We start from the raw sequence: 72,089 nt of genomic DNA, 5'->3' as shown, positions 1-72,089 counted from the left end.
ACACATTACGAAGTAGAATTTTGTAAGCAAATACATTTATTAATATATTATTATAGTACTTCTTATGCTCTTATTGTGTAAACTTTGAATAAATTACAAGTGATATTAATGCAATGCAATTTTAATAAGATTGTGCTTAATTGATTTAATTTCTTAGAGGAATCATAGACATAGCTTTGTTATACATACCGAAGATCTTGATGAGCTTCAACAATATATAATAACTAACGTGTGTAAGATACATCAATGTAACGCGATTTTAATAAGATTGTGTTTAATTGATTTAATTTCTTAGAGGAATAATAGACGTAGGTTTGTTATACAAACTCTTTTGCTTTAGCAACCAGACGAAACATAGTTCCCTCCTTTTTACTTTGGTAATATATACACCATAATACCGTGTGTATTTGTGTAAGACACTACATTGTTGAAGAGTGCAGTGTGTCTTTGCCTCCAGAATGACCAACTCCACGATTTGTGTTTTATCTATCAATGTTACATCCTCGAACGAGGTGCCTACCATCATTGTTGTTTGAACAAAGCTCACATCAACTCGGATACCGATTTGTTATGACAAGCACAACAAATATTTACAATTGAATTGACAAATAAGAATACAATATGTATGTGGTTTACTAATGATGAGCTATGTCCAAAGATAAGCTAAATAAAATATGTATGTTGTATTATTATTATTATTATTATTATTATTATTATTATTATTATTATTATTATATTTCAAAAACAGAAAAAGTCATACACCCTACAAAAAAAATTAGTGGGAAACCGAGATACAATCTGAGCCCCCACTCCTCTAGCTATAGCAAATTCTACCCTAGTGAAGATATAAGCAGCAGCATGTGCCCCAATGTCTTGAGTCTCTGAAAACTTCCGGATCCGCTTTAACAACGCAACCGCTTCCTTCTCTAATTCCCCAAGTGAAGTGAAAGAGAAATGAAGGAAACCATATTCAATTGCCCGACAATTGGATTATTATTATTAATAATTTTGAGGATAATACAAATTACAAAATAGTAATTAGGTTAAACCGTGGAGAGTTCATATAATATTTCATAACATAAATTAAAATGGAATATTGTAACGTAATGTAAATAAACTGATTCAAGGTATATTCTGCCATGGCATAATTGAAAGAAACTTTTTGCCTAAAAATAAAAATTAAACTTTTGGCTGTTATTAGGACCACATTTATAACTTTTAAAAAAAGGACTTCTAAGAGTTCTAACAAATATAGAAAGAATTTTAGAGCAAGCAAGTCATCTTTAAAGCTTTTAAAACGTCCAAGCAATTGGTACCTCGATCATATTCATATATACCTAGTAACCAATTGTCTAAACGCACAAGTAATTAAAATTCAATATTGTTGGTGAATGGTAATAAGTTTCACTAAACCTTAATAATCCAATCTTAAATTGAAAATTAATAAAACTCACTAACTAATGAAGTGATTGGATTGGAGTAGGTTCTCTCAAAAAGCAAGAATTGATAGGAGTGGCCCTAGTGGGTGATTAGAAACGAATCCGAGATTTGGCGCACTTAATACACATCTTACGTACGTGACATAATCTAATAGGCCATGATTTTACAACTCTCTATCATATCCTTCTTATCTGTCTCAACTCTTTTGGAATTTTCACTTTGAGCTAGGAGAGATCAACTTTTATTATGAAGATCTACTCTATGATACATATGAGATAAGATATATTCGGAATCTTGTTGAATTTGTCTTGATGAACATTTTTGAAATATTATTTTTTTAATAATTTATTATAAGGCATAGTTGAACATATAACAATGCTCATATAGATTCATTAAAAAAAAAAGTATGTAAAAAAAAATACAAATGAGATTAAATTACTACAATCAGTGGTTCATGGAGGCGGATGTACCATACGCAAGGTACATCCGATCAAAAAAGAAAAAAAACGGAAAGTACATTGTATAGAAATGTAAAGAACATTTACTTAAAGTTAAAAGAACATATATCTAAAGTGAAAAGAACATAATGTTTAAATGTAATGAATGTAATAAAAGAACATAAGATACAAAAAAAAAAAAAAAAAAAGCGATTATAACAATGAACATGACACTATTTTATAAAGAACACACTGTTAAATAATATTCTTTATCTCCGTATTGTTTGATTATTGTCAGTATAATGTATTTTTTATTTGTAACATAATACTCATTTTTTTTGACATAATACTCATTGTTTACTGTAAAATGTTCTTAAAAATTTGTCTTTAGATTATGGTGGGTGAATATAAATAATATTCATCACATAATATTATCATGTTCTTTATTAATATTATGGATGTTCTTTAGATATACAAAAAGAACATAAAGTTGAATGTTTTTTGTAAAACAACTATATGTTCTTTACAAAACAACTATAAGTTCTTTACAAACAATTATATGTTAATTTCGCGTCTTTATCAAAAATCTGGATGTACCATGCTTGGTACATATGCCTCAACAAAGAAAATATCAATATTACTAAGTGAGTTTTCATCCTAGCATTTTCGACTTTTGCACCAAAGTTTACGTTATACCTCAGATTTTGGACAATAAGTAACAATTCAAGTTATCTTTTAAAGGTGGATATCAATTAGTTTAGATGCATGAATTGAATCGAGATCAAGTCTTGAGATTAAATTTGAGTTGCTTCTTTTGCCATTTGAAACTCTCTTCACTTTTGGGTAATTCTTTTTAAAAGATAATAAATTAAAATAAACTAGAAGAGGTAGCTATATTTCCTTGGCCATCTGTCTCAGATAATAAAGCGCCCCTAAATTCCAATTTCCATTTAACATGGAATAAGTCAATTATAGGCCTGCCCCCTTATTAGAATTGTAGTGGAGTTATAGTTGGAGTGAAAGTGAAAGAGACTTGTCTTAATTTTTATTTTATTTTAGTTTTTATTAGGTCACAAAATTAAAGTGATTGATCTTAATTAGGGAGATGCCAATAGTTTCATAGTATGGTTGGTAAAAACCTTCTAATCAATTAATCATAAATCATTCATTAATAACATGTTTAAATGCTCAAGTATTGGTTGGTCAAATTTTTGGGCAAGAAATAGAATTGTTAGCAAGAACCACATTTTATTCTTGGAATTTGATTTACAGGATTAAGGGTGTATAAGAGTTGCATGTCAATAATATTTGGACTCATTACTCATTCCAGTCTTTAGTCATTAGAAGGCAAACTTAATTGAGTTTTTGGTTTCTCATCAATTAATAATAAATAAATTAATCCTTTTTAAAAAGGTACTCCGTATTATGTAACGCGTGTTATAAACACTTAAAAGATTTTATTCCCTCCGTCCCTATTTGATAGTCATTTTTGGGCAATTTTCACGGGAATTAATAAACATAAATAAGAAGTAGCAAAAGTACATTGAAAAAGTAAATTTACATTGGGTATGCAAAAAAGTAGAGAGAGAAAGTAATTAAAGTACATGAAAAAGCAAAATTTGCATGGAAAAGTTAAATTTGCACAAATATTTTTGCAAATTGGAGAAAATTTTGGTAAAAAATTAATATTAATGGTACTTGAAAAAAGCAAATGTGACTAACATTTTGGGACACCAAAAATAGAATAAGTGACTATTAAATAGGGACGGAGGGAATATATAATACTACCTCCGGATCGTATTATATGCAATTTTGAAATTTTTTATATTTCACAAATAATATCCCAAACTTGCATATAATACGATCCAGAAGTAGTATAACATATCATCAAATAAGAATCTTATCATATACAGCTCCTTAATTTAAAAGTGTAATTATGGAGTATGGGACTATTTCGAGATTGAGTTGTATTACCATGAGCGTTATAATTGTTTAAATGGTTTGTTTTAATCTAGGTGTTTTGCTTCTTGGCCTGATGTGCATTAATTTGGGCATTAATGTTTGTGATTTATATAAGAAAAAATAGTCTAGATTGTGAGTACTTGTTGGCATCGTCTCAATGAATAGATTATCAAATTTCAATTGTTTGAATTTGTACTTATTAATAATTAAAGATATAATTGATTAAAGATTTGTATCCGCATATGTGTTCAAAAGAAATGAAGCAAGTATTTAAAAACAGAGGAACTAGAGCTGACAAAAATTGACACGACACGATAATACGACATGAACCGAACACGAAAAAAACTGGTTAGTGTCAAGGGTTTTCACGCGTTTAATTAAACGGGTCAACACGACACGACACGTTTAATTAAACAGGTTGGGTTAGTGTTGAGATTCAACCCACCCAATATAAAAACCCAGTAATTTATGGAATTATTGATAAATTTATTGAACGAGACCAATAATTTTCAATTCAACACGACAACACGACACGATATGAACCGAACACGAAACAAGCGGGTTAGTGTTGAGGATTTTCGACACGATTAATTAATTGGGTCAACACGACACGACACGTTTATTAAATGGGTTGGGTTAGTGTTGACCTTCCCCAACCCGTTTAATTTCCGACATGAACACGAACACGACACGACACGATACGATTGTCAGGTCTAAGAGGGACTATGTATGAAAAACCATTAATTGACCAATACTCTTTTGTTTTGTACTATGTTGGTGTTGAGTTTGATTTTATACTACCTCCGTTAAATGTTATGTGCAACTTTGAAATATTTTATATCTCACAAATAATACTTTAAAGCTGCACATAACATTTAACGGAGGTAGTACATTATTTACAACTTCCCATCTTTCTCATTTACTACCTCCGTTTTATAGGAGTATTTTTTTTAACAACTTTAGGGTATTATTATTTATGAGATATAAATTATTTCAAAGTTGCAAAATATATGAAACGGAGGTAGTACACTCTATTACATAAGTATATTTTTTGCAGACTGAATAATAAAACAATATTTTTTTTTGAACTTGTTGAAAAAGAAAAAAAAAAAGCAATGTAGCTTGTGCATTGAGATTGCTCTTGCATCAATGAAGAATCGTTAAGTTTTTTTTATGTGTTAATAAGTGATACCTTATTTTTCCTAATAGAGAAACTGTATTTTAGAGTTTACTTTGTAAAATATTACTCGTATTTTGAAGAATAGTATCAAAAAGTCATTGATTAATAGGAGGATCAATATAACGTACATAGTCCGTTGAAATTAGCATGTGCAAAGATCTTCTCTTTCGTAAATGATAACTATGCTGGAGTAGAAGCCACTAAACTAGCTTCTTCTTCTTAAAATTTTCGAGTGCACAATCTTCGTCGTAATCACAACAATTTAAATTATCCTCCGTTTCATAATATATTGTCATTTATTTTATTTTGCATGGCTTTTTAGAATTACTTTTAACCAATATTTTACATATTAACAAAAATTATAATAAATAACTTCATCTCGAGACGAATTTAATAAAATCTCACATAACTATATCTTTTTTATAAATTAATGAAATTTTTAGGTTAAATATTTTGAAAAATTGACAATAAACATGATAATGAGCACTATATTATGGAATAGAGGGAGTAAAGTGTTTGTGTATCTCTATATTATATGTACAAACAAAAAGAACATAATTCAATTTGAAAAAACCATAAAAATGTCTTAGCTACCTCCATTAATATACGGAGTATAAAACAAGAGTAATAAATCAATGTTAACGTGAATAATTATGAAAAGAGTGAGAATAGATAATAGAGTGAGATCGGATCTTTTAATAATAATTGTAGTGATTAATTGTAAGTAATTAATTAAGATACTCTCTCCGTCCCTAAATTATATTCCTACTTTTCTTTATTATGTGAGGAATAAATGATAGAAGTACGAATATAATTTAGGGACGGAAGGAGTACTAAACAATTAGTAGGTGAATTGTTGGAAGTGTAAGTTGACAAAGACTTGAAGGGCATGTTGCCTCATAACATACACTATAAATATGATGCTTTTTCGATGCATGGTGAAGGCCAGGCAAGAACAATAGCCATAAAAACTAGGGAAAAGAAAATTTTAGAATATGGTAGTCTTAGATTTTTTACTAGTGTTAGGTTTAACCATCATCTTTCTCATTCTTCTTCTTCTTCCAAAAATTCGAAAAACTAAAATTTATAATCCTGCTCCTGGTCCAAAAGGGTTTCCAATCATCGGAAACTTCCACCAATTTGGCCCCTCAAAAACAAATTTCGCCGAATTTTATACATTAGGCAAGACCTACGGACCAATTTTGAAGCTTCGATTGATGAAGCAATCGATGATTGTGATTCAATCAGCAAAGTTGGCCAAAGAGGCAATGCAAAAAAATGACAAAAACACATGTGATAGATTAATAACAACCGGTAGAAAAAAGGTTTCGTACAACTTATTAGATGTAGCGTTTGGACCGTATAATGAGTATGTTAGAGAAATGAAAAAGATACTTTCGGCTCATTTTTCAAGCTCCAAAAATATGCAACTTTTTGCTAACATACGAAGGGAAGAAGTCACAAGGTTGATGCAAAAGGTTTCTTCTCTGTCTTCTGCTTCTAAACTCATCAACTTGAACGAATTGATTATCAGTTATGCAAGTGCCGATGCAAGTAGATTTAGTTTCGGCAAGAGGTACATACTACTCCCTCCGTTTTTTTAAATCTTTTTCCGAGTATAATTTATACACTTCTCTTTTATAGAAATCAAAATTTATACTTAGACCTTGTATTTTACCACATATTTTTTTTGAAACATTGTATTTAACCACTTAAAAGGGATGGTTAGTTTTAAAAGTGGGTTATTTTTGAGTGATAAAATACAAAAAATTCAAAAATATACAAGCAATGTATTTGGAGTTGAGGTGATAGCATCGGTCTGGCCCGTTAAAATAGAATGGGTTTGGACAAGCCTATTAACGCATTTTTAGTTAAAACTCAAACTCGACCAAAAACCCCCACTACTAAAATTCGCGGATATTACGATTGTTTACTTGCGACTGGCCAAAAAACGGTTGCAATAAATATTATTTGCGACCGTTTATTAGCCCGTCGTAAATTTAATTAATTGCGACCGTTTTTTAATAAATTGCGGCCGTTGTAACGGTCGTTAAAATTATTAGAATTTATTTTTTTTTCAAAATAATTACGACCGTTCTAAACAGTCGTAAAGACGGTCGTAACATTTTAATTTTTTTTTTGTTTCGCTGAATCCTAAACTAAAAGAAAGTCGGGCTTTCTTATTTTCAAAGGGGAAGTTTGAAGCAGAGAAGAAGGGGGAAGAGGGAGAACACGGTCGCTGCTCCGCCGTTGTTCTCACTGACCACCTTACTCCGGCCACCGATGCTACACACAGGTATGCCGTTCTATTTTTTTTTTTGTTTTTGATTTTATTAGTTTAGTTAATTAGTTCGAAAACCCTAACTTTGGGTCTCAATTAGTTCGAAAACCGAACTGAAGCGGTCGCTGCTCCGAAGGTGTTCCCACCGGTGACTTGACTCCGGCCGTCGACGCTACACAGGTATGTCATTTTAATTTTGTTTTTTTTCTTTTAATTTTATTAGGGTCGTTATTTTGTGCGAAAACCCTAACTTAGGGTCGCAAATCAACACCACGCAGGCCCACCGTCGCCGGATTCCCCTCCTGCTCTTCCCTCCTTTGTTTTCCGACGGCGGTACTCAGGTAAGTCGATGTTTATTTTTTTTTTTGAATTTCAGTTTAATTGAGGGAAAACCCTAAAATTTGGGTAAAAAATTTCTCCCTCGCAGGCCTACCGTCGCCGGTGTCCTCTTCTGTCTTAGCCTCCTCCGTTAGCTGTCCACCGTACTCCAGGTAATTCATGCAATTTGGTTTTTTTTTAATTTAGTTAATTTGGGCAAAAACCCTAAATTTGGATCACAAATCAACTCCTTCGCAGGCCCATCGTCGCCGGTTTCCTCTTCTATCCTACCCTCCTCCGTTTTCCGTCCATTATACTCAGGTAAGTGGCTGATTTTTTTCTTTTTTTTTTTTTTTTTTTTTTGAAATTTAGTTAATTTATGCCAAACTCTGAATTTAGTGGATGGTTTTGTGCATTTTCACATGTAAAATTACATTGGCCATTTCAATTAGTTTTCAGCATTTAAATTAGTTTTCTCCATTTAAAATTGGTGGATGGTTTTGTACATTTTCACTTGTAAAACTCTAAAGTACCTTGGCCATTTAAATTAGTTTCCTGCATTTTCACATATAAATGTATGTAGTGGGTAAAAAATTTAAGTATATTTGGATGTATTTTGATTGGAATATATAGACATTTTGTTGGTATGAACTCATGTGTTAGTTAATTTCTGTTTCCGTTTAAAAAAAGGATTCTTATAGAATTGTTTTAGCTTATCGAAATTATTTACATGATGATAATCCTTGATTAAAATGGAGAAATGTGAAGTGGGGACAAATGTATTATGCGTTTCTATGGCTTTTTTTATTTTTTTTATTTATTATTAATTATTTTAAAAATATATGTGTTTATATGAGGGGTTTGTGATAATTTTGATGAGTAAAAAGTTGAAAGCTTGTGAAATCGACATATATATGGTTAAATCTCTTAATAAAGAATAATATTTATAACATCAACTTTCCCGTTCAAGTCATGATAAGGACCTTTGGATATCATTTCGATTCTAATTGTATCTTATGCCATTATTGTAATGAATACAAGTTCAGTGTGTATGATTAATGTGAGATGTTTTTCATAGTGTTGTAGATTTTGTAACCATGAAAAGGAAAGAGCGTTGGTGGATGTATGATAGATACGATGGCCGTAATACCCGTAAACTTAGGCAAGAGTTTGTGGATGGTGTTGAACAATTCATACGGTTCTGTGAAGCTCATCCTGAGAGCCCGGGCGTAGATGAAGTAAGATGCCCTTGTCTATTATGTAAGAATAGACGTCTTCATGATGCAAACACAGTAAAACTCCATTTGTTCAAAAAGGGGTTTATACCTGATTACTATGACTGGGTTTCTCATGGTGAAGGGTTTCCTACATCAAGTGTAGAGCAACCAAATACGTACCGTGAGATGGTTCTCGATGCTCTTGGGAGTAATCATGAACCATCGGGTGACGATAGTACTAGTGGTTCAGATGAAGAGCCAAATGCTCAAGCAAAAGCATTTCAAGAGTTTTTAATGGCTGCCGAGCAACCACTGTACGAAGGTAGCTCCATGTCTGTGCTAGAAATGGCATCTCGAATTGTATCTTTGAAATCGGAATACAATTTGCCCCATAGGTGTGTTGATGGGTTTGCATCATTACTAAATGAAGCGATTCCCGACAATAATAAGATGGGAAAAACATTCTACGATACAAAGAAGATTCTTAACGGACTTGAGCTTCCGCATGAGAAGATTCACGCATGCCCAAAGGGTTGTATGTTATTTTGGAAATCTTAGTTTATATCAAAAACAAAGAAAATGGGTAAGTTAGAAGGTCATTTAAGCCATTTTAGCTTAGTTACGACCCTATAGCCTTGTGTATGCATGGAAATGTCTATGATTAAGCAATTTGAACCTATAAACATGTTTAATATGCTGAATTTGAGATGTTTGATTGATAAAATCTTAGTTTATATCAAAAACAAAGAAAATGGGTAAGTTAGAAGGTCATTTAAGCCATTTTAGCCTAGTTATGACCCTATACCCTTGTATATGCATGGAAATGTCTATGATTAATCAATTTGAACCTATAAACATGTTTAATATGCTGAATTTGAGATGTTTGATTGATAAAATCTTAGTTTATATCAAAAAAAAAAAGAAAATGGGTAAGTTAGAAGGTCATTTAAGCCATTTTTGCCTAGTTATGACCCTATACCCATGTATATGCATGGAAATGTCTATGATTAAGCAATTTGAACCTATAAACATGTTTAATATGCTGAATTTGAGATGTTTGATTGATAAAATCTTAGTTTATATCAAAAACAAAGAAAATGGGTAAGTTAGAAGGTCATTTAAGCCATTTTAGCCTAGTTATGACCCTATAACCTTGTATATGCATGGAAATGTCTATGATTAAGCAATTTGAACCTATAAACATGTTTAATATGCTGAATATGATTTGTCTTGATTACAGGATGCCTACCAAAAGAAGCTTGACGAGTCTTCCACTCAAGGGTCACAACCGGACCCTAACCAGCTATACTGGGAGGTTGTTGGTGGTAGGAAAAAGGGTGTAGTGAAGGGCCTAGGTGCAAGCGCTAGTTTGTTTTACAGCCCCTCTTCTGAGAAAAGCTCGCAATCGTACAATCCTTCTATAGCTTCACAGTTGGAGGAACGTGTGCAAGCCGAGGTTGCCGAGCGAATAGAGGAGGCGAAAGTGCAGATGCAAACACAGATGGAGGCACAGTTTGCTACGCAGTTGCAGGAAGCATTGAAGAAGGAGCGGGAGGAGGCGACAATTGAGAGTAAGCGAATGATGGAGACGATGTTGCAGAACTTGTTCTCTAACTGTTCAGGTTGTCCTTCATTTCAGCTTCGTAGGGAAGATGACCCGGACATGAGTGGTGGTGGGGTTGGTCAACACACTCCAGTTTCGTAGTTTATTTGTTCATATAGCTCTTAGTTTAGTATTGTTCATATAGGCCTTAGCTTTTTTTTGGGGATATAGGCCTTAGCTTTTTTTTGGGATATAGGCCTTAGCTTTTTTTTGGGGATATAAGCCTTAGCTTTTTTTTGGGATATAGGCCTTAGCTTTTTTTTGGGGGGAACATAGTCCTTAACTTAGTATTATATTGTGCATATTGGCCTTATCTATTTTTGAAAGAACATAGGCCATTACTAATTCATATAGGCCTAACTTAGTTTTTAGTTTACCTTATAAAACTATTACTAACTAATTACTATTATTATTAACTTGAGCATTGTTATTGTAAATATTGTTCAAAGTTGGACTTATTAGTATGAATTATGCGTTTTAATTTAAGTATTTTTAAATTTATGAAATATAAAAACAGGTTATAGGTTCAGGTTAGGATGGCAACGTAAAATCAAATGGTATTAAAATTATAATTTTTGATGGTAATAATAACAGGTTAGAGCTTAAGCTTCCCTATAATTGCGACCGTCATACGCCTATCGCAAATACAAAAAATTGCGACCGTCAAAAGCCTGTCGCAAATACCAAAAATTGCGACCGTCAAAAGCCTGTCGCAAATACCAAAAATTGCGACCGTCATACGCCTGTCGCAAAATATCAGAAATTGCGACCGTCATAAGCCTGTCGCAAATACCAAAAATTGCGACCGTCACAGACCTGTCACAAAATATCAGAAATTGCGACCGTCATAAGCCTGTCGCCAATACCAAAAATTGCGACCGTCACAGACCTGTCGCCAAATATCAGAAATTGCGACCGTCACTGACCGGTCGCAAATATCAGAAATTGCGACAGCTAATTAACCAGTCGTTGAAAATACAGAAAACGGTCGCAAAAAAAATTGCGACCGCCATTCTGTCGCAAATTTGTTTTTTTGCGACCATCAAAATAACGACCGGCGTCTTGCGACAGTTGACGGTCGCAATTTCTATTTGCGACCGTTTCTCCACATATTTGCGACCGGATGTAGCGGTCGCAAAAACACGTTTTTTTAGTAGTGCCCCTACTTTTTTACGGGTTTGGCAAGAGATATAATGTTAAGGCCTGACCTTGTTAGATTTTTTTTATCACCTCTAATTTGGAGTATTTCATAACATTTACTTCTTTCATTTTTATTTAGTAGCAGCACTTTTATTTTCGCAATATCCGCATATCATATTGTGACTACCTTTGAATTGATGATTTATGTTTCACAAAGTTTCATATGTGATTTTTCCTCCAAAAAAAAAAAAAAAAAAAAAGAGTTTCATATGTGATTGTGACCGGCTTTACTTTCGTCGATGTTATTGGGGTTACTTGATTAGGGTTATAGAGATTATTCGTTTAGGGCTTACTTGGTAGTGTTATAGGGGTTACTTGATCAGTATCATAAGAGTTACCTAGTCAATGTTATAGGAGGTTTTTGTTCTTTTATAAGTAGTCACACGATGTGACTAGTCATACATAAAACGTGTTGTTTATGTGTTAGAAAAAATATAGCCATGCAAAATCTTATTATTTAATTTGTCTAGCTACTCATCAATAATTGACAATATAAACATACGATTGATATTATACATGGACAAGCCTGAAAATAGAAACGTTACTATTAGGAAACACAGAGGCTCTAGTAAAATTTAAAAGTATAATACGGAGTGCTAATTACCTATGTTTGGTGCGCAGGTACAACGGCGAAGAAGAGTTAGGAAACAAATATCATAGTCTTCTACATGATGCTGAAACTATGTTCACAACTTTCTTCTATAATGATTATTTCCCACTTGTTGGTAATTTGCTTGATAAGCTCTCTGGAAAATCTTCAAGGCTTGAAAAGATATTTAAGGAATTAGACGCTTTTTTTGAACAAATCATCAACGATCATCTTGGAGATAACAAGCTTAATTCGGAACACGAAGACGTAGTTGATCTTCTGCTTCGCCTCAAGAATGACACTTCCTTCCCGTTCAAGCTCACAATGGAGCACATCAAAGCAATTTTTTTGGTAATTTAATCTATCTCTTAGAATATACTTTTCGAATTTTTTTAGGGTCTTAAAATAAAATTTAACTAGATCCAACTCATTAAAGTACGAATTGAACTTTGACTTTCATGTGTCATTGCCAATGCATAACATTTATCATTATGCATGCATGACTTGTATAACTAAGGTTATTTATTATTTGCTAACATTGTACCAATAAGGCAAATCGGTCAAAAAAAACAACGTACTTCACAAGTTATAACAAGTTGTATGATGAAAATCCTCTTGAACGATCAACAAACATTGCACAAACTTTGTTAAGTAGATGTTCAATAAACTTATAAAAGAAGCATGTATATCCCTAATTATGTTAGCTAATAGCCCAAATACATGCAATGTTTGCAGAATCTTTTTGCCGCAGGAGCAAGTAGCACAACAGCTACAATAATATGGGTAATTTTAGAGCTAGTAAAGAGCCCAATTTCAATGAAAAAAGTGCAAGAAGAGCTAAGGAATGAAGCACAAAAAAAGGGTACTACTTGTATAGAAGAAATTGATCTCCCAAATCTCGAATACTTCAAGGCAGTAGTGAAGGAAACATTTAGATTGCCCCACCAGCGCCATTTTTGATTCCACGAGAAGCAGTCCAAAAATGTGTTATAGGAGGATATGACATATTACCCAAAACTAAAATATTTATTAATGCATGGGCTATTGAACGAGATCCTGAATGTTGGAAGGATCCAGAAATATTTATGCCGGAGAGGTTTGTGGGGAGTTCAGGAGATGTTTTCAAATCACTAGAAAACTTTGCTATGATTCCTTTTGGCCGTGGAAGAAGGATGTGCCCTGCTTACTCTCTTGGTGTTGCTAACCTTGAGCTCGCGCTTGCCAATTTATTGTACTCTTTTAATTGGGAGTTACCTACGGGTGTAAACAAGGAGGACGTCGATAACAAAGCAAACCCTGGTATTACAATGCATAAGAAAAATACCCTTTACCTTGTTGCAAACAAATTCTGATGCATATTTGTGCTACATCCTCATTCCCTTCTCCATATTGATTATATGTTTAGGGTATCCTTTAGAAATAATACTACGAGTATGTCGAAATTAAACTCTCTCTCTCTCTCTCTCTCTCTCTCTCTCTCTCTCTCTCTCTCTCTCAATTTTAGTGATTCAATTCTACACGTTACGTGCGTCTACTTTTTTTTTTCGTAAGTTCTAAGATGGAATATTAATTATGTTTAGTCGATTTACTTAAATATTATTAAACAGATCAACTCTATCAAAAGTTTAAGCTGATAGTTGAATCTCAAGATCGGTTTATATATTCTCTCGTACCCCCTCACACCAGAGCTTTTTAGGCTTGAAATGTGGATGCAACATGGGTCTCCTGATCATTCCCAACGAGAAATATTTTACTTGAAAGTGGGGAATTGATGAGATTTGAACATGTGACCTCTAAGTCACGCTGACTGTTGATACCATGTTAGTGGACTATCTAAACAAAAGTGATAGAGTATAACACATATTTTTAGGTCTCAACCATCAAGTTGAGATTTTGAATGAGTTGATCCTCTAACAGATATAATTATGTGTCTACTGTGTATATTAACCTAACCTCGTGATTCTCTTCCTTTGTCATCAAAATTTAATTCCTTTGTCGAAAGTATCTCATGTAACAAGTCATGTACACGAATAATTTTTGCACTTCCACTACTATACCATGTAGAAACGTGAACCAACCAAGCGTCTTTAAGAAAAAGCGAGTTTACAATTTTTAAGTGCATATTTAGTTATTTTAAAAATTCTAGCGTAGTTGTCGACTACGGACGACTATATTTGACTACAATAAGAGATTAAATCTAAATCGTTGATATTTATTTGTCTAATTCTAGCCATCCAATTCAACACCTATGGTTCACAGTCATCAAGAGTTTGTTTGGTTACTAGATAACTAGATTAGGCTCGTGCGATGCACGATTTAAATATTATTTTACGATTTTAACAATATTATTTAGCTTATTTGTGTGTAATATTTACGTAGTACAAATAATTTAATCAACATCTAATAAAGTGAGAAATTAATAAAGAGTGGAAGCCCCAATTCATATAATCTGTATAAAATATACGGAGTAGGAGAAAAAGATAATGTTTATAAGAAAATGAAATAGTCTGATCTGACCTTCCTTTAATTTTTCCAATCAAAATTGTATAATTAGTCAATTTAAATATAAAATCTATTAGGAAAGTGTATAATTAATTTATCATTTTCAAATTTTGAGTAAAATGCATTTTAGGAGATTCACCTTCCATACTTTTCATCCTTTGGGGACTCACCTTTCACTTTTCATCGTTTGGGGATTGCCGGTAGGTATTAAGCGTTTTCCGATGAAGTAATATATATATATATATTGTACAGCTAAATAAAAATAATTCATACGCCCTCCGTGTTTTAATAAGTGTTATAGTTTGACTTTTTTCACTATTCACATAATGGGTTTGACTTGATTAATTTACTAATATATAAAAAACAAATGTTATTGTATAATACATTGTTGGATTCGTTATAACGTATACTTTCATAATATCAATTTTCCTATAATTTTATTAACATATGATTAGATAAACTAATGGTCAAAGTCGTCTCTCGGTATGCGTTTTTGGTCAAAGTGTAACATTTATTAAAACACAAAGGGAGTAATAAAATAAAACACTCCTAATAACCTAGATTAGACTAAAGTCAAGCAACTTGTAGTCCTATATTTTCTCAAACGAGCAACGCTTTCATAGTAGACGAAAAAGCTTCTCCAACACTCTTCAAAAATATTCCATTACTCTTCATTACAGGTATACGAAGTATATTGTATCCAAGTAATATTGTATCTAAAAATATTGGACCTTACAACAATACAACAACAAGGCACAATCTCAATCAATGATATATGAGAAGTTACATAATAAATCAAATTATAGGTAAACCCACAACTCTGTACAATATATGCTATGGGGTTTTTTTTAAAACAAAATATTATTGTTATTAAAAATAATTCTCATTACTCATATACAATTATAATTTTTATTTATTTTTTATTTTTTTATTATGTTTTTTGCTGCAGAAATGGTTAACATTTTGGGGTTATCCAGTTACAATTTTACCATTTTGGGCACTGCAAAATCTTTTAATATTTTGGAGTTTTCTTCTGCAATGTATTTTTTTGTAGAGTCAAGGACTATTGATTAATTTTATATTAAGAATTTTATCTCTTTGACAGTTGTAATCAACAAATTAAATATAGGGAGAATTTTTTATAAAGTGACCTGATTTTTGAATTCCGATGACCGATAATCCCCAAACGATGAAAAATGAAAGATGAGTCCCCAAATGATAAAAAGTATGGAAGGTGAATACCCAAAAATGCATTTTATACTCTTCAAATTTTTATTTATGTTGAAAAAAAATAATAATGTCATTATTAGTTTTGGCGGGAAATTTTTTTATAAGAGGTTGACATGTGGAAAGTAATGACATCAGCAGTAATTACTTTAGTTATATTTATAGATTGTTTTTACACACATGAAATTTCGAAAAAAAAAATTAAATATATCTTTTTCAACCTACATTATCTTCAAGTTTAAATAATCTTCGTATCATATATATTTAACTTCATCTTCAACCTATGCCATTTTCATCCTAAAATCTTAATGTTCAACCTAAATCCTTCATTTGAAACTTGTCCATGATTACCAAAGTATATGTGAAATCAATAAAATCAATGTCTATTTATTATAATTGGGGTTCAATTTAAATCAAATATTTAAATTAATTTCAGAATTATAAATGATTTATTTATATGTATTATAAAAATCGTTTAAAGATTCACTAATTATACATTATGATTTCGTGTTAACTTTTGATCGATTTCAAGATTAATATATGCCATTGTTGAATGTTAAGAATTAATTTTCTAATTTTATTTTTAATCTTATAATTTTGAGATTAAATACTATGTCAAATGATTTTGTGTTAGCTCTAATGTCACATAATCATGAATTTGTGATTATCCGCCATTGTTGAATGTTAAAAGCTAGAAGCTATAGATATGATTTTAGGTTGAAGATAAATAAAAAATTTACATAAAAAATAAATTAATAAAAAAAAACAATTAAAAACTAAAAGAGGATATTCCATGATTTAAAATTTCCATTTTCTTGTTTTCCTTTTTATAGAGAGGGCGATTATTTGGGGAGCCCATTAATTAATTTAGTTAGTTTTTAAAACAAATAGAACGTTATTTAGGGGGTGAAATATACTGTACAATATTTTCTTACATTTTTTTTTGAAGAAAAAATATTTTCTTATATTTGGTTGCTTTAATTATATAAATTAATGGATATTAAATCAGAAAATAAATAGTTAATATATCGGATGAATTTTTTCATAAATAAAATATCACAAAAATGTTAAATAATGTTTTTCTATAAAAAAACATACAGTTGTTTTTTCTTGACAAGAAATATAAAGTTTAATTAAATCTTGATTTGATCCTTTTCTTTAGGAAATAATTAGAATTTCTTTTTTTTTTTATTAAAAAATTTAGCAGTTTTTTTTTTTTTTTTTTTTTTTTTTTGGTGAAACCGGAAATTTAGAACTATTTAAATACATATATTTTTTTTTGAGGAAATTAAATAAATATAATTTAAAAGGGTATGATACAAAAAATACCAAAAAAAAAACAAAATATACGTTCTTATTAAAAAAAAAAAAAAAGAAGAAGAAGAAGTAGTTAACGTGAATGCATGATAAACTTATCTTTTTTTCGTTTTATTTTTTTGAAAAAATCTTTTTTCATTTAGGAAAATTTAACCTCATCTTTTCATTAATTAGGTGCACCAAAAAAATAGTGCATGTGTACAATTTTATTTGCAATAAATGTTTATTTTGGTTATTCTTAAATTAAATTTAGGAACACCTAAATGTATAAGAATTTAATTACTCTACGAGTTGAGTTCTACGTAAGAGTGATAAAAATTTTTATGCTTTGTGAATGAAATTATCCTTCAAATTGTGTTGATTAAAGTCAAATTAATCTTAGCTTATTGTTTTGGGACTACGTAGTAATAAATTGGGGCCGCCTAATTAATATGTGTTTGTTATGTATTAAACACATGTTTTGTCTAAGCATTTAATTATGTGTACTAAAACTTCAAGATTTCTACATTAGAATCGGTAGTGATAAATTGAAATAACCTTAGTAATATATAATTTTATTCAAGGAAAAAAAAAACATGTTCATTTTGGGTATCCCTAAAATAAGGGATATGTAAATATGAATCTAATTTATGCAATGGGAGTTATGTAAGAGATGTATAACATATATTTGTCAAATAGTAGAGTAAAGGAAATAATTAGGTTACGCACGTAAATGAATCTTATATTATGATTTGTGCTGATATAAGGCAAATATTGTATCTTTTTAATTGTTTAAGATCGTCTAAGTATAATTTGTTACATATAATGTATGTATATGTTTTAGCCAAGCAATTAATCAGACCTTGCTTCCCACAAAAACCAACAAGTCAATATTCAAAGTGGATTATCTCAAAATAGTAAACCTTCGTTCCTTCCAAAAGCTTTGCCATATCCATGTAAGTCTTAAATATTTAGTAATATTAGTGTTTGGGTATTACTAAATACAAATTGAAGGTACCTAAAAGTGATCTAAAATATACTCTGATCTATGAGTTGTGATTTACATAAGGAATATTATTGTTATACATTAGAGTGACAAAATATTAGGTCACGCGTTTAATTTCACTAATCATTTTCTAAATTGTGTTGCTTAAAGGCAATTTAATCTTAACTTTTTATTTATTTATTTTGGGACTACATATGATTGTTTGGTACAATCTAATTATCTCATATAGATGAACGGAAATATGTTCAAAGATTTTAATGTTTGACTTAAATATTGGCAATAAGGTCAAAAAAATAGCAACGAAAGGTGCATGTAAGTCTAAAAAAAGAGACATGTTTATTTTGGGTATTCTTAAATTCAATTTAGAGATACCTAAATAAGAATCTAATTACTCTATGAGTTGAGTTCTACATAAGAGATATTTGCAAGATGAGTTCTACGTAAAAGATTTTTTTTTGTCAAACATTAATAGTGACATATAGATCGAAATTATCATATATGCTTCGTGAATGAAATTATCCTCCAATGTGTTGATTAAAGTCAAATGAATCTTAGTGGTTTTTTTTTTTTAATTTTATTATTTTGGAACTACGGAGTACCTAGTAATAAATTTGGGTCGCTTAATTATATGTGTTTGTTATGTAATAGATACATGTTTTGTCTAAGTACTCAATTATGTGTACTAGACTTCGAGTTTTCTACATTAAAATTGATACTGATTAATTGAAATAACCTTAGTTATATATAATTTTTTTTTAGAAAAAAGACATGTTCATTTTAGGTACTCCTAATAAGGGATCGAATATATAAATAAGAATCTAATTTATGCAATGCGAGTGACGTAAGGGATATTTTTGTTAAACAATAGAGTGAAGAAAATAATTAGATTATATAAATGAGTTTTATCCTTTGATTTGTGCTGATTCAAGGCGAATAGATTATATCTTTTTGAATGTTTAATAAAGATCTTCTTATTTTTTTTTATACATGTATATGTTTGGCCAAGCAATTATCTGATAAGACCTTGGTTCCCACAACAACTAATAAATAAATAAGTCAACGTTCAAATTGAACATATTTATCTTAATTAACTTGGTAATATATCCATATAAGTCTTAAATATTTAGAAATGTTTACTTTGGGTAATCCTAAATAAAATTGAAGGTATCTAAAAAATGATCTAAAATAAACTCTAGCTATGAGTTGTGATTTACGTAAGGAATAATCTTTTTAAACATTAGAGTGTCAAAAATTATTAGGTCTCGCGAATGCATTTAATTTCAATGATTATTCTCCAAATTGTGATAATTATAGGCAATATGAGTAGTATTTTAAGTAAGAGATATTTTGGTCAAACATAGAGTGACAAATGTCATTAGGTTATATGAATGAGAGCATCCTCCGATTTGTGTTGATTGTTGACAAAATAATCTCGCTCTCTTTATTTCTTTTTCTTTATATATATATATATATATATATATATATATATATATATATATATATATTTGCATCACGATATGCAAGTTTTAAAGAAGCATATTAGGTATTATTGTATTAGGCAAGTGTATCATTGTTGGTGATAAAATGATAAGAACATTAAAGATAAAATCCACCAGACCACCATTAATTGTACTTAACGATTAATTTAATTAACAAGGGTAGGTGTCATTGTTGGTAAAATGATAAAAATGCAATTAAAGATCAACCCCTGTTTCATCATGCCATAACAAGGTGGTGACACCCACTCATGATCTAGGACCACCCAATTGACAAGATTTTTTTTTAAAAAAAAAAAAATAAAAATTACTTTGTAATACTTTTGATAATCCAAAAACAAGTACGTAGATGAACAAATAATGAATTCCAATATATATACATGCACATAAATGGATTAATCATCCCAACTAATTTTTGAGCATTTTTAAAAGGAAAACATATATGTAAATGATCACTTGACATTACATTTTTACTTTAACTTTATGAAATTATTCTTTAACATGACTAAATAAAATATAGGTAGGGTATGTTCTATTCACTTGAATTTTACTTATTTAAACTTAACTAAACTAAATTCAGTATATTTGAATTTATTAAAACTTATTTTAGTTGTAATTTGAAATTGGGTAACCCTTATTAGAACTTATTTTTCCTGAACTAAAATTATCTGAACTTATTTTTCATGAACTAAACTTATCTGAACTTATTTTTCATGAACTAAACTTATTTGACCTTATTTTTCCTAAACATAACTTATTACAACTAATTTTTCCTAAACTGAACTTAATTGAACTTACACTTATTAGACCAAAAATAAGTGAAAATAAAGTAGATAGATCTTGCTATCTTTGCCTTACTTTTGCTGAACTAAAATAATTTTTATAGATATAAAATTATTTCAACTGAAATGAAATTAAGTTTACTAATTCTATATTATGAGAGCCTGTTCTGTACACCTGAGGTTATTTGTTCATTAAATAAATGAGCAAAATTTTTTGGTCATTTATTAAAAGAGCAAAAATTAATGAGCAAATAATCTCTGGTGTATGATACACCCGGATTTATATAACAAATTCTACTATTTTATCTTTTCAATAACCCATAACCATGTATTTATATACGTATTTTTATTCAGCAACGTTTTGGTGCAAGAGGTCACACCGTGTGGCAAGGGTTAACAGAGTGATTTTGTTAAGGGTTACTCGAGTTATTTAGTCAGGGGTCACTTGAGGGGTTTACTCGGTCAAGCGTTATTTGAGAGGTTACTCGGTTAAGGGTTACTCGAGTTACTCGGTCAAGGGTTACTTGAGTTACTCGGTTAGGGGTTACTCGGTGGTTACTCGAGTAACCCACCAAACTAGTTAGAGAAATAAAAATATTAAGGATAGATTTAGTAAAAAAAAATACCTTGATACAAGGAAAACTAACCCTTTTTTTAGGAAAACATGAGCTGGATTAGTTTTTGCTTTGCTTTGAGGAAATCAAGGAAACTAACCTTGCTACTTTTTCTTTTTTTTTTTGGGTAAATAATTGTATATTTTTTTTGTAACACCCCAATAATTCTCCCTTTTTCCAAACCACTTAATTTAAATAAAATAGTGGAGAACCATTGGCATGTTACCGCCACATGTTAAAACGTTAAGGCTTTATCAAAGTATTGCAGCGGAAATCCAACTTAAATCTTAAAATAATATAATTTAGAAAACCAATAAGTCAAAGCTTACAAATTGGAACCATAAAGGCCCTTATTAAACCAAACTAATATTTAAAATCCCAAAACATAATTGAAATAGTAAAACATAGATAAGTTCAACACAAAGAACGAATACTCTCAATCACACCAATCCCTTGACAACGAGTATGTCAAATCCCCGAACCTCACATCATCAAGCTAACCTGTGCAATACTGCTCCCCAATAATACAAGTGTAATAATTAGATCGTCACAGGGTCATTGAAAGGCGAAGGCCATGACCAAAAGAAAACACACACAAAAGCACGCAATTAGCAAAGCTGAGTACATACAAGCTACAACGTACAAAACCTAACATGCTCAATTAATTAAAGTAAATAAACATACAAAACGAATTCATTAATCAAGACTCCACACTTAAACAATTCAATTGACTCAACATACTTAGTAACCAATTCCAAACACTTGACTCTTTATATTTAGTTTGATTAATTTAATTTGGAGTAAGCAATAGACGAGGTTGTCCAACCCACCAAATCATTTTGGTCCCAAATGACCATTTAAAATAAAAGTTTAGTGCAATGCAAGAATGGGCGCGACTCCATTCTCACAAAGTTAGTCTAGGATCCCATCTAACTTTCATTATAAAATAAAAATGTAAATACCAAAAGAGAAGAGGACATGTTGATCAAACAAGCCTCGAAAAGCCACGGGCTACCACCGTGTACCCCAACCCATAATTGTCAATACTCTAGAAGTGCACACTTTCCAGAGTTTTATTGCTCATCCTTGTTTCACTTTACGTGATTACAATTTTAATAAATAGCCGACTCATTCAATTAGACCATACATAACAATCATACATCAATTCACTTTTAATCTTATTTAGGACAATGGTGATCACATCACAAATTGACCTTTAATTCCTTTAAACTTCCAAATTATCCAAAATTGTTGAACATAGTCAACCCACCTAGCCATTTCGGCTTAATCCACTTTTACTCAACATACTAACAAGTCATGCTTGAGTAATAAATAAAATAATAATAACCTTGTGGAATAATTAATAAATTCATTCCACTCAAACCATTCAACTCCAATCCTTCAATAATCCAAATGTAGTTAATAAACCAATCCAATAAAAATATGCTTGTATCAATATTCCATACAAACAATTAATCCAATATAATTCAACATGCTTGCATCCATAATTCCATACAAACATAATCAATTCACCAAAACATGTCTCATAAACATAAGCACATGAATTAATTAAATGTATAACCAAACAATTTCCATCCAAGTGTTCTCTAAACATGAAACTAAGTTCTTTCTTTTTGGTACCTAAACATGATACTACTTACAACGAAGTAGACATGTACGTACCTCGTATAAACAATCCTTTGTGCCACTTTTAATCACTTAAAAGTCTACTAGGGAATAATCACTTCCTAGAAAATAATCAATAACAATAAATTAATACTCAACCAAATTTCCAGCAACTTAAATTTACTTTAGACTACTTAAAAAAAATCTGAAAATTATTTAAAAACCCCTAATTAAACTCCTTTTTAATGGGTAATCACACCCTTTCATTAAAATCACAATTATACTACTTTAAATAAAATTCCAGCATTTTAAACTAATCAAAAACCCTTTAAAACTCAAGGATAAAATTTAAAGCATAAAAAAAAACTTCGTTAAAAATCAAAAACTGCCCGAAAATCATATTTAGAGGCTGAATTTGGCCACGAGAGGGTGGTGCTCACTACCAAAAGTAGTGAGTCTTTCTTAAAACATTGTTTCCACATGGAAAACACTACTTTTTTTTTTTTTTTTATCAAAATCGGATGAGTTCAGAACCTAATCGGGATTAAAACGGGATTAATATTAACGAATGGAAATCTAAGAATTAAAACACGAATTTACGTGTTCAAAATATTCTGGGATTAAGTTAAACTAATCAGTAGTTATAATCACCAAAATTTCAAACATTATTACTATAAAAGCCCTAAATCAATTGTTCGTAAAAACCCTAAAATCGTGATTTTCAATAATTAAAAACCCTAGGTTATAAAATTTACAAAATCTGAAAATTATGGCATTTATAAAATCTGAAATTATAAAGTTTAATCATCAAAATACAATTTGATACTAATTAAATTAATTTCAAACAATAAAATCAAAACCCATAAATCAATAATTATAATTACACAAATTAATAAAACAAAGGAGAAAATAAGACTAACCTTTTGTGTGGGGAAAATTTTGGGGATGTATGGGGTATTTATAGGGGAGAGAGTTGTAGGGTAAGTAGGAGTATTGAGCCTCATAAAATTAATGGGCCAATTAGGTAAATGCAATGGACTAGGCTTTGTTCGTATGGCATAGATTGTAGAATGAAAGCTCATAAAATAATTTGTACTAAAATAATTTTCGACCCAAATTAATAATTTGAAACTTTTTAAAATAAAATCCGGAAAAATACAAATAAATATTATAAATAAAATAAATTTTCATTTATAAAATATTTAAAAATACGGGGATTAAATTTTTTGGCCAATTACTTTTTTCTTATTTTAGATAAGGATATAGTCTGTTAATATCCCCAAAATAACGCCCACTTTATTTTACCTAAAATCTCACCTCTATAACGACCTCTTTCATTTGTATTTTTTTTTTCCCTTTTTTTAACAAAATATTTTAATTTTTATCCATCTTCAACCTTTTTATTTTTGTAGCCATTGTAAATTCATCCATCTTTTAATTGGTTACAAAATTGTTTTTTACATATATTATGCCTTAACAAAATATTACCATAATATATTCATAGGATGATTCATGCCTGCATAACATGAAGACTTTGTACAAAACATACTCAAAACACTTGGAACGTGATACGGGTCTGTTCACATTTACTTAATTTCAGTTCAGTTCAATTCAGTTCAGCTCCAATCAGTTCAGTTTAGTTCATTTCAGTTAGTTCAGCTCCTAATTTCCTTCTCTCATAAAATATTCATTTCAGCTCATTCTAGTTCAGTTCAGCTCCAATCAGTTCAGTTCAGTTCAGTTCAACTCAGTTCAGTAAATGTGAACAGGCCCTACTACTACAGTGTTTAATGATTAATGTATACAAAAATTTTCCATATTCTATAAGTATTTAACAAATCTGTATTAATATTTTAATTAGTTAACAAAATATATACTTAGTATATTTGAGACATTTTTTTATTGAAAAGATTAATCCCTTAAACCCCCTAGCACAAATCACGCACCCCCAAAAAAGAAAAACGGAAATTAGTTAGATTTTGGTTTTTTATTTTTTATTTTTATTTTTTTATTTTTATTTTTATTTTTTTATTTTTTTTATTTTTAATTTTATTTTTAATTTTTTTTATTTTAATTAATTTTCAACCTAAAATCATGCTCATCAAGCTTCAACATTCAACAATGACTTTTCCAAAGAAAAATTCAACAATGGCAGATGATTGATTATTCACGAATTCATATGACTATTCTAAATTAAACTAAAAATCATTTCAATTCTAAAAATTGATCCCGAAAGATCTAATAATCCATAATTTTTCAATCAAATTTTTTAACACATGTAAATTGATACAAACACTGAAATAAAAAATTAAAGCATAAAAGTGATGATTGAACATTAATCTTATTGATTCCATATGTAATTTGGTTATTGTTTATAAATAATGAAAATTGGAGGTTGAATATGGAGTGCCCCATTAAAAATAGATTAAAAATTAGGTGCACCATTGTTGAATGTTTGAAGCTATCAAAATGGGGATGGGTATACAAATGAATTTTGTTGTCAATCATTTATTTTGGATGATTTTCTTTAATTTTATAACTTTGAATAATTAGTTTTAAATTATAATATTATAACTTGAAAAAAAAATTACCCTCTAAAAGTAATGAACCAAACAACCCTTTGCTGACTGGGCGCTGACTGATCGCTGAGTTGTCATGACTTAAATGATGTGTAACTTAAAAAACTTTCAAAGGCTAAGATTAAGCAATAAAAACATCAACGGTTGAGATTTAGTCTCTTATTGTAGTCGACCATAGTCGTCCGCAGTCATCCGTAGTTGACGACTACGCAGACGTTAGTTATTTACTCTCATTTTCTAATGAATGAAGTTAGAGGTGCATATTAACATTATTTGCTGAAGTTATGATCTATTATAAAGCTAAATACATCCAATCACATCATGCGGTGTCACATTATAAGGCTTATGATTCAAACGACTACTGCAAAATCATCCAATCATATAAGTAAACTGTGGTTTTCCCTCCTTTTTAATTTTTCGATAAAAGTCAAGTGCCTTGGTCAGAAAACAATAGGCCCGGATGCCATCCATCCAGGTTGAACTTCAGTCAAGTACACGGATGGGTTCTTCTTCGATGCTTCGCTTTTCTATCACTTCCCAAAAGACTGATCGAGGTGTATCGCATGAGGTAGATGATGCCAGTTTTGATAGGGCATCCCACTGATTGTTTTTTGACCGAGGCACTTGACTTAGATGAAATTCGTCAAGGGTCCCGGCCTCTGTCCTGACCACTTGTAGATATTTGACCATAGCTGGATGGGTGGCCTCATAGTCACCACAGTATTGGCTAACGACCAACTTTGATTCAGAGCTGGCGTATATTTTCTTTGCCCCTGCCACCTTACACATGCGTATACTGGCTAGCAGGCTAGGGCTTCATACCCGGCCTCATTATTTGAGGCTTGAAACTTAATCCGAAGTTCAACCTGGATGGATGGATAGCTTATCATACATGAGGGAAAATGCAAAGTGGGAGAGGTTTAAATAGGAAAGAGAGGAATATCGAAAAAAAAGGAGGGAAAACTGAAAGGGAATTTTGGAGGGAGATTAAATGGTAGAGGCATTTGAGTATTTTAACCTTCCCAACCCATTAAACCAACCCAAATCACCTAACTTAACGTTTAATTAATTTATAATTTAACGTTATGCTTACTGTAGCAAATTAGTGAAACATTTGGGTGCACCGTTGATAATCAAAGTTTAATGATGTATACCGCTCATAAAAGTCAGAACTATGAGTGTACCAGTGATAAAATTCCATTTATTTATAATGTGCATTTTCAATTTAGAGTGTAAACTTTGAATATTTATAAGATCTAACGTAATATATGCCGAAATGATCGATTTTGAGATATATAAATATATATAATGAGTTGATGACTAACATATGTAGTATAGTATACTTAAAAGAAATCAATAGGTTTTTTATTTTTTTGAAACAAAAAGAAATCAATAGTTAGAAGGTGCACATGAGTGCACCAATCACCATGAAATTTTATTTACTTACGTACGCAATTCTACGAACATGGCAATATTTATAAGAATGAGCACATGACAATATTTATAACAATGTGCACTGAGAGCACAATGCGATATGTGAATGGTGAATGGTGAATGGTGAATGGTGAATGGTGAATGGTGATTGGTGCACATGAGTATATATTGCACTGTATATGTTAGTCATTAACTCATTATATATATTTTACATATCCCGAAATAGATCATTTCAGTATATATTACGTTAGATCTTATAAATTATTCAAAGTTCACATTTGAAATTGAAAATGCACATTATAAATAAAATTGATGAAAACTTCATTTGATGTACTTATATTATTGTATATTGCAAGTAGTAATTATTTTACCCTCTTTAATAAGGGATACACGCCAAAAAAACTTAAGTAAACCGTCAGGTAATAATAATAATCAATAACTTTTTGATGCAGCAAGTTACACCATGCGGCAGGGGGTACCCGAGTTTTTTTGTTAGAGGTTACTTGAGTTATTCAGTTAGGGATTACTTCTGTTTTTTAGTCAGGGGTTACTTGAATTACTCGGTCAGGGGTTACTTGAGCCTCGATGGGTTCGGGCAAGGGTTATTTGAGGGGTTCACGCACTCGGTTAAGGGTTATTCAGTCAAGGGTTACTCGAGTTTCTCGGTCAGGCCGCATACAAAAAATTATGACTCGAATAATCCCTGACTGAGAAAGTTGAGTAACCCCGGTAACTCAAGTAACCCCTGACCGAAAAACTCGGGTAACCCCTGACAGAGAAACTCAAGTAACCCCAGAAATTCGAGTAACCCTTGACCGAAATTTCTATAACGGATTTTTTAAATTAGTAGTATTACTTTCTTTTTAAATAAACAATTGCAATGTTGTGTGCATGCCTCCTGGCCAACGCTATAAATATAATGTTTCTTCTTGCATGGTGAAGGCGAGAAGAATAGCCATACGAATTACTTATGAGATAACCAAAAGATCAATAATTTCGTTTAAAAAAAAAAAAAGGAAAAATTCTAAGTATGGTAGTCTCCTTAGAAATCTTACTAGTGACAATTTTGTTTGTCATCTTTCTCATTCTTCTTCCTCCAAAAAATCGAAAAACTAAAGCTTATAATCCTCCTCCCGGTCCAAAAGGGCTTCCTATAATCGGAAACCCCCGCCACTTTGGCCCCTCAAATACAAATTTCACCCATTTTTATACGTTAGGCAAGACCTACGGCCCGATTTTGATGCTTCGATGGATGAATCAATCAATGATTGTGATTCAATCATCAAAGTTGGCTAAAGAGGCATTGCATACAAATGACAAATACATATGTGATAGACCAGTAACAACCGGTAGAAAAAAGGTTACCTATAACTTATTAGACTTAGGGTTTGGTCCATATAGTGATTATATTAAAGAAATGAAGAAATTAATTTCTGCTCATTTCATAAGCTCTAAAAACATGCAACCTTTTGCTATTATTCGAAAGGAAGAAGTCTCAAGGCTTATTCAAAAGGTTTCTTCTCTGTCTTGTGCTTCTAAACTTATCAACTTGAATGAATTGGTTATTAGTTATGCAAGCGCAGACCCTACGCAAGTAGGTTCAGTTTTGGCAAGAGGTACGTATGCTTGCTATTTATTCCATGCCAATTTTTTTGTTTATTACGGAGTACATACATGCATGCATATCCTAGCCTAACTTGCATTGCAAGCATGCAAGTACGTAGGATTGTTAACAAGCCGAGCCTTGAGCTCAACACTTTATGCTGAGCTCGGGCTTGGAAATCAAGCTCAAATCCCCTACACGTACATGAGCTCGGCTCAGGGCTTGGATCATCATATACTCGATCTAGCCTTAAATGTACACGTATTTATCAATACTTTCTCTGTTTTTTTATAGTTGCAACACTTCTCTTTTCACGCTTGCCGATGCATGTTTTGAATAGTTAATATCTTTAATTTGATTGCCAATATGTAAAAATTATAAATTTTAGATATTAAAATTATACAAATTGAGACGAATCTAATAAGATCCTACATGACAATATTTTTTTTATGTATAAATCGTCAAACCTAGTCAAAGTGAAACACATGAATAGTGTAAAAGTCAAACTGTTGCAACTATAAAAAAAACGGAAAAAGTATATTTTAATTGATGATTGGCTTCCCTCAAATATGGCCCAAGTATGACAATAACCCTCAATGCCTAGATTTTAATAGATTATTTTAGTTTACAAAGTGTTATATAAAAATATACATATATGAAAAAAAAAAAAATCGAGCTTGTTCATGAGTTTTCAACTCGAGTTAAGGATAGCTTAGACTGAGCTACTTAAGATCTTGAGTAAGAACTTAAGCCTGATTCAACACGCTAGGGCCAATATTTGACCGAGCCAAGCATGCTGTTGAACTACTCGATGGTCCGTTTAGTATTTTTCAAATTTTATGGTCCATATATTGATATTATGATTTATGAATGCGATTAATACCCCTTGATACTAGCTATATGCCATATATGGTCCGTTTTAATTTCGGTGTAGTTTAATTAATCAGAAAGTACATACTAGACCTTGAAAATTTATACTATAGTAAATGAAAAGACTCGAAGTTGACCATAGTGAACTATAACATGCGCATTTCACATCATAAATTCATGACGGTACAATTGTAATATAATATTTAATTAATACTTGTATAGTTTAAAAATCTCATATATTGACTTAAGCAAAGCAGTGATGATTAAAGCTTTAAATTGTTATTATTCTTACGCCATTATTGCCCTATTTTCACTTCAATTCAAGTCATTTAGTATTTCTTTTTTTGGAAGAAGTCATTTAGTATTTCGATTAAACACTATAGTTGTGTTACTTGTGTATTACGTAATCGGATTTAAGTAGATCCGATCCAGCGGGTTATTAGATTTTTAAAATTAAAATGACATTTTATTTTTACTATAATGATATTCATTAATTTTCTAATAACCTTAATATGTTGGAATGTTACCTATGTTTGATATGCAGGTACAATGCCGAAGAAATGTTAGGAAACAAATATCATAGGCTTCTACATGAAGTTGAAGATATGTTTACAGCTTTCTTCTATAACGATTATTTCCCAATTGTTGGTAATTTACTTGATAAGATCACTGGAAAATCTTCAAGGCTTGAAAGGATTTTTAAGGAATTAGATGCGTTTTTTGAACAAATCATCGACGATCATCTTGGTGATAACAAGCTTAATTCAGATAATGAAGATGTCGTTGATTTTCTTCTTGGCCTCATGAATTACAGTTCCTTTCCATTTAAGATCACAAAGGACCATATTAAAGCAACTTTTTTGGTAATTTAATCTGACTTCTTACAAAATTACTTTTGATTATTTGTAAAAGTTGGTTTTGGATATAAGCTAATTACATAACTTAGGAACAAAGTGAGGTAGGTAAATAGTGTTAAAGTTAAATGTGAACGTTAATTTGAAAAACGATGTAGAATTTAATGTTATTACATATTTTAATTTGGCTCCATGCATGTATTTTTCTTTAACTATCAAAGATTTTAAAGATTAACTAATATAGGGTACTTGATTATTAAAAACTAGAACGAAAACATGAAAGCTAATGTAAAATAACTAATAACAATAAGAGTGAACTACCATAGAAACATCCTTTAATAATAACTCAACCATAGCTTAAGCTGATAGTTGAGGCCCACAAATATGTTTAATACTCTATCAACTACCATAGAAACATCCTTTAATAATACACTATGTCGTGGCTATCTAAGAATTTTACTCAAATAACCAAAAACTTTGCATGCATGCTTGCAGAATCTTTTTGCCGGGGGAGCAAATAGCACAACAGCTACGATAATATGGGCAATTTTAGAGCTTGTAAAGAACCCAATTTCAATGAAAAAAGTGCAAGAAGAGCTAAGGGATGCAGCACAAAAAAGGGGTAGTATTTGTATAGAAGAAATCGATCTCCCAAAACTTGAATACTTCAAGGCAGTAGTGAGGGAAACATTTAGGCTGCATCCCCCAACACCATTATTAATTCCTCGAGAAGTAGTCCAAAAATGTGTTATAGGAGGATATGATATACTACCAAACACTAAGGTTTTTATTAATGCATGGGCTATTGGACGAGATCCTGAATGTTGGAAGGATCCTGAAAATTTCATGCCGGAGAGGTTTCTAGGGAATTCAGTGGATGTTGTCAAAACCGCGCTAGAAAACTTTGCAATGATTCCTTTTGGTCGTGGAAAAAGGATGTGCCCGGCCTATTCTCTTGGCGTTGCCAACCTTGAGCTCGCGCTTGCCAATTTGTTGTACTCTTTTAATTGGGAGTTGCCTCCGGGTGTAAGCAAGGAAGACATCGACAACAACGTGTTCCCTGGTATTGTGATGCATAAGAAGAACACTCTTTACCTTATTGCAAACAAATACTAATCGATATATGCACATGTCGCCTCCTCTTCCTCCTCGATCCAGTTTCAAGCAGTGGTCTTGTAAGGCTGAAAATAGTCAATTTCTGTAGAAATTTATACTATTTTTACCCTTCTCTTTGATTTTAGTCTCCAAGTACTACAATAAATCTACATGCATGCATGTTATAAGCGTAGTTTATTTGTTTTTGTTTAATTTGTTTGTCTAATTGTCTCCTTTTGTTGGAGTTATGTTTAGTTTGAGTTGTTTGAATTTAATATCTTGTAAAAATTTATTTGTTGACGTGAGAGGATGGGTGGATTATTATATTAAAATTTGAATTTTTTTTTTGTTATTTAATTTCTCATTTTACTATATTAAATGAATAAGATGGAATCATTTTCTCAGGTACAACGAATAGATATATTATCTCCGTTAACAGTTTTTTGTAACAAAGGGGGTATACGCGGACTCCTAGATAAAACTTCTTAAACATGATTATTGAAAGTTATGGACATGTAATTAACTACATTAATCAAATAAAAAAAAAGCAATTACAATTAAAAAAACACATCCTAGAACAACCACCACACGCCACCCAGAACCCACAAGGCCACAAACCACCACCCACGCTACCCAAAACTCACCGACAATCACCCACAACTCACCGACAACCACCCACGAACTGACGAAATCCACCCAAAACCGACAAATCACCACCCACAACTCAACGAAAGTCACCCACAAACCACCGAAATCCACCCAAGAATCACAGAAACCACACAATAACTATGAAAATCACCCTAGAACCACTAGATCTGAAACCCAAAAACCAAACCCATCCACAAAACTATCCCAACGAACAGCCCAAAACCACCACCACCAACATCCACCAACGAATTGAAACAACCATCCGCGAATAACACCCAACCACAAACCACAAATACAACCCACAAACCATAACTACCACCTAATCTACCGAACCCACACACAAACCACCAACATCCACCCACAATCTGAGATGAGAAATGACGATAAAGAACTAAAAGATGATGATCGAATTGAAGAAGATGAGAGATGATGATGAACATAGAGATGAAGATGGAGGATAAAGATGGTGGGTAGATGGGATTAATCTGATTTTTTGAGGGAAAAAGCTTAGATGATTAAGTTAGATTAGGGTTATAATAATTTGTAATTATGTGTAGTATTATGTGTTAATAATTTTTAAATGAGGGTATTTTGGTCATTTTACCATAAAAAAGTTACTATATTAGAAAAGAAATAGTTTTTGCAAATAATAGGTAGAACCCCTTTTTGGTAAATGTTGCAAATAACTGTTAACGAAGGTAGTAGTTTTTTTTGATTAAAAGTGGTATGAAACGATCAAGCGATGTTGTGTAAGATGAACATATGAATTACAATAAATATATGAGGAAATAGTACATACATAGCCAACACTACCCATCTAACAAGCAATAAAGGACGAACATACCAAGCAAAGCTTGATGGTGTTGGTGGGGAACTCACTTTGTGATTTTAAGATCACAAGTTCGAGCCCCACCAACTACAAAATGTTTGGGAGTAGGGGGATTCCCTTACCTCCCCCTTCTACTATCAAGCGTCGACCTGCGGAGCTGAGCTGGCTACATCTGTGAGAGGTGTAGGTTCAGTGAGGTCTTTCATCTTACTTTTAAAAAAATAAAATAAAATAAAATATATGTCCAACATTACAACAATAATATCAAATCATTTGCAACACTAATGATTGATTTGTAAGGAACAACATTCATTTCAAAGTTTCTTGTAGATTAAATTTCCGGTTGGAGTCTGATATCCAACTCGAATGTCAGCTACATGCTTAGTGATATGAGGAAACAAGCTAATACTATCCGCAAAGTCTTCCGGCATTTCAACGATCCGAAGAGAAGTAAGCTTAGTAAGGTATTGGAGACCATGGGGCACTTCCTTAAGCTTTGGAGATCGAGTAATCAAAAGGTCTTCAAGTATAGGCAAAGCACCACATTGTATTTTGACTAAAAGTTTAAATTGATTAAGGCGTTAAAATACAAGGCCTTGAGCTTCTTGAACCCTCCCTCTTGGAAGACTAACTGTTCACCATAGTATACATCTTTATTAATTCCGAGCATTGTCAAATTAGGCAAATCTTGAAGGATGTCAAATGGGATATCTTCTAGTCGCGATCCCTTGAATCGCAATTTATTCAAGTTCTCAAGTTTGCCTATCCAATCCGGAAACTTCTCTAGAGGCCCAGCCAAGTAGAGACGTTGAAGTTGTAAAGGCGGAGATGTTATATGTTGCAAGTCAAGAGGATCACAACTCTCATAGTCTACTGAAATATTGAGTGACTCAAGGCAATCGAGTTTTTCGATGGCCTTGCATAAGATCCAACTATTTTCTCTTTTGACATTTGAGATTGCCAAATACCTAAGCTTCTTGAAGGCACATAGTTGATCAATAAAGCCGTCGCTAGTGGCTATATTGACATCCGCGAGTTTTTGTAGGTTCTCCAAGCCACCTAATGCACCTTCCGGTACCCTCACCGCTCGTATCTCCCAAACCTTCAAGGTGTTATGCCATGTGTTTTGATACACAATAAGGTGTCTTAGCCTTCTTAAGTTACCAACCTCAACCGGAAGCTCACATACCGGACACTTTTTGAGATCCAAAGTTAAGAGATTGATAAGCTTACCTATTGTCTTAGGAATTCTCTTTACTTTGGTAGATCTCAAGCTTAGGTATTGCAAGAGAAAGAGCTCGCCTATCTCCGTAGGAAGTTCTTCGGCGGGTGCTCCTTGAAGATCAAGTACTTTCAAGAGGTAAAATCTATTCAAGAATGTGCTACGCAAAAGTGTAGTTGCTACTTCTTTAACTCCGAACGTGAACAAAGATCGAATACTACACTTAGTAGTAGTATTATTGATGTACCTCAAAGCTTCATTTTTAAGATTATCTTCTTGAATTGATAAGCGTCTACTTTGTATATTAATCTCACGATTCTCCTCTTCCGCCATCAAAATTTGACCAAAATTTAACTCTTCCAATTTTTGTCTTAGTATATCATGTAACAAGTCATGTACACGAATAGTCCTAGCCCTTCCACAATCGTACCACGTAGAAACTTGTACCTAGTTTCTTTGAATAAGCTCGAGCAAATATTCTTTTGCGACATCTTCAAAAGTTATCCCTCTTTTCTCCTTAATCAAGTCCTCGGCTATCCATAGCTTGATTAACCGGTTACACTCTATCGACGAACTCTCAGGAAAAATGCTAAAGTAAATCAAACACAGCTTCAAAAAATGAGGCAACCCATTATAGCTTAGTAACAAAATCCTCGAAATGTTAGATAATTGTGGATTTTGTTCAAGCTCACTACCAAGACTATCCCGGAACTTCTCCCACTCGGCGAAGGCCTTGGCTTTCGTCGATAATAGACCACCCAATGTGACAAGCGCCAGTGGTAACCCGCCACACTTGGCAATAATACTATGCGTTACCTCTTCTAACCATTGAGGGCATTGACCGCCTTCAAATGCCTTGTTACAAAAGAGTTCACATGCTTTGTTATGAGGTAGAAGTTGTAACTTGTAAATGTGATTTTTAGTCCATGATCCCTTCCAATTGAGAGCCACATTTTCTTGCCGTGTTGTTAGTACGATCCTGCTACCGTTGTCGTCGCCGGGTAAAGCGTTTTTCACGTAATTCCATAGCTCCGGCTCCCATACATCATCAAATACAACCATGTACCTAAATTGAAAATTCAATAAACCATAATTTCAATTATCTATAACTATATAAAGTATTCATTATAATTCTACTTTGTATTATGTTAGACTATACTTTGATATATTATTGTTTTCAACTAGAATTTTGACTATTACGGAGTAGTAAAGTGGATGATCACTACAGGATTATGATCTACTTGAAGGTATACATTGTTTACATTTTTTTTTTTTTTAAATTTGTAGAAGAAATTTTGTTTATAGTTTATGAAAAATATGCTTTCTTCGTATTTGAAAATTTGACTTACTAATATTTATGTGATCTAAATAAAAAAATGACTGTATTTAATGATTTATATAGAAGAAATATAGCTAGCATGCATATAAGGTCTTCTTAGATTTGTTTTAATGTAAATTTTTAAAATCTAATTATTCTTTTACATATTACTTCCACATATTCAGTTGAAGATATTAATACTTAAAGACAAACACAATATTAAAACCTTTTAAAAGAAAACTTTCAAGAACAAAAGGACTAAAGGAGTATATATAATGCATTTTTTTTTGTGTGTGTTTGTACATGTTTCATTTACCAAGTACCATTTAACAACTTGAAAAAACTAAATTTATCAGAAACAAAAAACATTAGACTTTTTTTTTGGCACAAAACTTATCTTTGGTCTAGTCAGCAAATTGGCAAAAAACTAAATACTTGAAAAGTTTTACTTCTACACTTGTTAAATAACTTTTTGGTCATCGATCAATATCTCTAATTATATAATCCGTATTTGGAAAAATGAATTAGCATTGGGAGTTTGAGACTAATTTAACAACATTTTTAACACTAGCTAACATGTAAAATATTTTTGATAACAAATTAGTTAATTTAAATTTGAAGTCAGAATTATGAAAATAGAGCAAAAGCAAAGTCAAACTATTACGAGTGTTAAGATACGAGGAAATTATATACTTTCGTACCTTTTCTCTTCTAAGAAGGTCCGTAGTTCAGCAACTAATGACATTTCATCCATTTGACGAACTTGAGCAGGAATAGGTTGCATAGCACTATTGTAAAACTCTTGAAGCATCCTTCTAAACACATCCTTCCTATTGTAAAATTGAGTTACATTAACCCACGCACGTACATAGAAGTGTCTCTTCATCTCTATGTTGTCGTACACCTTCCAAGCAAGAGTAGTTTTTCCGATCCCTTCCATACCAACAATCGATATTATCGAGCACCTTAGATCTATCATATCCAAATCTAAAAGCTTTAAAATCTCACTTTTAGGATCCTCGATCCCAACAAGATCGGACTCTCTAGGGTAGAGAAATCCAACCCTAGGATCTTGCCACATATGTGCACGTGCACGTGGTGATTTACTTGTACTTGTATCTATATCTGTATCCATATCCATATTTTGACCAATTTTCTCCGTGATCTCAAGATTGTACAATACTTTTCTTTGTTGGATTTCAAGGACTTCCGCTTTGATATCAGCAATGGACCTAGCAATCTTTCGACGTGGGAACCACTCTTTAATATATTGAGTAGGTTGACATGAGAGTATGCTCAAGCAATATAATTCGTCAGCTTGATTTTGCAGCCGTGTGTATACAAGCATAACGTGCTCATCGATAACGTCCTCCATTCGGTACGCAACGTCTCTCACTTGCCTTACCCAAGCCTTCACAGATTCACTTCTCTCGGCTCGATCCTCCGCATCTCTAAGGAAAGCTGTTATGATTTGTAGTTCATTCGTAATAGATTCAAGTTCTCTTGAAAGACCCCCCTCAAACTTAATTTCATCTGTTATTTTTTGTGTTATGAGACAAGTAATCTTAAGAATTACTGTGGACATAATTGCCTCTACCATTTTTACTTGGCTTCTCAAACTCACAAATCACAATACATGCTACTGGGTTTATATAGTTCTTTATCTGTTTATTTCATTTGACACATTTTGACTTATAACTCTGTCAATAAAATTTATTTTAAGTAATTTTTGTGTAATAAAAAAAAAAAAAATTAAACGAGTTGACTGACGAGTTGATAAAGAAGTCGTTGTGACAGTTTAATTAAATAAAAGGCCTCGAATCTTAGCCTTAAAATACATAATTAACAATAATTGGTAAAGGTTTCCTTCATTATTCATCTATTGAACTAGCTATTGCTTTCGTCCATTATTACTGAGTTAGAATCTAATAGCTTAGTTAAGTTGGAGGATAATATTTACAATAACTTTGGATTATTTAATGCTTCGCCTTACGAGTATTCTCTACCCTTTGCCGTAATTACAACCAATTAGGTTAATTTATAGTTTTTAATGAAACCACTGATGGTATGAGCAGTGGCGGATCCAGGATTATCATGTAGGGGTAGCACCATACTAGAAACTAAAATTTCTATTAATTAGAATTTAAGTAACCTTTCTTCAAGCAATAAGTTAGATGAAAAATATCGAAAATTGTCAATTTGAGTCAAGAAATTTTTTTTACAAGTGTGTGAGAATTAAACCAAAAAAATAATACAATAAATATTTTTGTTGAAAAAAAAAATTGTTCAATTCATCCCTATTTAATATTTAATTTAGGTTTAGCCTTGTTTAATCTATAAGGTAGAAGAAATTGGTTTCTAAGAAAATTGATAAAGTGGTAGAGATTAAAATAAATAAATAAATAAATAGAGTGAGACAAAAGTAAATATATGTAGGCTAAAGCAAAAGAATAAAAATTAATAAGTGACTAATGTGAGGTATCGAACTTGCAACAACTTGTCAGCCACCTCCCACCATCAACCCAATTCTACCGCTGCGACAATAGTAAAAATATAACTTACTTTTGCAAAATTTAATAATTATACTAAAACAACAATTTTTTTTAAAAAAAAAATCAGGGGTAGCACGTGACCCCCCTGGTTCCTTAGTAGATCCGCCAGTGGGTATGAGGTGCTATAAAAAAAAGATGTGATATTATCATTTATATGTGGAATCTACTCACACAAGTGACTTTTTGTAAGAGCTGCCATCAGTGACAATAGTTTTTAACAAACTTTTAAAACTTTCCCTAAAAAATATTTCCTCCTACATTTAAAAAAAGACATAGCTAGTCACGCCTGTAGCCACTAGACACTAGGTCAGGTTAATTTGAGTCAAGACACATTTTACATGTCAAAAGACTAAAAGAACGGTAGGTATGACGCAGTCAATTAAGAACATAAGTTTTTATGGTTGGCGTTAGGCGCAGGGTTATTTCACGGTCATATATTTGTGGAAAAATACGACAAGGCATGCATGCATGCATGGTGTGGTTCAACATAACAAAAAATGGCAAGATAGATTTTGGCATAAGCAAGTAAGCGTAACATAGAACAGACATAATATGCACGTGATTTCAAGCCTTACTTGGCCTGATGAAATTGTATACTTCGTATGTCACAAGTTCAGAACACAAAATTAGTGAACTGGGTTGCTTTAACGTGACTACATGAGACACTACATGACATGGCCCAAAACCATGTCTCCTATTGATCATAATTAACCCTTTTTTTTATATAGCGGAATAAACGATTTAATTTGTAGTTGGTCACTTTTAAATCAAATATATTGGTGAAATATGAAATTAGCAACTATGAGACTAGGACTCTATGAACATCCTTGGCTTTTCTAAATGATCTAATGGTACATTATAATATTGTATCTACCAAAAAGCTATAATAAACGTATTAGGGGTTATAATAAATAAATCATTAGTGTAACCAAAGAAAAAAAATAATTAACAAGTAGCAAAATACAAGGATTCGATAGTAATTAAAGACGATTATTATAAATCAATTTGCATGGTTCCACGAACTTGCTTCGTCACTAGTGCAACTACAACAAAGGTACGTAGTAGTAAAATAAAATCGACGAGCCAACGGGAAATATATAGCGGTTTTGGTTTTACTTATACTAAAATCATTTATTTTGAAAGTGAGCTAGCTATGATGTGATTTCAAACCTAAATCTTGTCGTATTAAAATAAAAATAATACGAAGTATAAAGTATATACGTATGAAGAAGATGAACATAATACTTAGTATTTTTCTAGGATGCCTTTCATTATACTTCGTATTTTTTATTACAGTGTTAATAAGATTTGTGTACATGTTCCTAGGTTATTTTGTACTTCGTATGTCACTACTGCACATTTGATTTAAGGCCTTTTTAAAAATTTTGGTCTAAATACCTTTATCCTTCTTTAGTCGAATATTTGATACTTCTTCCATTTTTTTTTAGTTGACACTGTTTGACTTTTACACTTTCCACACAACACGCTTTGACTCGCTTTTGTGGTTTATGGATACAATAAAACATATTCATGTGGGATCTTGTTTGAATCGCTTCAATGTATATTTTATTAATATCCACTTTTTATAGTTTTACAATTTTTATAGTTATTGTCTCAAAAAAAAAAAAATGTTCATAGTTAGAGAAATTAATCGTTAAAAACATACGTTGGCAAATATGATAATAGAAAGGTGTCAACTAAAAAAACAGAGAAAGTATAATACAACTAAACAAGTGATCGACTTTGAATTTTGATTCGTTATTAAAAACCAATCCCACATTCCCACTTCACTTTTAAATGGTCTATTATCGATATGGTGTAACTAAGTTCTTACGGGAGTATATGATAACGTTCCTTAAGGTTAAAGCTGAAAGTAGAAAGCGGATGATTATTTGGGGATAAATCAAAATAGAAATATGCGGCCTAATATTTAAGGATCGATGGAGATGGAGTGCTAATTTACTATCCATTCCAATCCTCATCTAGATATATTATACTAGTACTCAAGGAATCATGAAGATATTATTGGCTAGGGTGAGAATATTATCATATTGGGTATAAGTAATAAGTTGAAGTTAATTTCTTTATTTGTAGATTTCTTACTTCAGGAGTATCAACTATATCCATATATTTCTGATTCCTTTGATGATCTAAGAAGAAAAACTATAAGAATCACCTTTATTTGTGTATAAATTCACGCATGTGCTTAGTTGTTACTTGTGATTTCAAATTATTCAGAGTATATGGCTAGATAGCTACATACAATGGTGCTCCAATTATGAATAATAATTTATTTACACAAAATCATTCAATTATAATTGTTTCCTTTACAATTTAGATTTATAGAAAAATTAGCAACAATTTTGTGTATAAATACTGATAGGTTCTAAAACTTCATATTAATAGTATAGCTGGTTCAAAAGAGAATGGTAAGCTAAAGTTGCTCTTGTTCAATTATATGTAGTAATCAATTTGATTTATTGAATTCAAGGTTTTTAGGGGTAATTTCTTTTATAATAACATATAATTATAATTTTTTTTATCAAATTGTTTGATATATAAATATATTCGTATTCGTTTGTAATAGGATACATACTTTTTGATGTTGGTTTATTCACTCATCTTGATGACATTGTGGAATGAAGTACATGCTCAATCCGAACAATCATTCAATTTGTTAGATTTTGGAGCTGTAGGAGATGGAAATATAGATGATTCTCAGGTAAATTTCCACGAAAATCTATTTTAAAAAAATCTTTTTGTGTTTCTTGGAAAATATTATAGAAATAATAAATGTGAAATTTTACAGGCATTGACAAAAGCATGGGAAGCAGTTTGCGTAGCAAAATCTCCGAGTAACACTCTTCTTGTTCCAAATGGAAAAACCTTTTTAGTAAAACCATTGAAGCTTCAAGGTCCATGCAACTCTTCTAATATCAATATTGTGGTAATGAAAATTTCTCTGTACAACAAAAATGAATGTTGCATTTAAATTGCTACGTATTTGATGTCTTTTTTTTTTGGGTTTAAAAACTACTTATTAGCTTGGTATTTGATTTTTATGAAAAAGTGAAATTACTCATCCTAACAACGTCAAATCCAAATATTTTAGATAAAAATTCAAATAAATCTCATGTTGATACAATTATACAAACAGGGATTTAAAATAAATCTCAAATTAATACAAAAAGAGATTTTAATGAGAATCCAAAATAATTTTCAATATTTTTACTTTAGGCACATTTAATTTACAAACACGATAGTTTGATCATTAATATATTCAACTAAATAAGTATTTCCTGTACAAGTAATTTTTATTTTTTTTAACAATTCTAATATGAGAATACTAAATTTATACAGAGTAAATTAAATTTTCCTCTTTCATTTTGTTTATATATACTTGAGTTTTTCAAATTAAAAAAAAAAAATGTACTTGCTCAGCTCGTCTCATAAGGTCCACATAAAAATCCTAGTAACTATCATCGTGTTACATTTCAAGGCTATTGATCATTTTATAAAACAAGATTTAGCACGTAAATTTATTACATGCAAATTATGTGAAATTGTATCCTAAATTCCTAACAATTTTGAAGAAAAAATGATGTAGATTTTGGGAAAAATCATTGGACCAAAATCACTATCTGATTATCCAACACCAACACCAGATAGTTGGTTGGAAATTTCAAAGGTTGATGGACTGTATGTTAATGGAGATGGAATTATTGATGGTAGAGGACAAGTTTGGTGGAGCACTTGCCGAGTGAGTTCACCACCCACATAATCTTTTTTATTACTCCGTATCTTATCAAATACTATGTATTATGATATATACTCCGTACTTCATATATCTCAATTAATACGAGTAATATTATTTTTTTCTTATAATTTATTCATTTATTTATTTATTTTTCGCAATATTGGACAGGGAAATGTTTGTCCTCGAAGACCAGCGGTAAGCTTCATAACGCCTCTACGACTATAATTAAGGGTGTTTAATTTGTTTATAGGATAAGGAGGAACTAAAAACGAGGATAGGATCGAAGAAATATAGTGTTTTTAAGGAATGTGGATTAGAGAAGGAGGGATTAAGGATATGGATAAAACACCTCCTTAATCCAATTAAATTACGGAGTATATACCTAGGAATGAGTTGGACATGTGGTATAAAGGTAAAGGATTAAAATGGGAAAAAAAGACAAAGTTACCCTTTAATTAATAAAAAAAAAGTGAGAACGTTCAACATGATTCAATAAGTTTGGGAAATGATTTTGGCATACCAAAAAATAATTTGGCACATCATCAATTATGAGATATATATTTTTGTATGCTCTTATTGTTACACTAAGAGGTGCGCCCAATTAAATCAATTAAAGGCGAGCCAAAATCAGTTTTTAATAAGTTCCAAAATCAATTAAAGGTGAGCCAAAATCAGTTTTAAATAAGTTTTGGTAAGCTCACATAACTCAATTATGTTCTAATGGATGAAGGGAATAGGATCGTATGATAAACTTTTTTTTTTTTTTTTTTTTTTTTTTTTTTTTTTTGGCAACCCTAATACTAACTATAATTTACAATTAATTGGACAGACGGTAGCATTCATAAATTGCAACAACCTAACTCTTCGAGGCTTAACATTTCTAAATAGCTCAGGAAATCATATCTCCATTAGAAGTTGTAACAGTGTTATTATTTCACGTCTCACAATACAAGCCCCTGCGGATAGTGTCAATACAGACGGTATTGACATTACTTTTTCAAGTTTTGTCGCGATCAACCAATGTTACATTGCAACAGGTAAGTACCCATAAAATGTAAGGACATTTTAAATATTGTAAGTGAATACTCGTTGTCAATATTTGAAGAGTTTATTCCACTTATATAATGAAAGTTTTCTTATAAGCGAAGTGTATAATTATTGCTACAATTGCATAATCCAAAGTTGAGCATGCCCACGAGTAAATTAAATATGATGTACTTCATATCATATTATTATTATTATTATTATTATTATTATTATTATTATTATGTTATTGATGACTTTAAACAATTACCTATTTTTACAACATATGGAGTATTAATAATCTTTTTTACTTTTGAATTTCACAAATCCTATAATGTTTATTGATATATATATTTAGCATGTTGAGTGAACTAATTTTACCAAATTTTACAAGTTATTTATCTTTCTATTGTATAATTTTCTCACTCGTATTTAACAATATCCTAATTAGGTGATGATTGTGTTGCTATAACAAATGAATCACATGATATAAACATAACCAAAGTTCATTGCGGACCAGGGCATGGCATCAGGTGACATTTTTATAATTCTAATAATAAGTCATTTGTAAGAATATGAATGCTTTTTTTTTTTTTTTTCAAATTTAGACAATTTTGTTTGATAATGATTTTAGTAAATATTAATGGAATGACTTCAATTGATACCTAAATTCTGTTGAGATACCAGTATTGGAAGCTTAGGCAAAGGGGGAGGCAATGATACTATACAAAATGTACATGTGTGGAATTGTACCTTCAAAGATACACAAAATGGCGCCCGAATTAAAACGTGGCAGGTAATCATTATGCACAAATTACACTGACATACTTTTAAGATTCGGAAGGAGTATTGGTAATTTTTTTTACCACCTATTATAGATTTTAGACTAACAATGTGTGTTTGTTCTTTTCAATAAATCCTTGAATTAACTTTTTTTTTTTTTTTTTTTGTTTGCAGGGAGGGTTAGGATTTGCTCGAAACATCATCTACGAAGACATTTTGTTTGAAAATGCTTCTAACCCCATCATTATTGACCAATTCTATTGTCCTGGACAACACTGCAAAAATCAGGTAAACAAAACATAGTATATCTTCAACCCCACGCTTATTGATCTTATTAACACTCATTCATCTTTTGGCTTTTGGTAACAAGTAAGATAGTACTAAACATACGCAATAAGAATTAATAATACGAAGTATTAATTTGTGCAGACAAGTGCAGTTAAAATAAGTGATGTTGCATTTAGAAGAGTTTCAGGGACATCGCAATCAGAAAATGCAATTGTATTACATTGTAGCCAAAGTTTTGGATGCTCAGTTCAAATTGAAGGAGCTAATATTACATCTTCTAAGCCTGGGGAACAAACTTCGGCTGATTGCTTCAATGTTCAAATTCAAAATGGAGACTTGTCTAATAATGTACCAAGTTTAGAGAATTGCCATTAATAATTGTCATTGTTAGTGCAAAAAAGTATCAAAAGCAAGCAATTTGTTACGACGAAAGGATTAGAATGTCGTTGCAAATGTCTTGTTATAGCGTTGTACTTTACAAATTATACGGAGTAATGATTTAATAAAGGGCAAATTCTAGTAAAAGATTGTCTTATACGTTTCTTTTTTTATTTATTTTTTTTTTTTTTTTGGAATAACGTCTTATAAATAAAAATAAAATAAAAATAAATAAATAAACTGAATTGGATTGCCCTGCGAGAAGTGTCAATTCATTCTGACAATAAAATCTTTCGCCAAACCTTAACAAAATCATTCAAGATTACAACATCTGACAAAGTTAAATAATAGAGTAAAATAAATAAAATGACAAAAAGGTTGTTTTTCCTCTTTTGGTAAAGGTTACCTAAGTAATTTTTAAAACATAATTGATAACATAATTCATTAACTTGTAACATTTAGGTGTAAACACCCAAATTTCTCTCAATTTTCTTGTACATGCACAAAAAATCTAACCTTGTGTTACAACCTTCAAATAATCAAATCCTCTCTCCTCCTAATTTTCCTCCATTGTTAATCTCCTCCTCTCCTCCCTCCTACCAACAATGGGGAAGAGGGACCTTGAGACCGGCATAGGCGGTACATTCTACCACTACACGCCACCACCGCCACCTATCCACCCACCGCCTAGGGAACCATATCTTTCATGGCTAGTCCCCCTCATCTTCATAATCGACGTAGCTTTATTCGCGTTAACAATGTACGAAAACAATTGCCCTGAGACCCTTGTTGATGACCCTGATCACCAATGCATTTTTCAGGAAAAATTGAGCAGATTCTCCTTTGAGCCTCTTAACCGAAACCCTCTCCTTGGCCCTACTACCTCAACGTAAGTCTCTTCTTTTTCCTATTTATTATGATATCATGCATTTCATGAATTTTGCCATCATTATTTTAATTTCAACTCATGGATAGAGTAGATAAAAATTTAATGTTTGAATCTAAGATTGTTTATTTTTTTTATTTTTGATTGTTAATTGTTTTGTCATACGGGTTCAATAAATTGATTGCATCTCATTTGGAAAGAATTGGAGGGTGTTTTGAATGATTTTCAACAAAATATTATTTAGAATGAAAAAAAAATCCATGTTTTATTTAAAAAGCAATATAATTAACGATCAATATTGTTTATCAATTTTAAATGCCAATGCAACAAGTCAATCCCGTAATAAATGTGCAGTTTTTTTTTTTTTTTTGGTGTTTCACGCGGTTCACCCTTTGGGCTAATCCGAGTTCGAGGCTCAGTTTTGGGTGTTTAGGTTTCACTCCCCTACTAAGTGCAGCTCCAATCACCATTTGCACCAACAACCCATTGGTCATCAATGTGCAAAAGTTTAAAAGACAATAATTTACTAAACTCCTAATGTCGGTGATAATTTGATTCAGGCTGCAAAAAATGGGAGGACTTCGGTTAGAGCTAATATTACAAAATGGTGAATGGTGGAGATTATTTTCTTGCTTATGGCTTCATGCTGGAGCTGTACATTTGATAGCTAATATGATCAGCCTTCTTTTCATAGGCATTCGTGTCGAAGAAGAGTTTGGATTTTGTAAGTGATTTACAGTAAGATTTTGTTTTCTCTAAATCACTTGGAATTATAAGCATGCCAAGCTAATTCTCAACTGAGATATATAATCTCTTACAACCTGTTTGGTAAGCAATAATAAAAGACGACAATAACAAAAACGAGTTTGCTAGTAATTTTGTAAAGAAAGCTTCAAAACAATGTACAAGATACATGTAACTTAAGTACTCTGGATTTAAAGCTAGATTGAAGCCGAATGAAACAGGGGAAAAACTCCTTATTTCTTATCTTAGTATCTTATACAATAACAATGAACATGTATGTATACTTCTGTAAAATTTCAGGGAGAGTAGGACCACTGTTCGTGCTATCTGGATTAGGAGGAAGTTTGATGTCTTGCCTGCATGCCCTCCGCCACCAAAAAATCGGGGTGGTTTCAGTTGGTGCCTCAGGCGCACTTTTTGGACTTCTTGGTGCCATGCTTTCGGAGCTCATAACTAATTGGACTATTTACGCCAACAAGGTCACTTTGTCATTTCTTTTGTTTACTACTCCCTCTGTTTAATATTTATGTTTCAAAATTCTTCTTTGCTGCTAGATAGTTGATGATGTAGGTTTCGTTTTGTGAGAGGTAGGAAGTTTTTCGCTTTTTGGATGTGATTATAATTTGCATGGAATCAAAAAAGGAACATTTCTGAGATTGACATTATGATTTTTGTTGCAGTGTTCAGCAATTTCATCACTTACGGTAGTGATAGCCTTAAACTTGGCAGTAGGATTGATCCCAGGGGTGGACAGTTCAGCACATATAGGAGGTTTCGTTTCGGGGTTTTTGCTGGGTTTTGTCCTTCTAATGCGACCTCAATTCGGTTATGTTAACAGCAAATACCTTCCTCCTGGCTACAAACAGAAATCCAGGCACAAGTGCTACCAGTATTTCTTCCTCATACTCGCTCTCATCGCCTTGATCGTTCTGTAAGCCTTATGCAACAACCCTTTCTTCACTCTTTTCCATTTTTTTTTTCTTTCTTTTGTTAGGACATGTAGATTAGAGAACTTAAAAGAGTAATTTACTGTCTTAATCTTTGTAATCTACAGGTGTGTGTGTGGATTCACAGAGCTTTTTAAATCGATCGACAGAGAAAAATCAGAGTTAGCTTTAGGTTAATAGACTAATTATGTTTATGACAACATCCATGGGCAAAAAGATTTCATCATCAGTAATTGTATCAGTGCTCTACACAGAAAAATACTCTATGTGGATCACCAAAAATGAAAGAAATCCAGATTCGTGGAGCTTATATGAACCTTACTGCTAAGTTTCTTTGTTCTCCAGCCTTTTTTTATTGCCCAATTTTCTTCTTTTCCTTATCATTGTATTATGTTCATGTATTGGTTTCAACAGCTTAAGTAGTATTTTGCATTTGTTATTTGTGCTTTAGTAGTTTTTCATTGGTTGTTAGCAAGATGAACATAACTGTGTTCTGTACTTCTGTTCCTCTAAATATTCAGCTAATTAGTGTGTTAAGATAGTTGTAAAGACATCTATGTATGTATACAATTACTTCTATATCTCCTTTATCGAGTACAAAGGTTCAGTCGAAAGCTGAGCAAAGTGCCTCATCAACTTTCCATAACGTTACCAATCTACATGTATATTCAAGATGATATTGTAACCAATACTATAGCATAACTATCTACATATTTTAAATGATGACATTCACTGATCTGCATATATCTCGCATGAATCTGACTTACCAAAAATGTTGTACCGGTTGTTTGCTACATTGTCATATGCAAAATCACGAATGAACCTGAGGAAGTTACCAAGAAATAGAAGTTAAAGGTCATATTAGAGACTCGCCAAGCTGCAAATGAGAAGTATGTATCATTTAATTTCTTAAACAGCAACAAAAAAGAAAAGGTTACTCACAGAGGTACAAGATTTAGAAATAATGCCAACTGTGGGAATGGTAAATTAATGTATTCCATGATCTTCAATACAGCTTCAGACTTGATGTAAGATCTGCAGAAAATAAATGTTTGATTTTAAAGAATTTATTGGTTCTGAGACACATATACGGTTAATGTTGGTAAAGATTATCATATGCAGCAAGCTAGCAACAATCACATTATCCTGAGTGTATGGTGATGCAAAGAGTGAATGACATGAAGTTAGACACTGAAAAATTCAAGAAAATTTGGTGAATTCAGCATAATACATATCAGTGAATACTAAAGAAAAAGAAAAGTTCCTAATTTTCATTGATTGTGTCACATTACTCACATACATTTCCTACATGACTCGATACAGATTGGTTTCTTCTCAGTTCTCATACAGGTTTATGAATAGACAGAGCAGTGAATCTCGTTCTACATTCTACTCTAGAATAGTAGGCCAATAAACTAAAATGATCTCAAGAAAAACTTGTCCTTCAATTCAAACTAATGTACTTATGCATTTAGCTTCTAAGGCTATATATAGCATACCTCTCTTTCTCAACCAGGACAACACTGGATATATCATCAGGATCTCTTCCTGATCTCCTTAACAACATCTTTCCCGATTCACTTTGTAAAGCTTCGTATCTAATATTCCTGCAATTATGCCCAAGAAAAATTTTCTTTTACTTACAAGACATGCATGTAAATAGAATATCGTACTAATAGAATACTGCCTATAAAGCACAAGGCAAACATTTTTTTTTTCGTTTCTTACAGACAATCATGTAATACAATCATAGGACTTCCTTCTGATACTAAGTCACTGATATGATAGCTTCATAAACGGAGAAAAAAAGGTAGTGATCTTCGAGGAGAAAGGGAAGCAACCAACCTATTGCGATCATTGTCACGAACAAACTTCACACCACCATTACACAGGTTGCAAACACCTGATACATGACAGGATAGTTAAGACTGTGCTCTTACAAAACGCTCTCCCAATAAATCACCCTTAATTCTATACAAGGCACCTCTATATTACCATACAGTATGAACTGAAATTTTGACATTGTAATGAAAATTCAATGTTATTTCTTTTCGTGAACAGAAATTCAAAAGAATCCCAATCAATCAATTGTACAAAATTGCAAATCCACCAAACCCTCAGATTGAATCAAGCACAATCCAATAGCACTTTAAGCCATTAATATAGCTAAACACCGTTTAATGTGAATCCTCCACTTATAAAAATTATTCCTGTCATTTGGATTTAGTTGTCACATTACTCGCTCGCTCATGTTACGCTACCAACCTTATTAGAGGTGTCAAAAGCACACCCGACCCGACCCGACCCGACCCGATCCGAAAAATATCCAAAATAGATTTGAACTCGCGTGGACATAACAATTTAGTATAACTTAACTTTAAAAATTAACCCGACCCGACACAACCATATCAGACCCGATCCGATCATCCGAATTGACACCCCTACTTATTATTAATTCTCAACGGAGAGAGTAATCCCATCACCTAATTTCAAACCCACAAAATAATAATGAAGAAATTCATGAACAAAACCACCAAACTTTGATATCAACAAAATAAATTAGAAATTTATCTTCAAAAAATAAAAATAATTACCATCATACAACATAATTGGGCGGGGATCTTTGTCAAAGAAGTTAGAAGTGGCTTCCACCCAATCCGCTGTATCGCCGGAGACACGTGTCGCCGAAATAGTTATCATCGGAATTCGACGAGAAACCGTCGCTGCTAAGCTTAATCCGCCGGCAAACATCGCCGCCATTTGTAAAAAAAAAAAGAGAGCAGTTTTTCTTGTTACCGTTTTTGGTTGTTGTTTAAGAGTTTACTTCACTCTTTAAGAGTTTAAGATGAAAAAGGCGTGTGTGGGGGTGATCCACGTGGATATTTTGTCACCATTTACCGATTTTAAGGTGTATTTTGTTCATTAGAATTTTTACCCCTTAATTAAATTTGTTTATTTTTTTTAAAAAAAAAAAAACCAAAGCTTATAATGTTCAAAAAAAAAAAAAAGACAAAGCTTATAAATACAGGGATTATTCTTCAAAAAAAAATTGTTTTAAAGGCCGAAAATTTGACTATTTTCGACCCTTTTCCTTTAATTTCATTATGTTTTTGTTACTCGTATTAAATTCAATAAATCTACATTCTTTGATGGTAGTAAGTACCCCCTTATAATGGGTCTGAGTGTAGTAAGTGTTTCTATAGTGGGTTTTGTTTTTGTTTTTGTTTTTGTTTTTTTATTTTAGTGTAGTATGGTTAAAGTTGCTTCATGGGTAAAGATTTGTGCGGGATCGAGAAAGAGGTTAATCCTTCGATTACAATCAAATGAATCAGACGAAAATTTTCTTCAAGACTACAACAGATCGATAGAGCCCTCGTCGAAAAAGGCTATAAATCACAACGATATGAAAGAGGGAATGAAGAATATACAATTTGCAACAACGATCGTACCTCTGCTGAAAGGATATTTTTATTTGATTCAATTGTCATGCATTTATTATATTTGAATGTCTTTGTAGATGTCGTATAACTTATTATTTATGAATCAATCTTTATTAAAAAAAAGTTAAAAAAATTCTTCAAAAAAAAAAAGAAACAGAGGGATTATTCTTTCCGTCCTTATTACTTGCCCCATTGTCGATATTTAAGTCATGTCCTGCACAAATTCTTATATGTGGCTGACCACACCGTGTGACCAACTATTATAGGGTTACTTCGTTAGTGTTATAAGATGTACTCGGTCAATTTTACAGGGATCATTTTATCAATGTTATAGGGGCTACTCATTCAGTATTATAGGGGTTACTTCGTCAGTGTTATAGGATTTATTTTGTTAATTTACAAGTGGTCATATGGTGTGTCCAGCCGCACACAAGATCGCTGCATGTCCTGTTAAAAAAAAAAGTAATACAGTCATATGATATTTTTGAATTCATGTCATTGTATACTCCCTCTATGTTTTAATAAGTGTTACAGTTTGATTAAACACGCATGTCGAGCCACTATTTTGACTATTATTTTATCTAATTATATATGTTAGTAAAATCATATAAAATCTTATAATATGAAAGTATACATTACAACGGATCCAACCATATATTATACAATTACATTTGTTTTTTATATATTGGTAAATTAATCAAGTCAAAACTATTATGTGAATAGTGAAAAAAGTCAAACTGTAACACTTATCAAAACACGGAGGGAGTACTTTATTAATTTTCAATTTTTATAACTTTTAGCTGTAAGAAATGAAGATATATATTTTAAGACGCGTTTTAGAGATATGTATATAAATTTTTTTATGTTGATCATTTATGAGCAAACTCTAACCCGAGCTCTATTTCTAAGTCTCAACAAGCTTTGAGCTCGAGTTGAGCCTAAGCTCAATATTGTTCAATGAGTAGGCTCGGTCTCGCGACTCGGCTTATCAACATCGTTAAGGTGAAAGTTCGGTTTATCAATGGTACATAATTGTAGGCTTATAGCTACACAATAAAAATTACCTAAAGAGAAATGGCCCATAATCTTGAAGCCCAAAAAAAAAATCCTTGCTTAAACAGTTAAACTTGTAATTTCATTGAAGCTAAAGTCTTACTAACAGTTAGCATCGTTTATATTTTTCAACACCAGAAGGAGGAGGAGGTCGAGTCACCGGGCGTCAAATCTCGCCGGAATCTGGTCAAAGGAGAGAGAGAAAATGGCGTGGGTTAGCGATCAAATTGACGCGGTCAAATCCATTCAGATCAGACAACTTGTTCATCAAGCCGTCAGTCTTGGTTCGTCCTTTGTCCCCTTCGTGTTTTTCAATCCTCAATTTTAACCTAAAATTGTTCATATTTTGCTTAATTCATCGATTTTATTTTGGTGTTTAATTGCATACGACTGTTGCTCAATTGGGGTTTGCTCTTTTATTAGGGTTTTGGAATTATATGTTAATTATTTGAGATTTTGTTATGATTGGTGTTAATTTGTTTGATTTCATGGAAAAGTGATTTTTTTTTTTTTTAGGGGTAATTGAGTCATGCTTGATTTCAGCATTGTTATAGTTCTGGGATTTTAGGTATCAAATTGGTCAATTTGTTACAAGGGAAGTAAAATGATTTGTAATTCAAATAAATACTCGTTGTTGAATTCAAGGTGTTGGAGAAATTACATTAATTAACAGAGTTCATGGCGTAGAGCCCTGTAGAATCCGACATATAAACGTTTTACATTCACTAAGACGCTTTCCCAAACTCCTGCTATACTTGAATGAACATTAGAATGGAGGGTGCATCAATGTGGACATGGAGCCAGGAAAGCAAAGTAAGGGGGAATTTGGGAGATATATATTAGGATAGGAGTAGTAGTTGGTTACAAATACGATTAGGAGATATATTAGGATTAAGATTTTTAATATTCTATCTTATTTTGGGATATGATTTTTATTTATATATCTTATTTTTATGCGATTTTTCACCCATAATGATTTTTATGACGATAAAATTTTTATTTGATGAGCTTTTGCTATCATAGGTTTAGGGAGTTAAACCAAACACGAAACTGCCACTGACAAAGAACCCTTAATTTCTTCGAGAGTTGGAATCTATCCCTTTAATTTTCGTGTAATTCTTTAATTCTTGCTTAAATTTGAAGATCCAATATTATTACAGCTTGCAAGCCTTGTGTGTCTTGAGAGATCCACATCAGAACCTCCCTAAGGTTTGACTGACTTCCCTGGTGAAGATGGTGGTGAAAGCTCAAAAATTTGTAAATTTTGGTAGACTTTTTTTCTTAAAGCTGTTCAACTGAATAAATTTGCAGTATAAGAATTTTATGCACAATGTAGAATTGTGTGATGATGAATATGACAGAATTGAAAGTCTTTGACTGATATGAATTATGTTAAATACTTGAAAATTTGAAATTATATAGGGAGTATTTTTTTGAGACTTTGGCTAAGATATGTATAGTACGCTGTAAGCGATAGCTGACATGAAAGCATGTAAAGTTAATTCGCAGCGTGTGAACGAATACTCCATAGTATTTCGTAATATTATTTACTGATGTGTGCTTTCTTATGTGAATGTTGTAGGTTTAATTAACTGGTAATTAATATTTGCCTTACTCGCATGCAGGGATGATTGTTACCTCTGCACTCATAATATGGAAGGCGTTGATGTGCTTTACTGGTAGTGAATCTCCTGTCGTCGTTGTCCTTTCTGGAAGCATGGAACCTGGTTTCAAGAGGGTGAGTCATGCCTGATTATGAGTTTCCATGGCTATGCATTTCATAGGTATATACCGGTTAATAGATATTAAAGGTAGTCAGAGTTTGATTTACTTTGACTACCTTTAGAGGCATATACAATTATACAGAATAATAGATTTTCTATCGATCACAATGTATGTTTGGGATGGTTTTTTTTAGCAGTTGAATTGAATGGTTTGCTTATTTCCTCTTTGCTTTTCGTTGTTTTTTTTTTTTTTTTTTTTTTTTTTTTTCTGAGTAACAATTGTTTAAAATGGCTTAGGCTTACATGGTGATCATTTGTCTACATTTATGTCATTGCTCATCTGATTGATTTAGCAAGACAACTAAGAACTAAGACATAATTGTGCTCATTCATTTGGTCACCTTGGTCGAACGTGTTTTACACATTTTTTGCCACTTTATATATTTGTACTCCAATTAAATGACTGAAAAATTGCTTTAATTCGGATTAATGCCTAACTTGATGTTATTACAACAGGGAGATATATTGTTTTTACATATGAGCAAGGATCCTATTCGTGCTGGGGAAATAGTTGTGTTTAATGTTGATGTAAGTACTATTTTGCTTTTTATTTTTGGCTTTAAATGATATAGTTTTATATGAGTTAATAAAAATTAGAACTTGCTAATTGATTAGGAGTAAAGCTGTATTTATAGCTTTGTTTTGAATGAGATCTGCACCCAGATTGATTGAATTTAAAACACTTTTTTTTTTTTTTCTTTTTTTGTAATTGGCTTTAATTACTCTATAATATGTTTGTATGACTGATGAGGAGCACAAAAGTTTCTTTGTATGGCTGATTGCTATAACATAATTGTCTTACTGCTTGTTATTGGAGACACTTTATTGCAGCCTTTTGTTTATATTTGGTTTGTAAAGATCTGTGCATAATTTGTTGTAACCAGGCTTCTGCCGTTTCCCTTGCTTATCAACCAATATAAAGTTATTTGCTACTTCTTTGCAGGGCCGTGAAATTCCAATTGTCCATCGAGTTATCAAGGTATGTCGCACATACTAATTACTTTCTCATTTAGAAGGTTATAGATGAGTAGTTAAAAATTCCAGCTTGCAAAGTCTATGATTTGGTCGTTCTAAATTCAGCTAGCCGTATGAGCATTTTAGGAATGAAACTAATGAGTCAAATTTTGAGTCTTGTGTTTACTTTACACTTTAGAATTGAAATAGATTATTCTGATTACATGCACCAAATGCAGCTTTGTAAAGCTTAGTTAATGTTACTTGGAATATTTCTCTTTGTGTTTTGGGGTTTATATGTAAACAAAATACTGCATTTATGCATAAAATTGATGAATTTACCTCCCAAGATAAAGTGATAGAATTATCAGCCACATGTTTTTAACCATCTGGTGATAGATCTGAAGAACTGCATTAATGCTTTGGTAATATCGGATGCAATTCAATGCGTAGAATTCTATAAATTTTTTGTTCCAATATGGTTATTATTTACTGTTATCAATCTATTACAGGTTCACGAGCGAAAAGATACTGGCGAAGTTGACGTCCTTACAAAAGGTACTAACAAATTTTAAATCAAACTTTCTGCTTCAGTTGTTGGGTGGTAGCATTACCCATTTTAGTCATGTAGGCCTTGATTAGCTGGGTTTGTCACTCTATGGCTATTGGCACTCTTTTTCTCATGCTATGACATGCTGTGTGCTTCTTCTGGGCTCCCTCTAATATCATCTTTCCATGCCATTTTCAGGCGACAACAACTATGGCGATGACAGGCTTTTGTATGCTCATGGTCAACAGTGGCTGCAACGACATCATATAATGGGCAGAGCTGTAGGGTAAGCCTTTGCTACCTTTTCCCTTGTGTACTTGCCGTAAATGACCAGTCTTTTGGCCATACCAGTATTGTGAAGCATGACTATAGAATGTAACCAATTGCACTTTTGGGCTTTCTCATCACGTAGAATCGTAGATGTCTTGCTACACTTATGATGTTACAGTAATGTGTGTTTCTGCTTCTAACAGTGTTTATTTTACTTTTTTTTTTCCCCAATATCCATGTAGATTCCTACCATATGTTGGCTGGGTTACAATCATCATGACTGAACAGCCAATGATCAAGGTAAGAATTCCTGAATTCATGTAAAAGTTTCCACCAAATTTTCTCTTGTAAGAGTTTCATTGTTGTGTAATGTGGGTTAAGTTGTCATTTAACCCTTCTTATTTCTTAAATCTCAATTGGTGTACGTTGGGTTAGGACTCTTAGGATTGGTGCTGGACCGTTGTAATAGATGATGAGTGGTAAGAGTGAAATTGAAATCGTTGATTTACAAATAGTGGATGGGTGGGGATTGGGAGGTTCAAAATTGTTTTGTTTAATTGAGTTATCAAAAATTTTAATACAGATGTAGATTTCATTTCCTACTTAAACTAAGCACATTTTAACATTTTTTTCTTTTTTTTTTTTTTGAAAGAAACATTTTAACATTTTGTAACGAAGTTTCCTCTCATTTTTTGTACGTTTGATTCTCGTCCCTTTCTCATCATCTCATGTGACCAATGCCCCCTTTTCCCTTGCATTTAGTAGTTTAATAGGGCATGAAAAGGCAAATGGGGATAAATTCTTACTGCCATATTCTTGGGGTTAATTTAATTCTTGTGTACAAGTTATTTAGTTCCTTCTTTTCACAAGATTTCTTAATTTGTGTATAATTCAATTAAGTATTTAACAGTTTACCTTCATTTTCAGACTTTTAAGAGTAACAACCATTTTTTTTTTATCTTGTTGCAGTATATATTGATAGGTGCCCTGGGATTACTTGTCATTACTTCAAAGGACTAGCTGGTGCAAGAACGACATGTTTTGTGTCTTAGCAACATTTATTCAGTCTTTAATGGTTCATGTATAAGTTATTCGGAAACTAAAATTCAAAAGTTTACATGGTGATTTTGGCCAAAATGTATTGATGTTGTAGTACAATAACAGATACAATGATATAAATGGACACATGTTTAGCTACTCCGTGCGGAGTTTTAGGGAAAAGTGTAAAGTAATAGATAAATGGATATGATTAGGAATAAAAAAAATTTGGAAAACTAAGAGAGAAATGTGAATTGGGACTACTAGGTATTATGTGAATGTGATGTGAGTGGTCTTTAAATTTGGAAATGGGGAACTTAAATAAAACGGCATGTTTTGAGAGGTGGACGTTTAAAAAAACGGAGAGAGTATTTAATTAAAACTTAAAAAAAAAAAAAAAAAACAAAACAAAACAAAACAAAAAAAAACAAAAAAAAAAGCAAATTTTAAGAAAACTTGTTAGAGGTGATGATATTGGTCCAGTTTGAAAATAGGACGGGTTTGGACAATCTTAGAAACACATTTTTAGTTAAAAATTCGAGCTTGGCTTGAAAAAGCCTGAAAAGCTCAGTACTTTTTGCGGGTTTGGGCATAAGGATTTATGTTAAGGTCTGGTCTGGCTGATGTTTTTATAAGGGGGTTGTTATTCGACGCCCGCAAATTACTCAAATCGCCCGCAAATTATGAATGAATTTACGTTATTACCCCCAATCTCTAACTTAACCTCTTTCTCTCTCCTCACTTAAAATCACCACCACCACCACCCAACACCACCACCGCCACTGCCACCAACGTAAAACAACATCCACCACTTTAAATCACCACCACCATCGCTTTATTTTTTTTCGCCGGAAAAGTAGACGAACCGTCCTGTCTAGGCGGTTCAACCATGGTCAAACAGCCTAGGGAAAACGGTTTGACCGTGGTCAAACCGCCCAGGCTAGGCGGTTCGACCGTGGTCAAACCGCCCAGGCTAGGCGGTTCAACCATGGTCAAACCGTATTGCCTAGGCGGTTTGATCGTGGTCAAACCGCCAAAAAAAAAAAACGGTTTGACCATGGTCAAACCGCCTAGGCAATACGGTTTGACCATGGTTGAACCGCCTAGCCTGGGCGGTTTGACCACGGTCAAATCGTATTGCATGAGCGGTTTGACCATGGTCAAATCGCTTTTTTAGGGCGGTTGGAGCATTTTCCGGCAAAAAAAAATTATTTAGTCATCCGCAGTGGAGATGCGACATTTGGGGGGTGGTTATTGGGCGGCGGTGGACTGTGGTGGGGGTGGTTGTTGGGTGGTGGTGGACAGTGGTGAGGGTGGTTATTAGGCGGAGGTGGGCAGTAGTGGCGGTTGTTTGGCGGTTTGGCACTAGGGGTAACATTGTAATTTCATTCATTAAATGCGGGCGATGTGATAAATTTGTGGGCGTCGTTTAGCGATTCACTTTTATAACCTCTAAAAGTTTATTTGTATAATATTACAACTTTAAGACAAAAGAAAGTGCGTCGGGTAGAAGTGGCAATAATTGCGAATGAGCATGTTACGAGGGAAGAGAATGAAAACAGCTAGTTTAGTCTTGACTAGTACTCCAGGAGAAAGAGCTTTCAATTCAGGCACTGGACAAGGGTTAGCTCTGAAAATGTGTAGAGCAATGTGGTTATGATTTCGGTTCTTTGTACATTGAGGAAATTGGATACCAGTAGAAGCGTTTTGGCATATACTTAATATTGTTAATGCGAGCGACACAAAATTGACCTTGCTATCTACAAGATTATTTTTAAAAATTCAATACATCTATACTTAGTATTTAAAAACTATAACCAAGAAACTAAGAAAGACACATGTTCCTATCCATTCTATTACACTTCTCTAACCATAGTGCCACTTGTCATCTTACACTATTAAATTTTTATTACACCATTTTTTTTTAATTCTTTCATTAAAGTTGTACTTCATCTCTTCATCTTCTTCTCTCTTCTTTAATTCAACCTTTTCCTATTCTCTCTCTTTAATTTTAGCACTTCCACATTTCTATTTAAGCCTCTTTTTCGATTAATGTTCCAAAATTTAAATTTCTTTAATCATGTTCCCGATTACATATTTATACCCTATAATAACTTACTGATATTTCCTCACTTATCTCTTAATACAATTTTATATGAATAACCCGTGCATTGCACGGGCCAAAAGGCTAGTTTTATATTAATAAAGTAACAACCGTTGATGTCATCACTGCCTACGTGTCACTATCTTATTTTATTTTTATCCGCCAAAATGCATGGATAATGTCATTTTTATTTTTCAGTTTGGCAAATTAGTAACCTTCTTATTGGTTTTCTTTATTTTTTAATATTTTTTTTTAAAAAAAGGATAATTACAAAAATAATTAAAAACCCTTTCCCACATCCCCTTGCACCACCAAACAGTCAAACACACAACCCCTACTCCACCAGCCACCAATTAGCTGCAACAGCCACAACAACTCCGATCAGCTCACGCAAAGCTGCATCCCCACAATCACCTAACACCGCAGCCCGAAATCTTCAGCGACCTCCACATTGCCACCACTCTCCACCACAACACCGATCATCCCACGCCAACCACCTGCATCACAAACCACCATTGCCGCCCAACATTCCAACAATAGGCTAAAAAGAGAGCAAAGCAAGAAATTGATGAGATTTGGGCGAATTGATGATTTGTTCGATTGAACCAAGCAAATTCAATTTCACCCATTCTTCAAAAAAAAAAAAAAAAAATCACCCAAAGAAACTGTCTCAAAAATCGGCCGAACATACCCATGGTTCGACCGAATGGTGGTGATTTGACGATGCCGATATTTTATGATGATGAACGGTGGAGATTCAATTATGAAGATTGATGATGGTGTTTGAAGCAGCCAAGCAGAGGATCAAAGCCCAAGTTGGAGCAGCCAGCCAATTCGAATTGAAGAAGAAAAGGGGGGCTGGTTTAAGGGTGGTCGGGTTTTAGTTTAGCTGGGGTGGTCGGGGTTTTAGGGTGGTTGGCGTTAGGGCCGGGGTTTTTGTGGGTGGATGCGGATGGTCTGGTTTCAGGGTTGCTGGGGTTGTGGTTACTTGTGGTGGGGTGGTCGAGGTTAGGAGAGAGAATAAAGGTGGTGATGTGGTGGTGCTTATGGAAGGGTGGTGGTGGTTATGGTGGTGTGCTAAGGTGGAGACGAGAGATTGAAAAAATAAAAAATAAAAAAAAAATGAAAATGTAAAAAATTAAATAAAAAATAGGAAAATTTATCAAAAATAAGCAAATCTTTACTCGATCTTTCCAAAATAAGCAAACATTTTGATTAACCCAGAGTAAGTTGATCTTTATGGGATATTTTCTCAAAATAAGTCATGACCGGTTTCTTTTAAGTGTAGCCGGTTGTTTGGGTTGCTTATGTCACATGTCATTGTGTGGTTGACCAATTTTTAAAAATTTAATTAAAATGAATTATTTTAATTAATTTTTAAAATTTTGTAATTTTTTTTTTTTAAAAAAAAACACTTTTTCAAGATTAAAAAAAAAATATCCTTAATTTTTTAGATACCTCCGGGGATGTGGTTTGTGCGGTGGCTGGCGGGGATGGGGGTGGAGCGTTGGTAAGCGGTGGGTTTTTTTTTTTTAATACAATTTAATTAATCATCAAAATATAAAATAAGAAAAAAATTAATTAGAATTAGGAAAAAAGTGACCTATTTGGTAGGTTGTAGGTCATCTGACTTATATAAAGAAAATACCCAATAAAGGTCAACTTACTCTAGGTTAATCAAAAGGTTTGCTTATTTTGGGAAGACCGAGCAAAGGTTTATTTATTTTTGATAAATTTTCCTAAAAATTAAAATTATTTAACCTGTTAAACAGGCTGTAGGTTAAAAGGCTCATTTTGAGCAGATGGGGGTTTTCTATGCACATTATGCTATTCAGTTATTTACGAATAGTTGTTAAAAATAGTTAATAATATAATTTAATTGATTTTTCCTAATTAAATATGAAAATAATGGATTTTTAGGAATTATATTTTCATATTTAATTAGAAAGTAATTAGGAAACGGAAGAAGTCGTTGTCTTGTCTCAATATGTGCTAAAGAATCTATAATTTATTTCTTATATTGAAAACCGTGCATCGCACGGAACTAACCTAGTAAATTAACAGAGTAATATGTTTTTGTTTAGTTAATAAATTTAAAATACTTCAAAATAAAAATATTATTAAAAAAAACACTATGGTATAGACAAATTGTATAATATTATGTGAAAAAATTACATTAATTTGAAAATGGATCCGGGTTACCACTAAATTGCCGCTGCTTCACTCTCCAAACTGCCGATGCTGCTCACTAATTCCTTCCACCAAATCAACAATATCGGCCACCATATCCACCATTAAAACCTAAATCCCAAATTGCAACCGAATTCCAAAAATAAAATCATTTGAAACAATTACATCCTTTCATATATAAATATATACACAAATTCATAAATAAACTATAACCAAATTACACCGATCAACGGTCGATATTCTGAGTCGCTGCCGGTAAGAATACCTAGCTACTCTGTCCGCGTCTTTGGCGAGACTTGGATTTCAAAAAGGGCGCAAGTAGCGAAGAAATGGAAGGTTGGATTTCGAAATGGAAGGTTGACGGCCAGGGAAGGAAGGGCCGGGATTTCCAGTTAGATAAGGAGGATGATGTCGTCGCTGGGAGATGTCGCCGATGGGTTGTCATAGTCAGGGGGAGGGGGAGATGACTGTGCGGTAAGGGTGAAGGTGGTTTTGGTTTTATTTTTTATTTTTTTTATCCAATTACATGCTGACATGTGTATATTAAACTTTTATTAAAAAAAGTTACTTGCTTAACAAGTCGCAGGTCATCTAGGAGTATTGTGAGCGAAAGGAGTATAAAATTTGGATTAATAAAAAATAATCCAAAGTTGGGATTAAAATTAGCAGATGAGGCAAAGTTGGGGTCAATCATGATAATTTTTCCTATCTTTCAAGACCCAACGGATCGCATTGACATTGGATTTAGATCCACCTTCTGAAAAGCGGGTATGAGCGTGGGTACAATTAGTCTATTGTGCACCTTAGATAGGTGTAACAACGCAGCCCACAAGCCCAATTACACACAACCCAATTAAAAAAAGCCCTAAAACTAAAAAACACGGAAACTGCAATACACCCACCCATACCTAATACACCTACCCACACCCAATAAATGTAACGTCACTTCCAAACTCAAAACTCTTCTTCTTCTATATGATTTTCTCTCTCCTCTTTTTCACTTTCTCTCTCCTCTATTTCATTTTCTCTCACTAAAAAACTGCAAAAACATCAATGGATATTAGAGAAGAGATGCAAAATCAAAAGGATCATCCCTTTAAAAAGGCAATTTTATGTAAATTTCACTTAATTTTGTTTGAATTTATATGATTATCACTTAATTTTGTTTGAATATTGTTCGATACTCTATTGTTCGAAATTTTTTATTGAAATTGTAAAAAAAATTAGTGAAATCAAACGGATACCTTATATTCACATTCTGAAATGCATATGTTCATATTTTGAATTCTTATGTTCATATTTTGAATCCTTTTGTAAACTTTCTGAAATGCTCATATTCACTTTCTAAATCCATATGTTCATATTTTTTATGTATATGTTCACCTTTTGAAATGCTTAATTATGTTCATACGCATTCAAAAATGAACCAATGCATATGTTCATATTTTGAATGCATATATTCATATTTTTAATACTTATGATGCATATGTTTCATAATCATATTATTTTTTATTTCTTCAATTTTTTATGTTCATAATTAAATGCCTTATATTCATAATAATATTTTATATGTTCATAATGTAAATATTCATAGTAAATATTTGTTGTTTATAAAAATTCTCATTAAGCCTGTTTATGCATATGTTCTCTTTCTTAAATTCATATGTTCATATTTTTTACGCATATGTTCACCTTTTAAATGGTTATATTCACTTTAAGGAAACGAATTCTTACATTCATATTTTAAATTGTTATGTTTACTTTCTGAAATGCATATGTTCATATGTTTTATGCCTATGTTCACTTTCTGAAAAGCTAATGTTCACATTTAAGGGAACCTATGCATATGTTCATATTTTGCATGATTATGTTCATTAATAAAAAAAATGCAGGAAATTAGATGAAATTGATCGAAGCTAAAAAAATTCAATTCATATGAATTCAAAAAATCAGATAAACAACCAATTCCATATTGTAAGGAACAGATTCAATCGTTAAATCGAAAAAACAAGAAAAATAGAAAAAAAAAAACAGAGGAAAAAAGGAATTAAAGAAGGAAGGAGAAAAAACAAAGTATAATTTGTGAATTCAAAGATTCATATAAACCTTAATCAATCGAAATTAAAGCACAAAATCGAAATTCACACAAAAATTCATACTTAATAACTACTTTCATGTTGTAAGAAACAAATTCAATCAAAAAAGTGTAAAAAAGGGGGAAAATTAAAAAAACAGAGGAGAGAGAAAATAAAAAACGAAGGAGAAAAATAGAGGAGAAGAAAGCTAATGTTCATATTGTGCTGTTGTTATACCTATTTCTAGGTGCATGAGTGTGCACCTAAGAATATGCGGCGTGGGTATGAGTGTGGATCTTCTCGTATTCGGTCCAATTTTAAACTATTATTTTCCTTATTAAAAAAATTATTTTATAAGGTATATCAAACCAATTAATAATAAATAAGTGATATACTTGTATTGTTAGCAATAATTATTTTCATTAAGAGATTTCTTCCAATTTATATTTTTCAGCATGTAACGTGTCTTTGTACTCCGTTCTCTCTGATTTATCTAACTTGCTAACAAATCAATTACAAAAACGCATTTTACAAAACATCCTTCGTGAAAACTTTGATAGTTCCCATTATTACAAGGAGTTGACGGGTTCTTAATAGGCAACTTGTTTACAAATTATGTACTCGAGAATCAAAATTCAAAACCTAAAGCCAAAAATACCAGGAAAGCTGCACTTTTTCAATTGCAGCAAGATATGCAAGTGTGGATACCTTTAAGGGAGACAATAGGAAAGAATTAGGGAAAAGGTGTTAGGGTTGTAAGTACTAAGCTAAGGAACTCAAAGAGATTGGAATTGAAAATATTATTAATTCGGAAGAAAAAATAAAAAAATTTGAAAAGAGTGACACAATATAACACAAGAAATATTCTCATGCAGAGAGATAGTGGATAGGAAAATTGTGGTTAGGCGGATATTCAAAGAATGTATAGGAGAAATGGAATGATGGATAATCTCCATCACATGTCTTACATCAATATTTATAGGTGATGCAAGTCGAAAAGAGTAAATTAATGAAATTGTGTAGAAAATTCCATTATTAGATGTCTTCGATCAAAATTTGTCAAATTATGTTGCTGGAAGAGTCATGAATAATCTTTTCAATAAGCACATCATTAAGCCAAATATTTTTAGAAAATGCAATATGCTTAGAGGTGTCAAATATCGACCGACTTGAAACCAACTTTTATATATATATATATATATATATATATATATATATATATATATATATATATATATATATATATATATATATATATATATAATCATTTAGCATTACTCAAATTTAAAATAAACTTGATCCAACCTAACTTTACCCAAACCCTACCCAAGCACCCAGATTGACTCCATTAAATACACTCATAAATAATCACCAACATCTAAAGAGTGGCTTATAAAACTTGGGCCACACTAACCCTAAGAGAAATGTGTAGTAATATGAAAATGTGAACCATAATACTTTGTCTCTAAAAATTCTATGGTAGTCATCTTAAAAATGACTATGATTATTCTTAATTTTCATTAGTCGATTTTTGATTTATTTTTCTGTTGGCTAAACTAAACATTGCAGTTTTTTTGGTTTTGTTTGTTTGATTACGAATTTATGATATGGACATCACCAATTATTTATTGAAAATGAAAAAGTTTGGCCAACAAAAAATAAAGGGTTTTTCTAAGCTATGCCCCTCAACTTATTGAATTTCTAAGCCGTACCCATGCTTTTTCAAAGTTATCAGTTGTGCCCTCCACCTCACGTTATTTTATCAACAATAACCTTTGACAGCCGCAATAATTAATGGACGTTAGTGAATGTTAAGTGGTGTTACTAAAATCGTTTAATTAAAAAAAAATTAAAACATAAAAATTAAAACAAAAAAATTAAAACATTAAAAAATTTAAAAAAAAAAAAGCCAAAATTCTCTAGCCATCTTCCCCCCATTGCCAAACCCTAAATCCTCCCCTAAAGTCGCCGGAAAACCGGCCGACATTCCACCTTAACCACCTAAATCGACCGACCTGTACTCTACCTCCCCATCTAACCCACCCCCGACACCCTCCGTTTCCCCATAACCCCCGCCGCATCTACCTTTTTTCTTGAAACCCCAACCACCCGACAACGCTTCTCCTTCCTTCCCTCACCTGAAACAATCCCTAACTCGCTTTCCCACACCGCGAAACGGCAAGGGAGGGTCGTTTCGAGGTGGGGGAAAGGGATTGTTGGTTGTTTTGTGGTGGTTTAACGGAGGAATGAGGGTGGTCGATTTTCTGGCTGGGTTGCGTCACGTGGAGTGTTAAGGAAGGAAGGAGGGCGAGGGGGAAGTGTAATACCTCGTATTTTTGTACGTATTTTAATTAAAATAAGTATTTTGAGAAGTATTTAATTAAATTGAATTGTTTTATTTAAAGTATTTTAATTATTTATTTTAATAAGTTTTGAATTATTTATAAAAGGAAAGTTTATTTAATTAATTAATTTAATTAAGTTGGGGTTTAATTTAAGGAAAGTTTTATTTTAGTAAAGTTTTATTAGGGATGGGATTAGGAAAATTAAAAGAGGAAAGTTTAGGGAGAAGGGTTTTAGAGAAGGGGTATAAATATCCCACATATGAGGCAAATCAAACTTTGCCCAGAGTGGAGAAAACCCAAGGTAAACTTCTATCTCCTTTCTCTTTATTTTTCTTTATTTTTCTTTCTCTTTTTCCCCTTCCCCTTTTTCTTCCTTTCGACTTCCCCCTTCACCACTGGCCGACCACCAGCAGCAGTGGCCGCCAGCCGCCAGCAGCCGACAGAGCCAGCCGCCGACAGCAGGCAGCCACGACGCCGGCAGCAGCCTGGTGGCTGTCGGCTGTCATGGTTTTCGAAAAAAAAAAATTTAAACTTTGTTTTAAAAATCAATTTAATCCTAGATCTAATTATTAATTATGAGTTTTGGGATTTGATTTTTGATGTTTGATTATGAGTATTATGTTAATTAATTTTCAGATTATGTTTTTAATTAAAAAGCCCCAATTTTTAAAACCCTAGGTTCTTGATTTGTAAATTATTGAAGGGTTATGATGTATAATGGTTTAGACCTTTGATTAAAGTGTTTTAAGGCTTAATTACAGCAAGTTTTAATTAAAATATAGTGCTGGAAATTTTGGTAGAGCATTTAAAATCAAGTTTCTTTAAGGAATTTTAATTACCCATTAATTGGGATTAAAGTATGATGTTTTAAATATAATTTCAGCTTATTTTAATTAAATTATGAGGGGTTTTATAATAGTATATATTGCTGGAAATTTGTGTAGAGAGGATTTTAATACTCTTCTATGATTTTAAATTGTAGGAGACTTTGAAGTGAGCGATTTTTATTAGTCGTGGCGATTTTAAGATCGTATACAGGGTATGTTCGCGTACTTAGCATAATTATATTGATGTAGTAGCATGTTAAATGTGTTTGGTTGATTACAAGTAGTATCATGCTAGGTTTGGATTGGAAATTATAATTTGGATGTTATTGGTGATTGGATTATGAAGCATGATTTATTTGTGATGGACTATTGAATGGAAAATAATAGTTTGGAATATTATTTATGAACCACATGTTTATTTGTGGCATGTTAGAGAGCATGTTTAATTAAACTAAATGTTTAATTTGGTTTGGAATATTGAAAAGGAATTTTATTATGGTTCATATAATTTTTATTGATGCTTTAAGCATGAGGAAGAAGCTATATAAGTGTCTATGTACACGAGAAATAAATTGTATGTTGGTGCCTTAGTGCACTTAAGGTGTTTTTAACACCGAGGGATAGGATTTGTGGCGCTTTATGCGTTTAAGGTGTCATTGGCACCGAGGTAGAATTAAAAAGGGTTCAACATTAAATACTATGTGGTCACTAATTATTCAAGAATTAAATTGTTATATTTGATTGATTGAATAATAATTGTTGATTGAATGACTATGGTTTGAGAGTCATCACCAAGTTTAATAATCTGTAAATAATGTAAAGTGAAAGAGTTTATGCACCAAAACTCTTGGAACGTATATACCTTGAGTATGAACATATGGGGGGAGTTATATGACTTTATATTTGATCATAACTTCTAGTGGAGTACAAGACGTTGTACATTCTTTTTATTATTATTATGCGCAGGAATTCCGCCACCTATGTGTGGTTTTTGATGCTGGCACAGTTAGCTCCCGTGTCAGTAACCTCAATTTATTTGGGGGAAGTTAGTGGGAAACCCGTTCGATGCGTAGTCAACGCTAAATAAATTATGTAGTTGTCTAGTGAGAAGTTTTGTTGAATGTTGTATGCTTGAAGAACAGGTGCAACAAGGTAAATTGTGTGTTGATAGGTAATTGCATGTTAGTGTGCTAATTACACTTACGTACTCAGCTTTGCTGATTGTGTGTTTCGTGTGTTTGTTGGCCTTGTCTTTATCTTGGCCCTATGATGACCCATTTTTAATGGAGAGTAGTGGAAACAAGTAGAGATAAGCTTTTCAGGTGATGAAGTATATTCATGAATGGGCATGAGTTAAGAGCGAATCATGCTAGTTTCTATAAGTATATGATGTGTTTATTGCTTTAATTATTTATGATATTATTATTATGCATGACTAACGAAAAGGTTTTGAATTTGGTTTGGTTTTAATAAGGGCCTATAATGGTTCCAAGTTGTAGGTTGATTCTATTTTACTTCGTTTGACTTTGGTTTGACTTCATTTTCGTTAATTGACTTTTCAAGTTGATTTGTTTTGAATGGTTTTGAAATTAGTCTTCCGCTGTGTGTCTTTGATAGTTGTCTTAACCGTTTTCACGGTGGCGGTAATGTTTTAGATATTCTTATTTAAAGTTTTAAATAGGGCAAAACAGGTATTTTAAAAGAAAAGGAATTTCTAGGGTGTTACAGGAAGGGTGGGGGCTCGCCGGTGAGAGGAATTGTCTGGGCGTGGGTGGGCAGCCTGTTGCCGGCGGCGATGACGTGGGCTGATGGGCTGGGTTATGGTGGTAGGAGGGGTGGTTGGTTGTTTTTCTAATTAATTTTTAATTAAGTTTTAATTATTTTATATTCTGATTTTTTAATATTTTATATTCTTAAAAACCCATGTACGAGTACATTCTTTATTAATTAAAGATATCGATGGTCAAAAGTACATCCACAACTTTTGCTACTGTATTGGACGTGCAAAATCATAACGTTAATGAAATGTTGGTAGATAGGCTCACCAATTTGCCCGATGATTTGTTAATTCGGATTCTTTTTTTGCTTCCTACCACGGATGCTGCTGTTACTTCCGTCTTGTCTAGGAGATTGAGGCGTGTTTTCCCTTTGATTACGAGCCTAGACTTCGATGTTAAGCCTGTATCTCTTTGTGTGAAACGTTCCTATGCAATTGAACGTTTCCCCACTTTTGTCACCTTTGTTTATACTGTCCTCCAATCATATAAGTCTCAATATCTTACGAGTTTTAAACTTCGATTTAGCAGCAAACGCTCCACCTCCCCCTACACATATGGCGGTCATTGGTGTCCATGTAATAAAGGTTGTCTCCCTGACTTGAAACTTACACTACTTAAAGCGTGGATCACTTTTCCATTGACCTTTCATGGCCTTAGGGAGCTTGACCTCTGCATTCGAGTGAAGGAACCAGGCGATGCTCAGCTGCCCCCGGGTATTTTCATGTGTGTAACGTTGCAAGTGTTGAACCTTGACGCCAACCTTGGTCTTGATCAAGTAATCGCCATGCCATCCTATCGACTACCACATTTGAAAATACTCTGCTTGAAAGTGTCCTTTGTTTCTGATGATGACTTTCTGCCAAGGCTAGTATCAAGCTGCGCCTTACTCGAAGACCTCTCGTATTGTCAAAATAATCTCAAAGTCTGATCCTCTCATTCATCATCCATTTAATATTTATACACATTTCTTAGAAACCTAATCAACGTAGGAATCTAATTCATATCTATCTTAGGAAATATCTAGTAAATATTATCCTACCTAAAGATAACACAATACAAATATATCAAATATATTCCCTAAGATATTCTTCCTTATCTTAACATCCCCCCTCAAGTTGGAGCATGGAGATCACGAATGCCCAACTTGGAAAGTAATGTCTCAAACTGAGCCTTCCCCAAGGCTTTGGTAAAAATGTCTGCTAGCTGCTCCTTCGTAGGTACATACGAAGGGGAAATCAGTCCCTCCTGAATTGCATCCCTTACAAAATGCAAATCAATTTCAATATGCTTCATCCTTTCATGAAATACCGGATTTTTAGCAATGTACAAAGCTGACTGGCTGTCACAAAATAATTTCATACCCTGTGGATGTTGTACACCCAAAGCTCTTAGTAGTTGTTTCAACCACTTTAGTTCACATGTCGTAGCCGCCATTGACCTGTATTCCGCATCCGCGGATGATGTAGCAACTGTGGGTTGCTTCTTGGTCCGCCATGATATCGGGGAAAAACCAAGCAACACAAACCAACCCGTCAAAGACCTCCTAGACAAAGGAAAACTAGCCCAATCAGAATCACACCAACCTTCAAGTTGCAATGCACTATCCGAGCGAAGAAGTATTCCTTGCCCTGGATGTTTCTTCAAATAACGCACCACTCTAAGTGCGGCCTCCCAATGTGCTTCCTTCGGATTCTGCATAAACTGAGATAAAATATGAACAGAATATGCTAGATCCGGTCTAGTTACACATAAATAAATCAGACGACCAACAAGCCGTCTATATTTCTCCACATCCTCCAATACTCTGCCTTCCGCAAGAGCTAATTTATGATTTTGTCCATCGGGAAATCTGCAGGCTTAGCTCCCAACAAACCAGTTTCAGAAATAATGTCTAATGCATATTTCCGTTGACAAATATAGATGCCCTGCTTACTTCTTGCAACCTCAAGTCCTAAGAAGTATTTTAATACTCCCAAGTCCTTCATCTTAAAACAATCTCCCAAGTATGCCTTAAATTTTGATAAGGCTACTTTATTGGTCCCTGCAACAATCAAGTCATCAACATATATCAACACATTTAACTGCAATGTTCCTTTGGTAAATGTGAACAAAGAATAATCTGAGTAAGATTGTTTAAATCCATATTTCTTCAACGCCGCAGTTAATTTTGCAAACCAACATCTAGGAGCTTGTTTCAGACCATACAATGATTTTTTCATCCTGCACACACAATCAGAGTTATTTTTATTGAAACCTGGAGGAATTTTCATGTAAATTTCCTCCTCCAAGTCTCCATGTAAAAATGCATTGTGCACATCCATCTGATGTACTTCCCAATTCTTCACTGCTGCTACTGCCAGAAAAGTTCGTACTGTAGTCATCTTTGCAACAGGGGCAAATGTCTCATTGTAATCAAGCCCTTCAACTTGATGGTTTCCCAATATCACTACCCGTGCTTTCAATCTCAACAAGTTCCCGTGCTCATCACGTTTCTCCGTATACACCCACTTACTTCCCAAGGCTTTCTTCCCTGGTGGAAGTTTCTGAAGAACCCAAGTGCCTTGCTCTTCTAGTGCTTTTATCTCTGCAGCCATTGCATCTCGCCAACCTGCATGTTTCATTGCCTCTTTGAAAGATCTAGGCTCATTCCCTGCTGTTATAGCTGCAATATACTGTTTATATTTCTCAGAAAAACGTGAGCAATCAACAAAATATGTGAGAGGATAAGGAGTACCTGAGGAAGATGATATAGGAGTCGATGTACTTGATGATGGACTGTATTTTCGTATTGTGTGAGTGACAAAATCTCGATATTTTGGGTTTGGAATCTTCGGCCTTAGTCCTCTCCCCAACTCCTCACTCTCACTCGTCACACCCTCTTGCTCACCTCCCTCACCTAACGCCCCCCTATGCTGCTGCCCCGCAGCATCCTGCTGCCACTGCTCTCCCCGAGACTGCCCCGCAGCACCGTGCTGCTGGGGTGGCTGCTGTGCACCACTGCCAGCGCCAGATGGGAATCCAGCGGGCTGGTCAGGCTGTTGGGGTGGCTGCTGGTCAGTACCTCCAGCGCCTGCTGGGTTTCCATCGGCCTGAACAGTGGGTATCCCAAACTCCCACTCATCGTCACTATACCCATCTACCACATCAATCCCTCGCATAGCAACACTCGATGATGATGCTACCTTAACATCATTATAAGGAAATATGTTTTCAAAAAATCTCACATCACGGGACACAAATATTTCTTCAGTTTCGACATCACACACTCTCCATCCCTTTTTCCCGAATGGATACCCCAAAAAAATACACTTCCGACTCCTACTAGCAAATTTATCCCCTTTACTCTTTTGATTATGTGCATAGCATAAACATCCCAAAACTCTAATATGGTCATACGACGGAGGTTTATTAAATAATAATTCAAAGGGTGTTTTATTCTCAAGTAATGGGGTCGGGGTTAGATTAATTAAGTGACACGCCGCTAGAACACACTCTCCCCAAAACTTTAATGGTAGATTTCCTTGGAATCTTAAAGCCCGTGTGACATTTAATATATGTTGATGTTTTCTCTCAACTCTACCATTTTGTTGGGGTGTTCCCACACATGAAGTTTCAAAGACCATGCCATTTTCCGAAAAATAATTTTTCAAAGAATTAAATTCCGTGCCATTATCACTTCTAACAATTTTAATAACTTGATCAAATTGACGTTTCACCATTGCAACAAAATTCAAAAACATCAACTCAACATCCGATTTATTACGCAATAAATAAATCCAAACACCTCTAGAGAAATCATCAACTATTGTTAAGAAATAATAAGCTCCACACGAGGAAGGTATTTTATATGAACCCCACAAATCTATATGAACAAGTTCAAATATACGACTTGTTTTATTCACACTAATTGGAAAACTACACCTAGTTTGCTTAGCACGAGGACAAACATCACATGCTTTATTTTGTTTCCTAAAAGAACTACTCACATTAGGAATCATTCTCAACACCGTCTCTGAAGGATGCCCCATTCGTTGATGCCATAGGTCAAACGAAGACTCCCCATCCACTATAAGAACCTTCACTTGAGGGACACCACGGAAAAGATACAGTCCATCCTCGCGTTCACCCACACCAATCACCTTCCTCGTCTGTGGGTCCTGCATAACACATATTTTGTTAGTAAATTGCATAGTACATTTAGATTCATCACTCAATTGGGTGACAGAAATTAAATTGCAAGTCAATTGAGGCACAAAAAGGACATTCTCCAATATCAATCCTCCCTGTAATACCACCGTTCCCAATTGATCCGCATTAGCCGATTGACCATCCGGCAAGCCTACGGGGCAATTCTGTATTTTCTTCACATTTTTAAGCATTGAAAAATCACAAGTTACATGATTTGATGCACCCGTATCCACTATCCAAGGTACTGTATTTATCTTACCATGCAATTGCTTATTAGTTGGATTTAAAATATCCAAGATTTGCTGTACTTGAGTTGCGGAGACTCCCACCAAGGCTGATGCATCATCAGCATTGACAGACCCTTGCTGCTGCTTGCTAGAGTTGGTACCCACAACCTTATTTGCACGCACTTGTTGCTGGGAAGAAGAGGACGAGCTTGTTGCCTGGTTGTTGCTGCCACGGCCACCTGCTCCTCCACGCCCCCCTCCTTGGCCACCACCACGGCCTTGTCCTCGACCACCACGACCACGGTTCCCCCACCATTCTGGGTACCCTATCAACTGAAAACATCCACTTTCATCGTGACCTTCTCTATTACAGTGATTACAGAATTTATCACTGTTGTCCACAAAACGTGGTTTATGTTTTGAATCAACCTTAAAGGCCATTGCATTCTCCACCTTCGTACCCCCCTCACGTAAACTTTCCGCCATCACCACACTTTGATAAGCGACATCCACACTAGGCAGATATTCTTCCTTATCTTAACACGTATGAAGCCTCTACGACGAACCATGTCCATCACACTTCTATCTGTTCTACTTCCCTCGAAATTGTGTTTGCTTATTAGGAAAACTGCAGCTACTGAGCAGGGTAACAGTGACTTAGTTCTTATCCATGCTCCTAA

General features: G+C 32.9%; 8 protein-coding genes across 8 annotated transcripts; 6 read left to right on the top strand and 2 right to left on the bottom strand.

The window, feature by feature from the left end:
* The first annotated feature begins 27,819 nt into the window (after positions 1-27,819).
* On the top strand, positions 27,820-31,232 carry LOC145589024 (6,7,8-trihydroxycoumarin synthase-like). Its single transcript, XM_081645600.1, has 4 exons — positions 27,820-28,405; positions 28,514-28,592; positions 29,807-30,125; positions 30,612-31,232. Exons 1-4 carry the CDS (start codon positions 27,820-27,822, stop codon positions 31,230-31,232), a joined length of 1,605 nt encoding a protein of 534 aa, XP_081501726.1.
* A 3,125-nt stretch (positions 31,233-34,357) lies between these two features.
* Positions 34,358-36,828, bottom strand: LOC145589023 (disease resistance protein RPM1-like). Its single transcript, XM_081645598.1, has 2 exons — positions 35,930-36,828; positions 34,358-34,976 (listed from the first exon to the last, which is right to left on the bottom strand). The coding sequence occupies exons 1-2, from the start codon at positions 36,826-36,828 to the stop codon at positions 34,358-34,360; spliced, it is 1,518 nt and encodes a 505-aa protein (XP_081501724.1).
* Positions 36,829-40,406: 3,578 nt separating this feature from the next.
* On the top strand, positions 40,407-42,588 carry LOC145589022 (putative polygalacturonase At3g15720). The gene is made up of 5 exons (XM_081645597.1): positions 40,407-40,502; positions 40,590-40,727; positions 41,388-41,540; positions 41,706-41,732; positions 42,367-42,588. The coding sequence occupies exons 1-5, from the start codon at positions 40,407-40,409 to the stop codon at positions 42,586-42,588; spliced, it is 636 nt and encodes a 211-aa protein (XP_081501723.1).
* An 864-nt stretch (positions 42,589-43,452) lies between these two features.
* LOC145589021 (polygalacturonase ADPG2-like) lies at positions 43,453-44,006 on the top strand. Its single transcript, XM_081645596.1, has 3 exons — positions 43,453-43,458; positions 43,518-43,631; positions 43,773-44,006. Exons 1-3 carry the CDS (start codon positions 43,453-43,455, stop codon positions 44,004-44,006), a joined length of 354 nt encoding a protein of 117 aa, XP_081501722.1.
* Positions 44,007-44,614: 608 nt separating this feature from the next.
* On the top strand, positions 44,615-46,684 carry LOC145588032 (RHOMBOID-like protein 5). Its single transcript, XM_081644670.1, has 4 exons — positions 44,615-44,898; positions 45,456-45,619; positions 45,940-46,118; positions 46,320-46,684. The coding sequence occupies exons 1-4, from the start codon at positions 44,615-44,617 to the stop codon at positions 46,572-46,574; spliced, it is 882 nt and encodes a 293-aa protein (XP_081500796.1). The 3' UTR covers positions 46,575-46,684.
* A 447-nt stretch (positions 46,685-47,131) lies between these two features.
* LOC145588033 (DCC family protein At1g52590, chloroplastic-like) lies at positions 47,132-49,383 on the bottom strand. The gene is made up of 5 exons (XM_081644671.1): positions 49,181-49,383; positions 48,432-48,489; positions 48,086-48,193; positions 47,529-47,621; positions 47,132-47,409 (listed from the first exon to the last, which is right to left on the bottom strand). Exons 1-5 carry the CDS (start codon positions 49,344-49,346, stop codon positions 47,316-47,318), a joined length of 519 nt encoding a protein of 172 aa, XP_081500797.1. The 5' UTR covers positions 49,347-49,383; the 3' UTR covers positions 47,132-47,315.
* Positions 49,384-51,175: 1,792 nt separating this feature from the next.
* On the top strand, positions 51,176-55,834 carry LOC145588031 (uncharacterized). The gene is made up of 8 exons (XM_081644669.1): positions 51,176-51,363; positions 52,705-52,817; positions 53,320-53,391; positions 53,807-53,842; positions 54,330-54,375; positions 54,566-54,653; positions 54,880-54,937; positions 55,607-55,834. Exons 1-8 carry the CDS (start codon positions 51,285-51,287, stop codon positions 55,655-55,657), a joined length of 543 nt encoding a protein of 180 aa, XP_081500795.1. The 5' UTR covers positions 51,176-51,284; the 3' UTR covers positions 55,658-55,834.
* An 11,341-nt stretch (positions 55,835-67,175) lies between these two features.
* Positions 67,176-67,922, top strand: LOC145589020 (putative F-box/FBD/LRR-repeat protein At4g00315). Its single transcript, XM_081645595.1, has one exon. The coding sequence runs from the start codon at positions 67,176-67,178 to the stop codon at positions 67,920-67,922; it is 747 nt and encodes a 248-aa protein (XP_081501721.1).
* The last annotated feature ends 4,167 nt before the right edge of the window (positions 67,923-72,089 follow it).

Source organism: Chenopodium album, chromosome 17 (genome assembly GCF_948465745.1).
Source record: "Chenopodium album chromosome 17, dcCheAlbu1.1, whole genome shotgun sequence".
NCBI lineage: Eukaryota > Viridiplantae > Streptophyta > Magnoliopsida > Caryophyllales > Amaranthaceae > Chenopodium > Chenopodium album.
This window is presented reverse-complemented; position numbering and strand designations above follow the sequence as displayed.

Bases quoted from the DNA above. Each gene is read 5' to 3' on its own strand.
- LOC145589021 (XM_081645596.1), top strand. The intron at 43,632-43,772 runs GTAAACAAAACA...TAATTTGTGCAG, and splicing joins GACAACACTGCAAAAATCAG to ACAAGTGCAGTTAAAATAAG.
- LOC145589024 (XM_081645600.1), top strand. From the start codon at position 27,820: ATGGTAGTCTCCTTAGAAATCTTACTAGTGACAATTTTGTTTGTCATC. The intron at 28,593-29,806 runs GTACATGAGCTC...TTTGATATGCAG, and splicing joins CAAGCTCAAATCCCCTACAC to GTACAATGCCGAAGAAATGT. The intron at 30,126-30,611 runs GTAATTTAATCT...GCATGCTTGCAG, and splicing joins ATATTAAAGCAACTTTTTTG to AATCTTTTTGCCGGGGGAGC.
- LOC145588031 (XM_081644669.1), top strand. From the start codon at position 51,285: ATGGCGTGGGTTAGCGATCAAATTGACGCGGTCAAATCCATTCAGATC. The intron at 51,364-52,704 runs GTTCGTCCTTTG...ACTCGCATGCAG, and splicing joins TCATCAAGCCGTCAGTCTTG to GGATGATTGTTACCTCTGCA. The intron at 54,654-54,879 runs GTAAGCCTTTGC...ATATCCATGTAG, and splicing joins ATAATGGGCAGAGCTGTAGG to ATTCCTACCATATGTTGGCT.
- LOC145589020 (XM_081645595.1), top strand. From the start codon at position 67,176: ATGGTCAAAAGTACATCCACAACTTTTGCTACTGTATTGGACGTGCAA.
- LOC145588032 (XM_081644670.1), top strand. From the start codon at position 44,615: ATGGGGAAGAGGGACCTTGAGACCGGCATAGGCGGTACATTCTACCAC. The intron at 44,899-45,455 runs GTAAGTCTCTTC...AATTTGATTCAG, and splicing joins CTTGGCCCTACTACCTCAAC to GCTGCAAAAAATGGGAGGAC. The intron at 45,620-45,939 runs GTAAGTGATTTA...GTAAAATTTCAG, and splicing joins CGAAGAAGAGTTTGGATTTT to GGAGAGTAGGACCACTGTTC.
- LOC145589023 (XM_081645598.1), bottom strand. From the start codon at position 36,828: ATGGTAGAGGCAATTATGTCCACAGTAATTCTTAAGATTACTTGTCTC. The intron at 34,977-35,929 runs GTACGAAAGTAT...TTTTCAATTTAG, and splicing joins ACCTTCTTAGAAGAGAAAAG to GTACATGGTTGTATTTGATG.
- LOC145588033 (XM_081644671.1), bottom strand. From the start codon at position 49,346: ATGGCGGCGATGTTTGCCGGCGGATTAAGCTTAGCAGCGACGGTTTCT. The intron at 48,490-49,180 runs GTAATTATTTTT...GTCATGTATCAG, and splicing joins CCCAATTATGTTGTATGATG to GTGTTTGCAACCTGTGTAAT. The intron at 47,622-48,085 runs GTATGCTATATA...TATTTTCTGCAG, and splicing joins GTCCTGGTTGAGAAAGAGAG to ATCTTACATCAAGTCTGAAG.
- LOC145589022 (XM_081645597.1), top strand. From the start codon at position 40,407: ATGACATTGTGGAATGAAGTACATGCTCAATCCGAACAATCATTCAAT. The intron at 40,728-41,387 runs GTAATGAAAATT...AAAATGATGTAG, and splicing joins CTTCTAATATCAATATTGTG to ATTTTGGGAAAAATCATTGG. The intron at 41,733-42,366 runs GTAAGCTTCATA...TTAATTGGACAG, and splicing joins TTTGTCCTCGAAGACCAGCG to ACGGTAGCATTCATAAATTG.